This window comes from Hibiscus syriacus, unplaced genomic scaffold (genome assembly GCF_006381635.1).
Source record: "Hibiscus syriacus cultivar Baekdansim isolate YM2019G1 unplaced genomic scaffold, ASM638163v2 tig00110387_pilon, whole genome shotgun sequence".
In the NCBI taxonomy this organism is placed as follows: domain Eukaryota; kingdom Viridiplantae; phylum Streptophyta; class Magnoliopsida; order Malvales; family Malvaceae; genus Hibiscus; species Hibiscus syriacus.
In genome coordinates, this window is record NW_024062717.1 from 1,691,905 (window position 1) to 1,763,993 (window position 72,089).

A 72,089-nucleotide genomic window follows, 5' to 3' on the forward strand; every position below is an offset into this window, starting at 1 on the left:
GGGATGGTAAAGTGATGGGCTGACTCCCCTCGTAGCAGAATTAAAAGAAAGAAAATAAGGTGTGAGTAAAAATTTGCAAATATCATGGCAAATTAAGAAAGCTTCCTTAGAAAATTTTTTAAGTTTGTTAAGCATGGACTGGATACAAACACGCACACGAACCCACACAAAGAATCTTGCCCTAGGGGATAGTACTAGATTTCTCGACCTAGTCTAGCATGTTGAAGTCATATGTGTTGAGGGCTAAAATTTTATCCCATAAAACTATTCTGCTTCTGAACTTGTCATGGTATTTTTGTTTTGCTTGTTACTATCCATTGCTTGAGGACAAGCAATAGCTTAAGTTTGGGGGTGTGATAACTCTATAAAAAGGTCACATTTTGGGACCTTTTCACTTAAGTTATTGAATGTTTAAGAGCTCATTTAGGACCATGTAGATGCATTTAGAAGCATTTAGTTGCATATGGCGTAATTCAGTTTGCCGCGACATTTTATTTTTAAAGCAGTACTACCTTATGGGAAAGGTGCTTGTCTGATGATGTGCAGGAACTGAGAGCAAGAAAAAGAGGAAAGGAAATGTCGTGACATAAGAAGACTACTAAACAGAATGAAAATGCCAAGTTAGACTGGCATTTTGAGAGCAAAAAAAGTAAAAGAATATATTTTTGAGCCAACTGTCTCCCACTTTCCGAGATCTCTACCTGAGAAATCTGCCTCGAAGATCCGCCTAGAGGAATCGAAGCTACTACAGTCTGTTCTGCTGATGACGTCGTCTGCCTTGCACATCATGTCTATCCTTGGGCCTCTATATCGGGATCATGCCTGGTACTCAGCCAGCAACCCAGGCTGGATCATAGCCAGCTATGCCCGACTCCCAAGTAACTTAACTATGGTTTTGGGGTTTCCTAGGAAAGTAAACACCAAGTTCTAGGATTAATTTTCCCCTATAAATAGAGGATAAAGCCACAATATTGGAGACTTCGATTCCATATTGATTTGAGCTTAAAAGTTAGAGAGAGAATGTCTTACTTTTCTCCGTCAATCCTCCTTAACGTGGTATTTCTCCTTGACAAGCCTGACGGAGTGGTGTTCTAAGCATCCGAGAGGAGCTAGTTCGCTAGGGACAGTTCGTGGTGGTCGAGGGAAGCTCCATCAGTGCACGTCGAAGGCTTTTCCTCCTTCCCTTAGTTCTTTGCTTTCATATTTTCTTATTTGGGTTGTAAGAAATTGATGAAACTTGCTTTGTTCTTGTTTATTTCGAACCCCACCATGAACTAATCCTATTTGGTGGGAGTTCATTTTGGATGTTTAAGTTTTATTTCAATGAATGGTTAATTTTTATATACTATAATCTGTTTTGTATATGGAGTTTAAAGCCCTAAGGTTGTAGGAGCTACGAGAGTAGCCATTCCTTAGGAGATTCTTTGGGTTCGAGAGAATACCGATATAACACATTCTTAGTATTCGAGAGAAACTAGGGAGGAACCAGATAAACAAAGGGTTCTAAATAGTAACTAGGCATAATCCACCTTAGAGATAAGGCTAGGATTTTATTCGACTAAAAGGAGTTGTGCATAAATGATAGGTTAGATATTAATGATGCCGTAAAAATGTATTGCCGAGACATATCCTGTTATCTGGACCAATAGGATCACTGCAGGGGTTTACGCCAATCGGTTTTGCCAGGGCATCTTCAATCTGTCGAGTCCCTTACTAGAACTAGCATAGGGAACCTTAGTAGACTCTGGCGGCCAGACAAGGCATAGAAAGAAGACCATTCTGAGAAGTAGGCTTAGATTTTCCTTAGTGACTCCCATCACTCATTCCCACAGTAGCTTGTTGTGTGAGAAAGACAGAGTCCTATTAATCAACTTGTATATTTATATTTCATTTTGCCTTGACATCTCCATATGTTTGCACTCAACATAACTCACTTTTCCACGACATATCCATCTGCTATCACATTGCCATCATTCCATTTCCACATAAGTTATTCCATTTTGCCACAACATTATCATTTGTACATACCATCACTAACTCTACTCAGGTGACAGAGTAAAGTGCCTTGACAAACTTATTTGATTTCCCCCAATCCATGTGGAGACGATACTCACTTATCACTGTAGTACTTGTTCGATTTTGTATAAATGCACATATATCCGCACCCATTTATAGTACTCACAAATAGCGGACAGGCAGTTGTAGATGCTGGATTTGTCTAGGGCCCATATAAGCTACAACCAGAAAGAGAGGGAATGGTTTATAGAGAGAGGGCACAATCGAAGAGCAGTTTCGAAGAGGAAAAATTGGAGAGAACGAGCAAACTATTTGAAAACAAAAAAGCAGTCCATTTATTGATGAAGGAGAATAGCAAAGAAAATAGGGAGAAAGGAAAAAATACATTGTAAAAAGAGGGGTTTCCTCTGCCAAATTCGAAAGGAAATATAATGTAACAGGGGTCTTCCCCATTATTTTTCAATCAAAGCAAGACATTGACTTTTTCCCTCATCATTATTGAAAAAAACAAACACAAAGCAATAAAAAATCTTTTCCTGATTATTTTCGAAAAAGAGAGCAAATATACACCTTAAAGTTATTCACCAGAGTTGTAGAAGCTTGTCAAACCCTTTAGGAGCCCTTATTATGTTTCATCACGAATAATTGAAGAAAGAAGAGACAAAGAAAAGGAAAAAGTTTGAAAAAAATTACCTTGGGTGGAGGATATTCCCGGTTTTCCTCATCAGGAGTCAAGAATCCATCGTTTGTCGAAGGTATATCCTAAAAACCTTTCCATTTTCATGTTGAGTTTGGGATCTGTTGGGGTTTGGGTTTGTGGGTTTTTGGTTTCGAGAGTTAAAGAGTGTTGTAGGGAACGTTTACTCTTTTGCTATCACCAACTGAGGGCATTCAAAAAAGGGGTGAGATGGGTAGTCATTGATTCTTAGATTTGTTTTTTAAGATGAGGAAAAGAAAAAAGATGAGGGCATTCGAAAAAGGGGTGAGATGGGTAGTCATTGATTCTTAGATTTGTTTTTTAAGATGAGGAAAAGAAAAAAGAAGAGACATGGGAAGAAGGAAGAGAAAGCTGCGTGGGAGTAGCTGGATAAGAAATTATAAGTAGGGTTCTCATTTTAGCTTAAGTAACGCCTTAAGTAAAACATACGAAACGATGTCATTCCATCGGGGTTTAGGGTAGCCCATCTACGTGCGAGTGGGTTTATTACCTCAGGGGTCATGTCAGTTCCCACTTTAGTTCATTTTAGTCCTTAAATCCAGTTTTTCGAATTTACAATTTTATCTTCATATTTCACACACTCTCCCTTTAGTCCAGTGTTAGGATATTGCTAATTTCGTGCTGTTTTACATTTGGAATATGATTTTATCTGATTTTTATTCCAGTCCTACGCATGTTTTGGGTTTACGTTAATTCTAATGCTTGTAATTTTGTTAAATTCCATTTTACTCTTTGATATGTGATTGTTATTTTATTTTTTCTGATGCTTTCCATGTTCGATGCCTAAATTCATCAGTGTCCCTAATTTCCTCTTTTAATTAGTCATTATTATTATTTTACCTCTTTTTATTTAATTATGATGAGGCATGCTCATATGTCCCGTAAATACATGGTCATGTAATTCATGTGCATTTTTAAGTTCTTTTCTTTCCAAATTACGTGTGATGCACTGCAAGTAAATATATCTATGTATAATTACTTCATGCCAAATGTATGTGCCTTATAATGTACAAGTGTCCCTTGCCATTTATTGTCATTGTTTTCCACATGGCACAAATGTATATAGACATCGTTCCTTGTATTTGTTATGTACAAAATCCTCATGTGCATACTTCCTTCTATCACATAATTTGATTAAGGGAAATACCCTTTTAGTTTAAAATTGTTTTGAGGGGCTTGTCTTAACTTATTAGAGAGTCGCTTTTGACGATTTTAAATTGAAAGTTTATCCCAACAGTGAAACCTAACAATTTATTTCGTCGCCTTAAAATTTGGGAACAAAAGAAAAAGAAATATTCGGTTATTTAAATTTTTCGAGAAAAAATTGTTAAAACTTATCTAAGATCTGGTCTCGATATTTTTAAATGATCGAATATTCTTTATCTTTCTAAAAAGGCTTGGTAATTTTATTTTAATTTTTTTCGGTTGCATTTGAATATTATAATGGAAATTCTAATATTTCTTTATTTCGATTGGAGTAAGAATTAATTACCTCCAGTTATGAGGGATTTATTTCTTCTCCATAGGAAATAATTTAATATTATTATATTTCATTGTAAAATTCATATTTTGTTGTTTTAAGGGATCATAAGTCAAATTAAATTCTAATTTGTAAATTTCATTCCAAAGACATTAATTAATTGATTAGGTACCGATTTAGGGCGATGTGGGGGTGTTAATCATTCCCTATGCGTAACCGACTCCCGAACTCATTTTATGGTAACGCAGACCTCAGTTTGTTGTTTAAATTAAAATTAATTTTTAGTTAAAATGACAACATTTTTGGGTGTCAATCACACCTTAATCAAGGATTGGTAGTGACTCCTCGAACCGTATCTTTTTATTGTAAAGGAAATCACAAAATTTTAAAAACGAGGGGTTTTTCAAATCACACATTTTTTTAATTAAAAGGTAATAATAAAAATTGGTATGATTTTTAAAATCTCACTTTTTTGAAAAAAAACGTTTCGACAGTTAGAAGATTGAAGAGCATTCCCACACCAAGAACACACGCATTGCATCTCATCTAATGACACCACTCGAGTCCTAAGAAAAGCTTTTGTGTGTACCCTGTTTAATTTCAGCATCCAAATGAAACTTTTAACTTTCGGTGGCAAACTCTTCCCCAATTAACACGAGCTAACTTTTTCTTTTCCCCATAAATAGTTATTTTGAATTGTAAAATGATGAAAGCATTATTTGGATCAATGAAAATTAAGATAAACGATAAAAGAGTAGATTTTATTAGTCATTGAGTTTTAAGTTACACAATAAAAGTTGGGAGCTATATCCTATGATCTCCCTCACATCTTCAATATATCATATGCCTTTTTTGCCATTATTAGTATTATTGTTTGTAGTCATATATGGAATTTGGCAACCACTAGTTCTTCCTCAGAACCCTGATTCTCCTCCAACGAGACTCCATGTAATTGGAGGCACCGTCTTCTGCATAAACTCCAAATTTGAAGTAATGGTTGCTTCCTCCGGCACCGGCCCCTTCATATCTTAGAACGCCATCAATGTAAACCTTCACATTGGATGCACCCACGTCATGGATTACATTCACTTTGAACCATCTGTTGTACATGTTTGACAGCAGCACCGGAGACCTGTAAACCGTGAGCGAGCCTTGGTAGACTCGGAGCATTATGGTAGTAGCACGAAAAGAACCACCAAATACTTGCATCACCGACGTTGCAGTTGTTCCACTTGGGATATATGCCTCTCCCTCGAATTGCCAAACACCGGAGGAGTAATCATAGCCCTACGGGGAAAAAACACCACTAAGATGAAGAAACCAGACAGGAATAAACAAAATTAATAATTCTAACTTACTCTAATTCGGATTTCAGAGCGTGGTCTAGTATTGCTACTAGGGGTATGAGGCTTGTCTGTGGAATACACCCAAAATCTGTGGACGCCATTGTTGAAACTGTATCGGTCGCTTGGGGACAAATCATAAGGCTTTTGCAACTGGAAATTTGATTGAGATAGGGCAACATCGGTAAACCCACTGGTAGGCTGGGCATTGGCCTGGAAGCAAATCAACAAACTAAAACAAAGAATCGAGAGAAGTAGTGCAAAGTTAGCCATCTTATTTCTTAAAAGAGGTGGAAAGGGAGATTGAAGTATTTTTGGTTTGGAATTGGATGTGCAAATTCGTGCTATGTTCGGGGCGTATTTATAGTGGGTTGGGAATGAATTGTATTAATTGAGTTTGAACTTTGAAGAGAAGTAGCCGACGCCAGATGACAAAAATAAGTCCAAGTTGTATGAAAAGAGAAATAAATGAATGTCTGATCCATCAATTTTAATAAAAATCAGGTTTGAAGACTTGGTAATGAAGACAGGTTCATCAACGTTTGTAATAGTTCGAAGACAATAAATTAATGGTTTGCCCCAAAAACGAGGGAACTCGTGATCTTGTTTAACTTTAGTTTTAGTTATCTTGAGCCCAACAAATGAGTTCTACGGTAAAACGAAATTTTATTTTTTTTATAGAAGTTTTTGTACGTTTTCAATAAATTAAAAAGTTTAAAATATATATTATCTTATAAATCACGTTAGTTTATTTTAAAAAAATTAGCGAGTTTATTCGCAGTTAAGTTCAGTGATTAAGAAGACAATAATTTAAGAGTTGGGTATTAGAAGAGATGATGAGGAAATGTAGGTGTGAGGTGGTGATGATTGAAGAGACAAAGTTAGGATGTTGTATGTTTCATTATTAAGGTGTGGCCCTTCGATGACTTTGACTTTTTGTTTGCACGTGCGATTGGACGACTCGGAGACAATCTGTTTATCTGGATAAATTAGACTTGACAAATTTGATGTGCACCCGATTATCTGAACTGATGTATTAGATTTAAAACTCGATATAGACCTGAACATAATTACAAAAAATAGATTTAAAACCCAAAATAACTCAAATCGAATCGAAATTGACCCGAATTTTAGGTAGACCGAAAGAAATTAAACCGAAATTAACCTGAAGTGAAAGCAACCCGAATAAAAAAATGAACCCAAAGCAACCCGAATTTAGTTTATCCATATCCGATCCGAACCGAACTTCGACACGATTTTAACTCGATAATTGAGTCTAAGTGAATAAATAATTTGTTTGTTTATTTATTATTATCTATTTTTTGTATTGATAAATAGTAAAATGATGTATGTTTTATTCTCAATTTATATTATACCACTAGTTACCCATCACTTCTAGTAGCAGTTTAATGGTTCAATATAAATTTTCATTAGTTAAAAGACCATCTTTCTATCTAATCAAATAATTTCCAGCTATAAATTTGGACTGTGACAATATATATTCACATCAAATTCTTTCTTTTAAAGATTTATTAATTCGATTGATTAAAACTGCAACTTCTAGCCTGAATTTGGGATGTGACAATATATATTCACATAAAATTCTTAAATTATTAATAATAAAGAGCAGCACCGAAAGTTATGACAACAAAGAGCAACAACGGTTAACCTGAAAATCTAACGGTTGGCCTGAAAATTTAAAGGTTGACTCTCATTGAAATCGATCTGAATATAACAAAAAAACTAATGGTTGACCTGAACTGAAACCAATCAATCTGATATTAACCCGATCCAAATCCAACTAATCTAATATTAACCCGAACGAAAATCAACCGATATGATTTTGATCCGACCCGAACTAAACTCAAATTGAATCTAAACCGAAATAATCTAGACTCGAAATGATCCAACTAAAACCCGATACAAATGACCCGTTTACCTCCTCTAGCATAAATCATCATTTCAAAGGTTATATATATCGCATTCTAAAAACCGAGTTAATAGTTTTTTCTGGCTTAAATATACAAAAGGTGCTTAACGTATGCCTGTTTTTCCAGTTTAGCGCCTAACGTTTTTTTTGTTCCAGTTTGGTGCATAACGTTTCATTCCGTTACTCAAAATGGGTCACACTATGACGGACAGTTAGTTTTCTCCGTTAAATGACATGTGTCATAATATGGTAATTTTAAAAATTTTATTTAAAATTAAAAAATAAAATTATATATTTTTTAAAAAACAAAACATAAAAATTTTGAAATAACCCCAAAACTTTGAAAACCTCCATTTCAACCCATTAACCTTTAACCCCGTCACCGAACCACCCTTCTCCGACCGGTGGTGGTGTACATCGCCGCTCCCACCAAACTCAGCAACAACCGACGACCTTAACCCAGCCCTCGGATCACCCAAAATTGGTCACCATCGAGTTTAAACGCAAGGAAACCATTCGATCGCCCACCTCCAAACTCGGGCACCGCTCGTCGGGAGTCATCACTGCCTAGCCCAGTGGAAGCGTTGTCCAGGACCAATCATAGCCCAGTCATCCACTCGCCTCTAGTCGCTGTCGTTCGTGGTGGAGTGGCGTTTAAAGGTTCGACGAAAAGCCCCCATCATCGTTCGATTTTTGCGATTTTCGGCCGAAACCGCCGCCTTTCCACCTCACCGCCACCGAAGTTGAGCTTGTTGGTCCTGTTCGACCAAAACCCAACCGATTTAGTAAGCCATCATCGCCGAGTGAACGAGCTTGGAAGAGGGGTGGCCGAACGGTTTAGGGTTGAAATGAAGGTTTTCACAGTTTTGGGCTTATTTCAAAATTTTTGTGTTTTCTTTTTTAAAAATATATATAATTTTATTTTTTAATTTTAAATAATATTTTTAAAATTACCATATTGTGACATTTATCACTTAACGGAGAAAATTAACGGTCCATCACGGCGTGGCCTATTTTGAGTAACAGAATGAAACGTTAGGTGTAATACCCCCAGCCCGTACCCGACCCGGATACGAGTCTGAAGTGTCACATTGACTTTTCAAACTTTGACACTTAAAGAAAAACAAGGAAATTTTAAATTTTTCATTAAAACAAAATACATTAATTTACATAAAAGAGACCACAAAATACAAAATTGATCAGAGCATTCGTAATTAGCAACTTATTGCATGCCAACACTCTATACACAACCCAAAATACCTACTTTGTCAATTACTTCTGATATGATCTATTAGTAGTGATGTTGTCCTTGCCACTTCTATTCCTTCTCTTTTTGTTTCTTGGTACCTACGTGTAAATCACTTACACGCTAAGTCATAGACTTAGTGAGGCATAATCAAATATAGAAGAAAACTCTAACTATTTAAACATGCATGAACAGGTAATCTTGTAATGCCATACCAAACAATTATAACATTAAATATAATGTAAGGTATACATATACATATCACACATCATTTCCATCATAATTCTTACTATCATCTGTATCTTGTAATTATATCCTCTTGTACCTAACCTTTTTTATCAACATCTGATTCATTTAACCGAGCAATACATATATCATCCGATAAATCATACAATTAATATCACAAAACATATACAACATATGTTATTTATTTATTAGCCCATGTACACACGTGAGAACTGTAGATATGTGAGTCTATTGAGGTTGTGCACTATGCTGTCACCACAGCTCGTATGGGGTCCTACTAGGGGCAAATGAATTTGTCCCGAAAGACCACTATGAAATATCCCGAAGGATCACTGTATGTCCCGAAGGACCGCACCCTCGACTCTTGGCATGCCAACTATACCTCTAGCCCTCATGACATATAACATGGGCATTTTCACTTATATCATTTCACATGTACACTTTCATATCACATATCATATAAGCTCATATGATTTCATATGCATATATCACGTAACTTATAACACTTCTCTTGTGTTCATATAACATGTATACCATTGCTATTTATTGTTCACATATGTTTTCTATAAATCACATAATACTCTTATATCCTTTTTCATATCATCATGTGTTCAAATTTACTATATACATTTATCATGTATCATATAAACTTGTATTCACACATATCATTTAACATATGCAATAATCAATAACACACATGTATCTTGTCAAACATATGCTCATATTAATGAGTTCATGCATTCTACTATAGGAAATAGACTTGTCGCAAGTCTTATTTCCATTAAACATAACACACTATCTAATATGCACTCACCTTATCCTCACTGATTACTAATTATTCCTATAACTTCCTTCCTTTCGATCGAATTCTAACTCGGTGATTGTTCCAAAGCTTGCTCGATTTCGGTATCTACATAATCATACATGGATCCATATCAGTATTATAATTGATATATTCTAAACTATCACTCCTTATGCTAAAAAGAAATGTATTTTTATCCTTTAATGAAGGTATGCATCGATTCACTACACCATGTATCGATGCATCCCCTGACGGGTGCATCGATGCACTATCTATGCATCGGTACATAAATCTCATTCGATGTTTGCATTTTAAGCGGGTGCATCGATGCACTACTTGTGCATCGATACACTGATGACATTTGATGTTTTTATTTTTAAAGGAGTGCATCGATACACTTCATGTGCATCGATACATCTTGAACAATTTCTAGGATTTTACCCTTGATGCATCGGTACACATTGAATGTGCATCGATGCACATAGCCCAGAAATGTTATTTTAGCACGAAACTCTCTTTATAATCTTCTCAACACTTTATATTTCCCCTCTTTTTATATCCTTAACTCCCATACACCTATTTAAACTACTTAATACACATTCAATATCTCTTAAACTTCAAAATCCATTCCTCCACATAGAATTTAAGAATCTCACTCAAATTCCCACATGTTCTAAATCTGATCTAACCCTTCATATCCCTTAATCAAGTTGGTGACAAGTCAAATTCAACTTCCAATTCTCATTATAAACTTTATTTCGAAATTTCATTCAAGAACTTCAAATCTTTAATTCTTCCTACTCCCTTCATCTTGTTGTTTTAAAGCAAATTAAGCTTTCCTTAAGCTTAATTAGCATATAAGGAGCAAAACCAAACTTAAATCTCAACTAATAAACAACTAATAAGAATTCTTACCTTTACCTTGGTTCATACGCACAAAGAAGAAAGGAGGAGAAGAGTTGTCTGGAAGCTTGGATATTTGCTTCCTCTCATACACGTGGCCTCCATATATATCTAACCAAATTAATTATTTTCCTTGTAAATGACCATTTTGTCCTTCCATATTTCCTTCTTTAATATTTAAATCCTACACAACATTTTTCATGTGATTTCCCCCAAACTTTCAATTTATCCTCTTTGACCAACAAATTCGGAAATATTTCAATTTAGTCACTCACCCGATATTGAGGATGTTACATTAGGCACCAAACTGGAACGAAAAAAACGTTAGGTACTAAACTTAAAAAAAGAGCATACGTTGGGCACCTTTTGTATATTTAAGCTTTTTTTTATTATGAAAATAAGCTATTAGTACCAAATACTTATACACTAAAGCATTACAATCAAGTAAGATCAAGGGAGCAACCACGTCGGGTGGTGAAGTAAAATTACACAACTCCAACGAATTCAACGTGGCCGATTTAGGCAGGCAGTCGTTAAAATAAAATATAAGTGAAATTTATTTTGAACAAAAAGATCAAAAGTTAAATCAAATTCATAATTCATCGTTGTTGGCTAACCACCGTCTACCACTGTCGTTAGTTGTCAATGGAGCCCAAATTTCATCATCTGATTCGTCTCAATACCCTAAGTTTGAATGTTTGAATTTGTGGTTGGATTCACCAGTAAATGCTTCAATTGGTGTATATCAGACTTGGCCGGTTCGGATTATCTTCTACAAATCTCCCAATTCCACTGTTAGATTGAGATGGATTTAAAGTATGTTATTCTCGGTGATATGCTCTCTCTCTTCACAGTTTGGAGAGTTGAATTCAGATCATTTCGGAGATCAACATTTTCAATCAACAAGTCAAACATTAGAGTTTATTTATATATCGAGTCTTTTAGTTTTTCTTCATTATAATAAATAGTTTTTTTTTCTTAAAATGTTAGGTAATATATAAGATGATTAAAACATTCAATCAAAAATAAAATAAACGATATGAGAGTAGATTTTATTGGTCTATTGAATTTTAAGTTGCACAATAAAAGGTGGGAGATATCTCATATGATCTCCCTCACATCTTCAATATCTCATATGCCTTCCTTGCCATTATTAGCATATTGTTTGTAGTAATATATTGAATATGGCAACCACTTATTCTTCCTGAGAACCCTAATTCTCCTCCAACGAGACTCCATGTAATTGGAGGCACCGTCTTCTGCATAAACTCCAAATTTGAAGTAATGATAGCTTCCTCCGGCACCGAACCCTTCATATCTTAGAACGCCATCAATGTAAACCTTCACATTGGATGCACCCACGTCATGGATTACGTTCACTTTGAACCATCTGTTGTACATGTTTGAGAGCAGCACCGGAGACCTGTAAACCGTGAGCGAGCCTTGGTAGACTCGGAGAATTATGGTAGTAGCACGAAAAGAACCACCAAATACTTGCATTACCGACGTTGCAGTTGTTCCACTTGGAATATATGCCTCCCTCGAATTGCCAAACACCGGGTGAGTAATCATATCCCTACGGGGGAAAAAACACCACTAAGATGAAGAAACCAGACAGGAATAAACAAAATTAATAATTCTAACTTACTCCGATTCGGATTTCAGAGCGTTGTCTAGTATCACTACTTGGGGTATGAGGTTTGTCTGTGGAATACACCCAAAATCTGTGAACGCCATTGATGAAACTGTATCGGTCGCTTGGGGACAAATCATAAGGCTTTTGCAGCTCGAAATTTGATTGAGATAGAGGAACATCGGTAAACCCACTGGTAGGCTGGGCATTGGCTTGGAAGCAAATCAACTTACTGAAACACAAACAAAGAATCGAGAAAAGAAGTGCAAAGTTAGTCATCTTATTTCTTAAAAGAGGTGGAAAGGGAGATTAAAGTATACTTGGTTTGGAACTAGATGTGCTAATTCGTGCTATGTTCAGGGCGTATTTATAGTGGCTTGGGAATGAATTGGATTAACTGAATTTTTACTTTGAAGAGAAGTAGCCGACGCCAAGCCAAGTTGTATGAAAAGGGAATTAAATGAATGTCTGATCCATGAATGTTAGTTATGTTATGTTAGTGGCTTGCTACTGTAGATTCATCAATGTTAGATATGCTAGGAAAGCTAAGAGCAATAGGAGAAAAGCCCATCTTCTGAGCTGATGCAGCTTGTCATAGTTTGAAGACAAACTTTGCCTCAAAAATGAGGCAACTCATTATCTTCTTTAGCTTTAGCTAACTTATTGGCCGTTAGAATTTATCATGTGACTTCAGTGATAAAAAAGAATGTGTGTTGTTAATAAATTAAGAAAATTCTAAATAACTATTAACTATCTACCTTATAATCACCTCAGACTATTCAGTATAATGAATTTAAAATTTTGTATTTATGATTTCCATAAAATAATTTTATTTCTTCTTTTGTAACATATAATAAAACACTTTAATGTTACTTTTATATTATTATCAATTAATGATATATTTTATATAGTTTAGCATTGCCATTCAATTTTGATAAATTTTTATTATTATTTTCATCCTAACTCTTTTTTTTTCATTTTTTCTAACTTGTTACATTTTTACATACTTTATCATTGTACTGCATTTTTATATAAAAATTAGATTTTTTATTGCGCTATGAGTTGACATAAATTTTATACAAATTAATATTTAAGGTTGGTATACTCATATTTTGTACATGTCATCTTCTATTTTGTGTCACACCTTAATTCTTCTCATACTTTTTATAACTTATAATTGTAATAATTTAATTTTAACTTTAATTTTTTTATGATGTATTAAAACATGAAAGTATTTAAATAAGTTTTTAAGTTGATCAATTTAAACAAAATACATATTTACATTTGTGTTTAATTTACAAATTGTCCCTAAATTATACATATTTTCCAACTTGGTAGCTAATTTATTTTGTTAGAAATCCCCTAAATACACTTTTATGACTCATTGTATCTCAAAATGCTAAGCCTGTTAAAAAAATTATGAATTAGAACGCAACATATGACACTTTAACCACATCAATGTTTATGTGAAAACCTTACTTAAATAAAAATATTTTATTATTATTATTTTTAAATAATTTGAAGTGATTATAAGACAATATATATTCATAATATTCTTTAGTCGTTGACAACGTACACAAAACCTTATAGACGTAGCTGTTCAAACCTGAGACCTCAAATAGAACAATAGTCCTTCTAACCACATAGATCACTCAATGAGTTCAAATAAAAATATTTTAATTAGGAAAAAATACTTAATATTACACTTAATATAATATATCCAGATGTATCTTACATGGAAATTTCTATATTGGTTGTTTAATTATTTTCCCTTTTATAATCCACATCATCAATCCATGTCTCTTAGAACTTCTCTTCATCACCATCCAGACGTCATCGTTCTAACTGTCGGACTTCAACCACTTAATAGATCATCAAAAATACCGACATCCGTCCCACTTTTTCTCTGGTTTAGCTTTTTAAAAAAGGTCTCAAAACTCCAAAGGATAAATCTTAATATAGTCTCTCTGATTTTCTAAATGATTTTTTTAAGTTCAATGATCGAATTTTTTTTTCTGAAGATTAATTTATTAAGTTGATCATTCGAATATGTGTCTAAGGGATTAAATTTAGCTTGATTAAAAAATGTGATTCCATTTGAGATTCAATTGGAAGTTCATGGTGTAAATTGAAAAGAAAAGGGAAGTTGAAGTTTGCATTAGCAATTAAGCCAATATATTAGTTAGTGGAAAATAATGAATAATAAGATTATGTGTAATCAAGTTATAAAATTTATTTTTAATTTTTAATATTAGTGATAATATATACACTACAACAAAACATGTTTTTAGTGGCTTTTTTCTAGTCTTATGGTGACGTTTTTAAGCGCAGCTAAAAGCTCTACCAATGCTAGTAAGAGCACCGCAAGAAGTGTCGCTAAAACGAACACTGCAAAAGTTAGCGGTGTTTGTGAACCTAAAATGACGCAAAAGGTCGAGTTATATAGCGACGTTTTTTCTCTCAAACGCCGCTCAATGTTGTGATTTATAATGGTGTTTTTAACTACAAATGTCGCTAATTCTCTTTTATATAGTGACATTTTTTTGCTATAAACACAGCTAATTCTATTATTTTTAGTGGTGTTTGTGATACCAAGCACTGCTATATATTATGATTTGTAGTAACATTTTTACACAAACACCGCTATTTGCATAAGGAGGTTTGATTGGGTTGCTCTTTGTTGAACCTATAAATTGTGGATCATCACTATCTTAATCCTTAAACTTCTATTAATGTTAATATAATATTATTTTCCTAATGGGCTTAAACCTTGGGTATGATGGCAAAGGGGAAAGGGAACTTACACAAAAACATAATGAACAATGTTTTCGGAGCTACCATTTGATTCCAGATCCACAATGACCCAACTTGAAAACGAGAAGAGAAAAGGCAAGTCAGAGAGAGAAAGTGATGAATGGAGAGAAGGCAAGTTTATTTGGGATGTTGTCTAGAAAGGAAAGAGAGATTTGTGAATGGACGAAGAACGTGGGACAAAACTTATTTGAGGACGCATTGGGATTTTTATTAGGCATTTCAGTGTCTATATTGGGATAAAACACTAAACAATTTGCGACGTTTTCCAAAAAGCGCCACTATATATTAGTCTATAGTAACGTATGTACCACTAAAGTACGTGTCTGTAGTGGCATTTTCTCAAAAACGCCACTATATATCAGGCTATTGTGGCATTTTTTACACAAACACCACTAAAGTACGCGTTTGTAATGACATTTTCCCAAAAACACCATTATATATCATGCTATCGCGGCGTTTGTCTAAAAACATCGTTATATGTAAAAATTTAGCAACATTTTCTCCAAAAATGCCGCTACAAATCTATTTTGCTGTAGGGATATAAATGGTTGAGAGTTATCTTTGATCAGATACTACCTTGTACTTACTTCAAATTAATCCAAAAAAAGAAAATATTAGTGATAATATAGATAAATGAATTGAAGAAAATATTCGTTTCTAAATCGAATGAAGAGACAGTATTAGAGATGTTAGAATACTAAAACCAGGAAAATATTGAAGTATTACTCTCTTTGTAATTCTCATAGTTACATAAATCGCTCAATTGCCCACGATCTACGTACCGTACGCTGCAATCCAAAAAGCGGTACGAACGTGTTCCAGTTCGTTTCAAAATCGCGATTCGGTACGACGACCCAAAATTGATTGTGGAAGGAGCTATTCATCGTCTTTTTTTTTATTTCGAAGGTATTAAGTGTGTGTGTTTATTTTGAAAGAAAGGAAAAGAAAAAACCGCAAACAAGATTCACCCAACAACCATTATTTAGCAAACAGAAATAAAAAAATACGAGAGAAAAGAAAGAGAAAGGAAAAGAGAAAGATGAAAGCTTATCTGCTTTAGGCGTCAGAAAACTCGAAGGTCACCGCATTCAAAAGGGGTCGAGAGGTAATTTCTTAGATCTAAGGTTTTTTTCTTGGTTTTTGGGGGAAAAGGGTTCTAGATCCAATTTTAGGAGGTTGAGAGGGTTGTTTTGGGCCTTTTATGTCAAGTTCCGACTGTCGTGGATCACGTCGTCTAGTGGCGGTGCTCTCTCCGTCGATAGAGAATGCAGAGAACTCCCAAGTTCTCTTTTTCTGTTTTGTTGAACAAAATGAAGGCTTAGGGTTTTTTGAAACCCAAAAAAGTGATTTATATTACTATGGATACAACATCTTTTAGAACCTGCGTCTAATAGGGGTCTAACCACGTAAAGACTCCCTTTAGTTTCAAGTTGTTGTTTTTTGGTCCTTGCTCAGAGGTTCTGTAACTTTCCAATATGGTTCTTAAGTTTTACATGCATTTCATTTTGGTCCCAAGTTTTTATATTTATGTTGTTTTCAGGCATTTGACCTTCAAGTTTTGCATATTCTATTTTAGTTATCTTTATACATTAGGTGGCAATATATACACACACTTAATACCTTCGAAATCTCGTTCCAGAGCGATCCGAAATGAGTCTACCCCCTTCGTACCAAATTTTAGAGACCTAACGAATTGTGATCCCGTTTCATGTTCCCGTACCGGAGCGTACCGCGATCAATGTGACTATGGTAATTCTATTATGTCAGTCTGTTACCTAAACGGTTAAACTGTTAGGTTTTGGGGAGGTTGTATAAATATTGGGCCTAGATCCTTTAATAAATCATAAGTGTTAATGTGAATCTCATCACATGTGTTTCCTTTGACTTTAGTCAAAATCCTAAACTCTATTTTCCATCTCTTTGTTCTCGTCTTCTTCCTCAGAGCTTACCCGTTTTTCTTCCTCCATTGATCTAGCATATCTTGGGTTTTATAACATGGTATCGAAGCCAAATGATCCTGGCTCAATTTCTTTTTCCTTCCGGCGCTGCCATAGTAATCCTCTTGTAGAGGTTCTCTGTTTCATTAATTGCATATGTTCATAAAAGTTTCTTTATCGGTTTCATCGAGAATGTTTCAATTGCTTATCTTGTGTTAAGAATCTGTGATTTTGATTTCTCTTGTCTCCACTTTGGCTTTGTTCTTTGTTATCTCTGACTTTATTGGTTGATGTTTTGTGATCCTTCTTGAGTTTTTGTGTTTTTTGCTTGGTATGCGTTGTCATGACAAATTCGTATGAGAATATTGACTTACCTGATTTAAGCACTCCTAATGTCACTGTTAATAATTCTTGCAACTCTGGTTTTCAATCTGTTAATAGGATCTTCTCTACTAAGAAGATAAATGTTACTTTAGATGACAATAATCATCTTCTCTACTATATAAACTCATAGGTTATAGAGGTTTATCGATAGCAATGTTACATGTACTGCTTAGTACATTAATAAGGATGGTGTTATTAGTCTGAATCCTGAATTTGAGTTATATGATGAACAAGATGGAGCTCTTGCTTCATGGCTTCTTTCTATTGTTACCGAGGAAGTCTTACCACATTTAATAGGCCTTAATACAACTTCAGAAATTTGGAACATGTTGCATAGATTGTACGATGGTAAAACCACTTCTTGATTGATGTCTTATAAAAGAATGTTGCATGCTCAGAGGAAAGGTGAAATTTCTATGAGAGATTTTCTTATGAGTATCAAATCCATTTATGATAAGCTTGCTAGTTGTGGTGAACTTATATCTGAACATGAGCAAATAGCTGTTATTTTGAATGGATTGCCTCATGAGAATGAATATGTTATAACAGTCATAACTGCTAGTCCTACACCTCCTAACTTGAGGTCTATTAATACTATTATACTTGGTGTTGATACTAGACAATCACATCTGCTAAATCATGTCAATGCTTGTGCTTATATTGCTACTCAAACTGAATGATCATCTACTAGTAATGTTTCAACTAAGAACAACAATCTGGATCAGGAATATACTGTCAACACCTCTCAAAATACTTACTCCAGGAATAAATATAACAGTAGAGGCAGCGGTCATGGAAGGTATTCCTCTTCTAGACCTCAGTGCCAATTATGTGGCAGAATATGACACATTGTTAAAAGGCGCTACTATAAGTTTGGTGTTGGTTTTAAGAATAAGTCTTCTTAGCCTTCTCAAAATCGTAGGGGTAGTGAAACAACTGCTCAGGCAAATATCTGTTCTTCCAATGGTGTTGATGCGACTCAAGCTCATTATAATCCTGTTTACTTTACTTCTGCACCTTTTTTGACAGCTCCACAGAATTATTCCACTTTCTTTCAGCAGGGACATCTACAGCTTTTTACCTCTTAATGCTCATAACTCTCTTCTTGCTGTTGGTGTGCCTCAGATTGGTACTGATACACTATCTTATCATGTTGTTCCTTCTGCACCTCATAATTTGTCTTCTCAGCAGGTTACAACTCTTCAACAACCTCCAATAGCATCTCAAGCTCTCATTGCTACACCATAAACTGTGGATGACAACACCTGGTATCCAGATTCTGGTGCCACTCACCACCTCACTAAGGACTTTAACAACCTTCAAGTTGGTAGTCCTTGACTTGGTTAAGGTAATGTCAAAGTTGGTAATAGTGTTGTTCTTCTGATTCAGTACACATGTCAAACTTCGATTTATTCCTCTGATCAAAATCAACTTCACTTGAAGAAACTATTATTTTTCCTGGAATTACTAAAAACTTGTTGTTTGTTTCCAAATTTACTCGGGACAATCAGGTTCTACTTGAGTTTTATCTAAACTTCTGTCATGTTTGTGATCTTCATATGCATAGGGTGTTGTTAAAGGGAAGTGAGACTGAAGGTTTTTACAAGCTAGATTTGTCCACTAATAATGTTGTCAACAATTTTTTTAGTAAGAGTCATGATATTAATAAGCATACTATGAGTTGTAATCTTGTTAATGCTCATAATGTTTCTATTGATACATGGCACAAGAGACTTCGTCATCCCTCTAAAGAGGTGTTGCATACTGCATTGAAACATTGTAATATAACTCCTTTGTGTATAAATAAAGAGCAAGTTCTGTGCAAAGCATGCCAGTTAGGCAAATCTCATAAGCTGTCATTTTATGATTCACACACTGTTTATTGACAGCCTCTGGAATTAATTGTTTCTGATCTTTGGAGTCATGCCCCTATATTTTCTAATGAGTTCAGATACTATGTTGCATTCAAAGATGCATATAGTAGTTATACTTGGATATACTTTCTTAAACAAAAATATGAGGTTAAAATTGTGTTTCTTCAGTTTCATAGGCAGGTAGAGAGACTATTTGATGTCATACTCAAGATACTTCAAACAGATGGAGGTGGCGAGTTTGGTGCTCTTGACTCGTACATGAAAGATCAAGGGATAGCTCACAGAATGTCCTGTCTACACTCATCTGAACAGAATGATCTAGTGGAGCGGAAACATCGTCAGGTGGTTGAAGTTGGGCTATCCATACTAGCACCAGCATCACTGCCCTTGTCTTTTTGGAATGATGCTTTTACTAGTGCTGTGTTTCTCATCAACGGGTTCCCTACAAGAGCTCTAGAAGGTATTTCCCCTTATGAAAAGTTATTTAATAGGTGTTCAGATTATACATTTCTAAGGACATTTGGTTGTGCATGTTATCCTTTAATAAGACCTTACAACAAACATAAACTTCAATTTAGGTCCTCAAAGTGTGTTTTTCTGGGTTATTCACCTTCTCACAGAGGATACAAGTGTCTAGGTCCTAGTGGTCGAGTGTCTGTGTCTAGAAATGTTAGGTTTGAAGAGGCTAATTTTCCTTTTCAAATTGAACAGAGTTTCTTTCCTTTTACCAGTAGTCAAAATTCAAACAAAGAAGTCAGATTTAATTCAATTTCTTTTTTTGCATAGTAAGGTTAATTTCCCACAAAGTCATAGTTGGAAATCACCTCTTCAGTCCTCGATTTTACCACTTCCATATTCATCTTCACCTACTCAACAAGTGTCCCCACTTTCATCTTCATCTCCACATACTCCACAAGTTTCACAACTTCCATCCTCATCTCCACATACTTTACAAAGTTCACCACCTCCATCCTTATCTCCACAAGCTTCACCTCATCCTTTTTCACCTCAGTTATTTCCATTCCATCACCATCACCTCAACAAACATCTCATCCATCCACAATTCCACTTACATCACGGTTTGTTGACAACAATCACTCTATGGTTACTCGTTGGAAGGCTGGAATCTTTAATCCTAAAGAGATTATTGCTGAGTCAGACAGTTGAGAGCCAGTTGATGTATACGAGGCTCTTCCACATCCAGCTTGGAGGGATGCTATCGAAAGTGAGTACTCAGCCCTTTTGAGAAATCATACCTGGGAGTTACAAACGTTACCTCTTACAAGGAAACTAGTGGGCTGCAAATGGTTGTTCAAGGTGAAAAAGAAGCCTGATGGGACAGTTGACAGGTACAAGGCCCGTTTAGTAACTGAAGGCTACTCACGAACACTAGGGAGAGATTTTTCTAAGACTTTTAATCCAGTAGTTCATGCCATCACTATAAGAACTGTCCTAGCCTCTACAGTAATGAAAAAAATGAACTCTTCGAAAAATCGACATAAACAATGCTTTTCTGAATGGAAAGCTGTCTGAAGTGATCTACATGAGTCAACCCTCAGGGTTTGAGAAAAAAGGAGAACACGGTGAGGAGCTCGTGTGCTGTTTAAAAAAGGCTCTCAATGGACTTCGACAAGCAGCTAGAGCATGGTTTGATACCTTGAAGGCCTTTTTGATAACTCAATTAGGCTTTTTTGTGTCCAAAGCTGATTCAACTTTGTTTATTAGGAATTCTGAGTGTTCACAAGTACTACTTATGGTATATGTTGATGACATTGTCATTACTGGGAGCATGACGAATGAAGTGGATGCCATAGTGCAACAGATTATTGCTAAATTTGCTCTTAAGGATTTAGGACAGCTGGAATTTTTCCTTGGAATGCAAATCCAGCAGAGTTCTAGTGTATTAATCCTAAATCAAAAGATGTACATTAATGAACTATTGCATAAGGCTGATATGGTAGATGCAACTCCTAAGCCTACTCCAATGGTGACAGCTCCAAAGCTTAAAGCCAATGATTGATGAATGTTTGGTGATGTCCATCTTTATCGCAGTATAGTGGGAGGGCTTTGGTATGTGTGTTTAACGAGGACTAACATTGCTTATTCTGTGAACAAGGTCAGTCAGTATATGAACAATCCTTGTGATTCACATTGGCGAACAGTGAAGAGAATACTAAGGTAACTTAGTGGAACGCTGGATCATGGGTCATCTCAGCTGAGAATTTCAGTCTTGTTTGTTATGTTGATGCCGACTGGGCAGCCTCTGTTGAAGATAAAAGCTCTACCACTGGCTATTGTATATATCTTGGAGGAAATCCGGTTGCTTGGTGTTCCAAGAAGCAAAGTGTAGTCTCCAGATCTACCTCTGAAGTAGAGTACATGAGTCTTGCTAACTTTATATCTGAACTTATATGGGCAGAGCAATTGCTTGCATAGATTGGTGTTGAATTGACGGGGAAACCAATCGTTTGGTGTGATAACAACTCTACTGTTTCTATGGCTGCAAATCCAACTCATCATGCACGTATAAAACATGCTGAGATTGACATCCATTTTGTGAGGGAGGGTACTTGCAGAACAGCTGGTTGTTAATTTTGTCCCTTCAACTGAGCAAGTTGCTGACATTCTCACCAAACCCATTTCTCCTGCAACGTTTAACAAACTTCGATATCAGCCTGGAGTAAGAACTTGGGCCGAGGTTCAAGAAGAAATACAAGGAAATGTTGAAACCAAGAAAATGTTAGAAATTAGAATACTAAAACCAGGAATATATTGAAGTATTACTCTCTTTTTAATTCTGTTCTGTTAGTCTGTTACTAGAACGGTTAATCTGTTAGTTTCTTGGGCTGTTGTATAAATATTAGGCCTAGTCCCTTTAATGAATCATGAGTGTTTAATATGAATCTCATCACGTGTTTCCTTGTTTGCTAAATCAATGTTTGAAATCAAGTTTAGATCTCTATACTATCATTATGCACCTTTTATTTCAAGATTTAAATTTTTATGATATTTTGGATAAACAAAATTTAAGGATGCGAAATTATAAAATTTTAGAATGTGTGAAATTAGATAATCAATAAAAAATATATAAAAAAAAGAGAAATTGGTCGAATTAGCCCAATTTATCAAAGTAAATATATATGTGCTACAACAATATCATCCCATGTTGCCATCTGATATTTTCGATTCATAAATTAGTTCATGAAAATTATTTCATAAGGGTTCCTAATTGCTAAAATAAATAATCTCAACAATCTTTTCTTTTACAAATTGTAATTGAACATTTTAAACTTAAATAAATAAAAAATTGGTCATTATGATATTTATTAGTTGCATTGAAATTCGACACACTCCTACTAAGATCATATTATAATCTCATTCACACATTACAGATATATTATTCGATAGTTTAATTTGTTTAAAGTGTTACGTATTATATAAAAGGATGAAAACATTATATTGACCAATTAAAAATTTGGAAGCTATCTCATATGATCTCTCTCACATCTTTCAATATCGTTGATGTGATGGTTGTAGCGGTGGTGGTGACGGCGGTGTAATTAAGAGCAGTAGGAGAAAAGTCAAATTTTTTAGCTAACCTATTCTTTGCTAAGTTCACTTTTCCGATTAAAGGTCCCAAAACTCCAAAGCATAGATAATTTGCAAATAGGAAATACAAATAGGGTGCCATTAAACGATAGGTCATAGGTGGTTCCTTGCAGCATAAAACAATTGTAAGGGCATACAAGGAGGGACCAACAGCAGTCCCAAGCCATCAAAAGTTCATCGATTTTATCCTCTCCGTTAACTATTGAATTATACTTGGATCATAATATTTTAAAATTATTTTATCCGGGTAGTTCTTTTGCAATGAACTCTACCCTACTGCGACAAGGAGTTCGCCACATCGATCACAAAACGGTATCTGACGTCAGATTTAGCAAGCCTTTCCATGGCGGTGTTGATTTCGTCTATCCGAATCAGCTCGATATCGGCAGCTATATTGTGCTTGGCACAAAAGTCCAGCATCTCCTGAGTTTCTTTCATCCCACCAACATCACTCCCTCCAACAAGCTTCCGTCCTGTAACCCAATATATACATGTATATGTATGTAAATGTTTTAGAATAAACTAAGACTTATAAATTGGAACACATATGACATATCGTAACTTATGAGATGAATAAAGATCGAAACGTACCGAAAACTAAGGGAAAAACAGGCAATTCTAGTGGCTTATTAGGCAATCCCACAGTGACCAATTTTCCATTCACCTTCAGCAAACTAAGCAATGGAAGCAGGGGATGGGCTGCAGACACTGTGTCAATAATATAGTCCATGCTACCAATAGCTGACTGCAAAGTGCAAACGGTAAGCACAAACTATGACATCAAAAGCACTTCAGTTCATCTAATTCTCAAAGTTGATTAACCACATACCTTCAGTTTTGCAGGATCACTGGAAACAAGGAAAGAGTCAGCCCCAAGTCTATTAATTGCTTCAGACTCCTTCTGTGGGGAGCTACTGATGACAGTAACTTTCAACCCAAAGGCCTTAGCAATCTTCACAGCAACATGACCAAGCCCACCAAGTCCAGCAACACCGAGATGCTTTCCTGCCTCTGTCATTCCATAATATTTCATAGGGCTGTACACTGTGATCCCTGCACATAACAATGGTGCACCCGCATCCAGTGGCAAGTTATCAGGAAACCGTAGCACATAGCGCTGGTCAACCACAATCATATCCGAATATCCACCATAAGTTTTCGTTCCATCTGGATTTTGAGAGTTATAGGTGAATATTATCTGAGGGCAATAGTTCTCCAGGTCCTGCTGGCAGCATTCACATGTCTTGCAGGAGCCAACCAGAACACCAACCCCAACCCGATCGCCAACTTTGAATTTTGTCACATTCTTCCCTACTTTTGTAGCAACACCAGCAATTTCATGCCTGCAGAACAACACCATATGCAAAATTTATGCACGTTCCAGGAGCCAAACATGGAACTGCTGTGCACATTTAAGAACTACTGAGGAATTATTGCAGAAACAAACATCATTCATTTGTTACCAGTCAAGAGCTAACTTAAGCACATCTAGATAACACAAATATTACTTATGGTCGGCGGTGTTCTATCATAAATAACACAGATACAAAAAGAGAATAAACATCACCATAAAACACAGCTTAGCACTACAGATTAGCATCATAATTTACAATACATGTGAGTTTAAGTATCGTACCCAGGAACAACAGGGTAAGAGGTGAAACCCCATTCATTTTTTAGAACATGCAGGTCTGAATGGCACACTCCACAATAGAGAATCTTTAAAGTGACATCCTCATCACCAGTTTCCCTGCAAAAAGAATTGAAAAAAATTCGTAACAACCATCATCACTCGAATTTTCCTTCAAATTTCTTAGTATTTGTATAAAATATTTGCAACAACATCATTAAAGGGTGTACGGTAAATTTAATAAAGGTCAATCAATTATCTAAACCACTAATAGAAGGTTTATGTATTAAAAAATCCAAAGGTTGCATCTTTTCATATATTATTTTACAACTAATCATCAGTCAGGTTTATATTTTTGCATTAATGTTAGTAATCAACCACAACACACACGTGAACAGTAGCCAGACGAACACGATGAGTAAACGGCTAAAAAAACAGCACAAAAGAGAAATGGAAGGAGTTCTTATGGAGAAAGAAGAAGAGATGAGATAAATTAGTATACCTTCTGGAGAAATTGAAAGGGGAGAGGGTTCCAGATTTATCTGTGGCAGCCCAACCAAAAGCCTTTTGTTGCTTCTCTTCCTCTGCTGATTTCGACATTGCCTTCTTTTCCTTTTGCTGTGATTTTTTGGTTGATGAGTGAGCAAAACCAGAGGGTGAGAGACGAGATATATACAACGGAGATACGCACTATTTGGCAGCTCTGACACTGCATTTACTCATGCTTCGTTGGTGCATTTACTCATCCTTCCTTGGTGGGTGCATGTACGATTTTCTTTTTATGTATACAGTTCAAATTAAAAAAGGTTATAAAATTAGAAATAAATAATCAAATTTTAAATTTAAAACCAAATAAATATATAAATTTTAAAAATATATATATACATTTATTAAAAAATTATATAGAATTATACATATTTGTATAAAGGGTAAAGTACACAAATGGTCCCCCAAATATAGGACATTGTTTTGTTGTGTCCCTTGATTATTAAAAGTTACAAAATGGTCCTCTAGCTATGTGGTGTTGCTTTGTTGAGTAAATGGTCCTATAACTACATGGTGTTGCTTTGTTGAGTCCATTGACTATTAAAAGTTACAAAATGATCACCCACCTATTTATATGTTCCAAAATCATCCTTTTTTCAGTAAAAAAAATAAAGGTCGCCTGAGCTAGACGTTAACATGGTATCCGAGATATGATAGTTGTTTGAGATTTTGGGATCGGATTTTAGCATATCTCAATCAGTATGTTAACATCCAACTCAGACAACCATAATTTTTTATCGAAAAAGGATGGATTTAGAACATATGGATAGTCGGGTGACCATTTTGTAAGTTTTAATAGTTGAGAGACTCAACAAAGCAATAGCCTATAGTCGAAGGACTGTTTTATAGCTTTTAATAGTCGACGATTCAATAAAGCAATACCCTATAATTAGGGACCATTTGTGTACTTTACCTTTGTATAAATTACTTAAAAATAAAAGAAAATTTTAACACTAGAGTTACATCCAGTTTTATACCATCTCTTGATTACCATGCTTCAATTTAAAATTCTTTATCCCTTTTTTTTATAATTAAAAAATACTAAAGTATTTAAAATCCTTAAAAATAGCGGATATAACTCAAGTACTATATTTTTCTAGATTTTTATAAAATTTACATAGATTATTATGATTGTAAATAATTTTATACATATTTTAAAATTTTATATACTTATTTGATTTTCAAAATAAATTTGAAAATTCATATATTTCTATTTTTATAATTATTTAAATGATTTAAATATTAAATTTAAAATTTTATAAAATTATAATCAATATTATAACTAAAGTTCAATAATTAAATTAAATATTAATCTTTTTTTTTTGTTAATGCATTACATTATTATTATTATTTTATTCTATTGATAATAATAAATGAGTAATAATAAGTCTATAATGTTATTGGTTGGATGGAGGATAATTGTGGATACCGGTTGACTGGCTTTACAATAAAATTGGGATGTTTCTAGGTAATTATAGCGGAACTTGGGTTGTATTCGAGATTTTAAAGCTAATTTAGGTCCTGGAAATAAAATAGGTACTCGTTGAATCAGATAACATGGAGGTTGTGAAGAATTTTAAACAAACAATTAACATTCGTCAAGAGTTCTCGCTCATAAAATTGATCCATAATCTTCTTCCATGTGAATTGAAAGTAGAATTTCAGCATGTCAAGGAAACTGATTTATTAGTTCAGATGGGTCGAGATAAAACTATGGAACGAGAGATCTTCGACGCTCCCTCTCTTCAGCTAGCTGTGTTGGACCAGAAAAAAACTGTGCAAGTTTCACTAAACTAAGCGTCCTCGTTAATTTTAAAAAATCGATGATGTTTCTTATAAAATATAAATTTCTTTAAACATTAATAACAGAAACGTTATTTTATAGAAAACATATTGTTTGATCTAGTAGAGACCAAGAATACACACACCAACAATCAGTTGGTCTAATGAGATGAGACATTAGATTCTTTAATCAATGTCAGAGGTTTGAATCCAGACATTTGTATATGGAGCAAACTAAGTTGGTATGGTCAATCTCTTCTCATAGTACTCGATCTGGACTAATTGACTAGTAAATCGGATATCGGTAGTTATATTAAAAAAATGTGTCGGTATTTATTTACAATTGAGTTATTGACAGCTACCCATGTGGGGATGTGGTATGGTATCCAGATAATGAGGGCAGTTGAAATCTTTATTGCAGTTTTGAATGCACCATCCAACTTTTTCACTGCTCTTAATGCTATACATTTTTTCCTACTATTATTTATGTTCTGTTTTTCTTACAATATTACATTCAAAGTGAGTTATGTTGGAGGATTTGTTCTATTGTTTGAAATATCTGCTTTTGCTATGGGTAATGTTGGGAGTCTATTTCTAGGTGTTTTATGTAGTTTGCCTAAATGTTTTTACTAAGTGAAACAAATCAATGTAATTTCCGAATGGGGAAAACTGGCCTCATTAGACACTCACCCAATCCAAAATCTCTGGTTGTGAGTTGGACCCAACCACTTTGGCATTGGTTTTGTCAACAGGCACTGATGTATTTATGTACGCATTGATAAATTCTTCCTTAATATTAGGTTTAATATAAAAAAATTGCTCAAATTATATATATTTTTTAGATATATATTTTTTAAGTTAATGTAGGTGTTTAATATTACCAAAATTACTATTTTATGTATCTAAGTTGTAGCAAACATTAAAAATTCATTAAAAGTCCATCAACCACTCAATGTTTGACACTGATTTTATTTTTTTTATTTCTTTTATTTTCAAAAAATTTAATTTATAAATTTTTGAAAAAGAACATCAACTTTTCTTATTTTTCAGAAAATACCTAACATTCATGAAATTTCAAAATATTCCTTCAATTTCGTCATCAACTATCATCACCGTCAGCGATCACCCACTCACATGTCGATTGAGATGGATGTGTGTCTTGGGATATAGGGTTTGGTTTTAGGGACTTGGGTTTAGGATTTTTGGATTAAGGTTTATGGGTTACTGTCGACGAAAGGTAAGTAGGCGACGAGGAGGAGTAGAAGGTCGACAAGGGTGACAACAAAAGAAGATGGTTGGTAATTAGGCATGATACTTTAGGATTAAGGATTGTGAATTTTTTTCTTAGATTTTAAAAAATTAAATTTTCTAAAATAATGATAATTTTAAGTTTCTTTTAATTTTTTCAAAAAATGTATAAACACACTACCTGTCACATTTTGAATAAATGACTGATTTTTAACGAATATTTTTAACGTCTGTTATGGCTGATGCACCTAAAATTGTAACATTAGGCACCTACATTGATCGAAGAAAAGTTTGAACACCTAAATTGGAAAAAATGTATAATTTAAGTATTTTTTTATATTAAATAATAATAGTAAAAAAAATAACGAAAGATGATGTGATATTTTTTAAACTAAAATAATAATATATTTAATTCTTAATATTTACATATTTTATTAATTTATTTTAATTTTAAATAATTCCTTAAATATTAGTCTTTAACATTTATAAATTTGATCAATTTAATCTTCATTTAAAAATTTTATCCCATAACAAATCAAAATTCAAAATCCCACCATCATTCCCTTCTCTCCTCCCATCGTTGTTGTAAAACTATTTAGCATTTTATTTAGCGAAAGTTTAAAATATGACATCCTCATTTAAGGTTAAAAAACGATAGAAATTGGGTGTGACTGAAAATATTTTCAAAAGCATAATATTTGAAGTTGGACATAACCTAAAATGTAATATTTTTCATAAAATTTTCAATTGTAACCTAAAGATAACATTTTTAGTTGGCAACCTTTTCTACGTCAGCTTCTTTTTCTTGGGCTACCATTTTGTTTTATTCATATCTTTTAAAGGTCATAAACCCAACATCTTATGTTGCCTTATTTGTTTTTAGCTATAATAGTATAATTTCATTCATATTCCAATAGCAACAAATATAATATCGTTCTTAATACATTCTAATTCATTAAAAAAGGAAAAAGAAAGGATTGGTCCTCAACAAGACCCATTTTAATAGATTGTGTGCCACTCGATTAGTCTCGCGGTTGGTGTAGTGGACCTTGAGAGTCGATAAGTCTTCCACCAATCCACTTGCCTCGTTGAGCATCAATCCTATTATCGAAATATCATTACATTGATTTGCAATATGATTCAGAATGGATATTGTGTCCCCTTCAATAGTTGAGTGGTTCCATCCTTGCTAATCGTAACCTATCCATGAAGGCAGCTACCTCTGCCAATTCTATTGTGTGTTCATTGTAGACACCCGATTTTGTCCAAGTTATAACTGTTATTATTATTATTATTATTATTATTATTATTATTATTATTACATGTTACAAACATGAACGAACTGATAGGCCCAATCCAAGACCCAATAGGGCTCAATACAACCTCAATCAAGCCCATACAACAACCCAAACCAGTAGGCCCAAATTACAAGACTAAACATGCCCAACTTTTGAAAACCCTAATGGTCCATAATGTTAACATTTTGGTTAACTCTAACTTAGGGTTAATCACCTGCCGCCAGCATAAGGGAAGAGGCGTACGCCGTCGTCGTTGCCCAAGCCGGACCAGCTCCCGTCGTTCGTCATTTCCAACCAGAGCTCTGCGATGTCGCTACCTCCGCCGATGATCCCTTTTGCATCGTCATTAAATCAACCAAATCAGGTCGAAATCTAATAAAATAAAAAAGAAAATAAAAAAAGGAAATTAGCATCCCATAAAATCAGGAACCTATACGAGACCAATCCCGAAGAATTCGGAAGCCACACCCTATGCCCTAGCCTCCTGCAACTTCCACCAACTGAATGAAGACTTCACCAAATACATTAACAAGCAGCCATAAAAATGAGAGTTTGAACCAAAGGATTCAGAGGGAGGGGTTCAGTTCAAACCAGGAGAAAAAAAAGAGAAAACGGAGCAGGGAACCATTCAAAATAAAAAATGAGAGAACGGGGGGAAATCAAAAAAGAAAAAAAAACCAAATAGATAAAAAAATGAGTTCGAACAGAAAAAGAAATAGGGGAGAGAGAGAAAGAGAGAACTTATCTATCCCGTTGGTCACTGGAGAGCACTTATATTCGCTCGAAAACAGATAAGACCCGAGATGATTTTCCTATATCTAGGGTTTTATGTTTCGTTTTAGGAAAAACGGGGCTTGGTTTCGAACTTTGGGTACCGAGTGGTTGTTTTGATAACCTTATGTGAGTTCCAGCCACCGTTCGTGGCCATGAATGGCGCCATGGAGTGGTGGTTCTCTTCTACCCATAAAAAAGTAAAAAAAAAAGGAGAGGAAATTTGAGAAAATGGGGGTACGACTGAGGAGGCAAATGAATTTTAGGGTTGTTTGGTTTAAGGAATGTTTAAAGAATGTGAGTTTATCATAAGAATAGAATTCACATTTTTTCGTTTAATTGTCTAATAATTTCATTTTCGATAATATTTTATTATCAACAATGAATTTTTGGAGTATATTATTGGGAATCTCATTATCCCTTTCCTTAGGTATTATTGGATTATCGATTTTTTTTGATTAAAATGCTCTTATTTTTTTTTCAAAAATAGTCTTATTATGTCATTGAATAATAAAAATTTTACGAATGTTAAATTACAAAATTATCCTTAAACTATTTTAGATTTACAAAAAAAAATCTATAATTAAAATTTTATATGAAGTTCAGGGGTTAAAATCAAATTTTACCCTTTCATTAAATATTTTTATATTTTCAATTTTGTAAAAAAATTATATAAATTTTATGAAATTATTTTTTTAAAGAAAATATATAAATATCTTATAGTAATATTATAGTATAATTCAACTTGTTAAAAAATCAAATATATAATAAGAAAAATTTGGTCAAATATACATTCCAATAATCTTTTATCCCTTTAACCAAACAAGGTAATCTTACATTCCTGATAAACCAACCAAACACAAAATACAACATTCTCAGTAATCCTATTCCATGATAATCTTTTATTTTCACTAATAATCTTACATTCCGTAAACCAAATACACACTTAGAGTTAACAGCTTATGTTAATCCATGGAAATGGTGGCGTTTTGGGTATCACGGATTCCGCATGTTATATATTTAGGGGATATTCATGTGATAGGAGCTTGTACATTTATAATATCTCACTTTAGCTTCCGAATGATACTTTTATTCCTTTTACTTCGAGCATTTCTTTTTTTTCCCGCATTATATTTTAGTCTTATGAACTTATTTATTTGTTTTATTTTTGTTTTACATTTGATATATAATTTTGAATGATTTCATTTTAGTCCTCTCTAGTATTTATGGATTATTTGTGGTTTCAGTATTTATACTTCCTATTGTTTACATTTTTATTTTTATTTTGAGCTAAATTTACATTTATGCCTATTTAGTTGCTATAATTTGCAACTTTAATTTTTCTTATGTACATATTTGCATTAATGTCCTTTATGTATTACCATATGATTTTTTTAAATGTATTAAGTATTTGCTCATACAGTATGTTCCATTTCTGTTTGGTAATTTGCTATGAATATAGGTTCATGTATATATGTATATATATGGTAACATGTTTAGCGCATTTATAGCATATATATTTATGCACATTAATGCTTTCTTGATTTCACATGCGAATGTGCAACTTTGTTTAACTTTCCTTCTTTCGATTTATAAAATATTATATACGCCTATGTATACATTGTTTTGTGTTTTGGATTGAAGCATAACATGTGTATATTTTGTGAGTCGTATACTTTTTGTTTACTTCATTTTTATATTTATTTTCATATTGATTTCTTTATCCATCATGCATTTTGACCCTAGCTTTTCCATATTTATATTTGCGCCCAATAGTTTACTGTTTTTTAATTTATTTAACCATTTATTTATTAAGCATGCTTTAGTTTCTGCTATTAGTTTTCTGACCCCACTTATTTGTATGTATTACATTTTTGTCTTGTTTTTTTCAGCGTTCTATTTTGGTCATCTTTTATTAATGAAGTTTTGATTTCTGTCTTTTATTTTTCATGCTTTTCATTTTAATCCATGTTTACTTGTTGTTTACTATTTTTTGTTTCTTTTAATTCTAGTATCATGTTTTAAGAAGTTTCATTTTAGTCCCAAATTGGATTTATGGTTTATTTTCCTTTCAGTGCTTGTGTTATCTGATGCTTGCATTTTTTTATTATATTTTTACTATGTTTGATATTTTTCCTCTTAAGTTACTGTTTTTATTATTTAGTCCCTATTTTGCTAAACAAGTTTCATTTTTGTTTTATGCATTCTAACTTGCCATTTTCACGCTTATCATGTTGTAGTCCATCGTTGCAAATATGTGCACATTTTATTATTTTTCTTTTTTAAATTAATGTCTAAGTGTATATGTATATAGTAAATATATATTCATAAGATATCTCTGCCCGTCCACCTTCTAGAAGGTGCTGACTATATCTTCTAAAAAACTACTGTTGACTAAACCTTTTATAAACTACCACATTAGATCGTGTCATGCCCAGAGTCATGCCTATATCTCCAGTCGTGACCAAATAATAAAAAATGCATAATGACCCTTTTTACTGTTAATTCTGAAAAGTAAGATTCTGCACGATAATAAGTATAATACAACCATATCAGCAGCAATAAGTCCATAAGACCGAAGAATTAACAAATAAATATTATCGATTTAGAACACTTATCAGTTGCCCCCCACTGCCAGAAATAAAGACGTAGGCTCTCCCACTTGAGGAGACCTGGGGCAGGTGCACCTTCCAAGTGCAAAGAAAACCACCAGCCTAGGCCATGGGTCTTTTTGCTTACCCATCGACCCCGTCCAGGTAAGAATGTTTCAAAGGTCTCTCATGCTTATTCTTTATACGTCTAGCTAACATCTCCTATTTATTGTCTTTCTCGATGTGGGTTTCGAGCTCTCAAACTTGTGCGTGCTTCATATTTTTTATTATTACACATGTGCACCCAAGTTCTAGGATTACCATATTCATCTTTTATTTGTCTAATAAAATTGAACTTACTACTCAAGTTGAATAGTGAATGTTGCTAAGTTTTGCAATTTTAAGCATTTGCTCACAATTGTTTATTTTCTTTGTTTATTTTTGCTGCAGGCACTTCGAATTGTCACATTTTATTCTACTTAGCTTGCGGGATCAAATTATCATTACCCAGAAGTATAGTATTGTAATTATATGTGAGCTTGCCTTTAATTTTATGTTTACATTTTAAATTTTAAGATCATTTGGTAAATAATTGTGTTTCTTTTAAAGACCAGGGTGAGCATTTGTTTATGGTTTTTCATGTTGTTGAATCATCTCATAAATCTACTTAGGTTGGGGTAGTGGTTGTACCAGTCACATGAAACTCGCGGTTGCATACTTTAACTCCCTTTATAAGACTTTTAAGATAAATGTGAAGTTAAGAAATGGTGTCACAGTTCAAGTTCAATGCAAAGACTCAATTTTCGTGAATATTATACAAGGTAAAAGAACAATCTATAATGTTCTTTTTATTTTTGATTTAGATCAAAATCTTCTGAGTATTCCTCAAATGATTAAAAATTATTTTAGTATTCAGTTTAAGGGTGATTTTTGCAACATATTTGATGTTTGTGGTTCTAAGTTCGTTGAGCTGAAAATGAAAAATAATAGATTTTATTTGAAGCTTGATGTTGATTGTGAACATGCGTACTTGGAAAAAGATGATATCAATCCTATTTGGCATACAAAGATAGGTCATTTTAATCTTAGAACTTCAAAGTATATGAAACCAAATGGTTTTATAACATATTTGCCTGAGCTTAATATTTATGATGATAAATGCAATAATAGTTAATTTGAAAAGTCTTGTAGACTGATTTTCTCATGATTATGTAAATAGAGCAAATACGAAATTAGAGTTAGTTCACTCAAATTTGTGTGGTCCAATAAAGACTTCTTCTGTGAATGACATCAAGTATTTTATGTTTTTATAGGTGATATAGCAATGATGAGTTGAGTGTGTTTCTTGAATCTAACATGGATGTATTGTCAATGTTCAAAGAATTCAAGAAATCTATTGAAAATCAAAGTGATTGTAGGTCGAAGGTTTTAATAACGGAAAAATGGTGGAGAGTATGTGTTCAAGAAGTTCAATGATTTTTTTTTAGAAACGTTGGGATTCATATCAGCTCACTATTCCTCACACTCCTCAACGGAACAGAGTTTGTGAAAGGAATAATAAAAATGTTCCGGATATGTCAAGATGTATGTTGTTTAAAGAACATCTTCTAAAATCATTTCGGGTAGAAGTTGTCATTGCGTCTATGTATTTTTTTACAGGTTGGCAACTAAGGATGTGGATGAGAAAACTCCTCTTGAAACCTGGTCTGGTTTTAAGCCATCATTGAAACACCTTAAAGTGTTCAGTTCACTTTGTTTCCGTCATATACATGCTAATATAAGACCTAAGTAAGATGAAAGGACTTGGAATGGAATTTTTATCGGTTATTATTTTCAATCCAAGGGGTATAGAATCTTTAATTTGTATAGAAAGAAGATTGTGGTGAGTAAAGATGTCACTTTTAATGAAGGTTTTTATTGGAATTGGAGAAGAATGATGTGCAGAAGCATGATAGTATATCAATGGCTGACGAGGTTGTTATAACTAATGATATTAATAATAATGTAACTAGTGATGAGTTATATACAATAGAAACAAATGAAGTTTAGGTTATCAAAACTAAATGCTTAGTAGATATGTAGGAGATCTGTAATTTTATCTTTGTTGAGCCAACAAATCTTTTTGAAGTTGCAAAGGTACCTGAATGGATTAATGCAATTAAGGTAGAAATTTTGCAATTGAGAAAAATGGTACATGGTTCTTGAAACATAAACCTGAAGACAAGAATGTTATAGGTGTTAAGTTGGTGTCTAGTACCAAGTTCAATCTCGTTGGCTCTGTGTTCAATAGCAATGCTTGGTTGGTTGTAAAGGGGTTTGCACATATAGGTGGAGTTGACTAAGGTAACACATTTGCACTTGTTTTGTAACACCCTCAACCCATACCCGACCCGGATACGAGTCCAGGATGTCACATTGACTATAAAAAACAATATTCTAAAAAAATAATAAAACATTTGGACTTATATTATTAAAATACGATAATATACATATGTTAATAGAAGTTTATCAAAATACTCAGAGCATACACAACTTGAACCTTTGATTACATGCCAACATTCATTTACATAACAAAATAGCCTATTGATTAAGTTGCTTCTAATCTGATATTTGCAGGAGTAATGTTGTCCAGCTGCTTAACTTGTCTCGTCTACTTTCTCGGATCCTACATGTGAAACACTCACACGCTAAGTCATCGACTTAGTGAGGCAATATAATAATTATTATTAACAAGGAAATGTAATAAAAATGTCATAATGAGATGAAATAAAATGAAATCATGTACTTAATCAATGCAATTCATATCCCCATGTTCCTTACCTATAAGCATATTACATTAACATTCATGAATTCATATTAATAAGTTTATTGGCCCATGATACCATACTGAGAACCTAAGGTATGTGAGTACTGTGAGGTTGTGCACTATACTATCACCACAGCTCGTATAAATGCACCGAAGTGCCGCATAGAATTGCATCGTAGTGCCATATAAGACGTCCCTAAGGACCACGTAGAAAATTCCTTAAGAATCATATACATATGCCAAGAACCAAATATGTGTCTCAAAAGACCTCATACATGTTCCAAAGAATACATATATGTCCCGAAGGACAGCGTAGACCCTCTACTCTTGGCATGCGAACTATACCTATAGTTCTCATCTACATAACATGGGGTTTTCCCAATTTACATAGTATATCACATAGACGTATCATTTCCTTACCTTCATCACATGGCTCATATAACTTTGCATACATATTCATTTAAAACATGTTACACAATGCACATAGTATGAATTCATATCATACTTCACAATATGAAATGAATCATGCATCAATGTATTGAATCTAGACTTCTCACAAGTCTAGAACTGAATATACCACTATAATTATGTTATGCATATGAACTCACCTATATTTCCTTATTTTTCCTCGATCTATCTTACTGGGCAATTGTTCTGGAACTTGTTTAGGCTCTGTATTTACATAGTAATTCATTGATACTTTTCATTATACTAATTAATATATTCTAAACTATCATTTCTTAGGCTAAAAGAAAAGCTATTTTCATCTCTTACTAAAGGTATGTATCGATGCACTCCTTAATGTGTGCAACGATGCACTACCTGTGCATCGGTACACAAATTACATTTGATGTTTTCTTCTTAAGGGGGTGCATCGATGCACTCCTTATGCATCGATGCACTAACTGCATTCGATGTTCATTTATTTGAGAGTGCATCGGTACACATTGAATGTGTATCGATGCACACAACCCAAAAATGTTATTTTGAGCACGAAAATCTCTTCATAATCCTCTCAACACTATATAATTCACCTCCTTTTATATGCCTAACTTGCATACACTTACTTAAACTAATTATTATCCATTCAATACCTCTAAAACTTAAAAATCCAATCCTCCATATAGAATTTAAGAATCTTACTCAAATTCCAACATGTTCTAAATCTAATTATGACACTTCATATCCTTTAAATCCATTAATGACAAGTCAAATTTAGTCTTAAAATCTAATTAATACATTTCTATCAAGATTTCACTTATTCACCTCCTTTGTCTAATCCTTCCTAACTACATCATCTTTTGATTTTAAGATAACCTAAGTTTTCCTTAAGCTTAGTTATCATCTAATGATCAATAAGCAACCTTAAATTCATCAAGAATTTGATCAACAAGAAAACTCACCTTTAGCTTGGCTTCACGGTGGAGAAGAAGAATGAAGAAGAAGAGAAATCTGGAAACTTTTGCCTTCCCCACTAGCTTCCACGTGGGTATAAAAATATCATCAACTAAGATTTAATTATTTCCCTCGTTAAAAGACTTATTTACCCCTTTAGTTCCTCCTTCTTTGCTAATTAATCCTACACAAAACATTTCAATCAATTCTTTGAACTTTTCAATTTATCCAATTTGGTCACTGAATTTTTAAATCTCATAATTTAATCACTAACCCGGTATGGAGGATGTTATAAATTTCCCTCCCTCAAGAAAATTCATCCTCGAACTTTCATTTCACGAACAGATGGAGGTATTGAAATCACATATCCTCTTCACGTTTCCACGTTGCTTCCTCTACTTTGTGATTTCTCCAAAGAACTTTGACCAACGAAACCGTTTTATTTCTCCATTGTTTGACTTTGTGAGCCAATATTGGTATTGGTTCCTCTTCATAGGTCGAATCAGGTTAAACTTCTACTTGTTCTGGTGGAACGATGTGAGAGGGATCGAACCTATATCTTCGTAACATGGATACATGGAAAACATTATGGATTTTCTCCATTTCTGGTGGCAAAGATAACTGATATGCCACTGGTCCTATTCTTTTAACAACTTCATATGGCCCGATGAATCTAGGACTTAGATTTCATTTCCGACCAAATCGTAATACTTTTTTCCATGGTGATTCCTTCAAAAACACTTTATCCCCAACTTCAAATTCAATCTCTTTTCTTTTAAGGTCAGAATAGGACTTTTGCCGATCAAATGCCACTTTTAGGTTATGTTGAATTTCCTGAACTTTCTCTTCTATATCTTGAATTAAATCTGGACCAAGTACACTTTGATCTTTGAGCTCATACCAGTTTAATGGCGTACGACATTTCCTCCCATATAACACCTCATAGGGTGCCATTTTAATACTGGACTGATAACTATTGTTGTAAGTGAACTCCGCCAGTGGTAAATATTTCTCCCATGACCCTTTAAACTCAATGACACATGCTCGCAACATATCTTCCAATATTTGAATCGTTCTTTCTGATTGTCCGTCTGTCTGGGGGTGAAAGGTGGTACTAAAGTTTAAGCGAGTCCCCAATGCTCCATGCAAGGATTTCCAGAATCTCGAGGTGAATCGAGGGTCTCAATCAGAAACTATAGAAACAGGCACTCCATGAAATCTAATAATTTCTCTAATATACAGTTCTGAATACTTTTCCATAGAGAAATCTTTTCCGACAGGAAGGAAATGTGCTGACTTGGTCAATCGATCAACAATTACCCAAATTGAATCTCTTTTGTTTGGAGTCAGGGGTAACCCCAAAAAAAAATCCATCGTTACATTTTCCCACTTGCATTGTGGACTAAAAAGTGTTTGCAATAATCCAAACGAAACTTGATGTTCAGCTTTAACTTGCTGACATGTTAAGCACTTGGACACAAATTCAGTAATGCTTCGTTTCATCCCTGGCCACCAATACTGATCCTTTAAATCCATATACATCTTGGTTCCACCTGGGTGCATCATCAATGGACTGCAATGAGCCTCTACCAATAAATCTTTCTTAAATTCTTCATCGTCTGGTATCACAATTCTTTCTTTATAATACAATTTCCCATCGGACTTCACCTCAAAATCTTTAATCTCTTTATTCTTTACTTGCTCTATTCTTTTTAAACATATTTCATCTTGGCTTTGCAATTCTCCTATTCGGTCCAACCATGCTGGTTTAAGTTTTAACTCTGCATATAGACCGTCGTCTCCCATCAAAGATAACCTTGTATCCATAGCTCGTAAGGCTACAAACGTCTTTCTACTCAAAGCATCTGCTACCACGTTAGCCTTTCCGGGATGATAGTAAATTATTATATCATAATCTCTAAAAAACTCAACCCATCTCCTTTATCTCAAATTAAGCTCTTTTTCAGTCATCAGGTATTTCAAGCTCTTATGATCCATATACAAGTAACATTATTCTCCATACAGATAATGCCGCCAAATCTTGAGAGCGAACACCACTGCAACAATTTCTAAATCATGGGTGGGGTAATTCTTTTCATGTGGTTTCAACTGTCTCGATGCATACGCTACCACCTTCCCTTCTTACATTAATACACACCCAACCCATTGTGGGATGCATCACTGTATACGACAAAATTCTTGCCAAATTCTGGTTGAACCAATACAGGAGTTTCTGTCAGAATTTTCTTTAAAGCTTCAAAACTTTCTTGGCATTCAGAAGTCCAAATAAACTGTACATTCTTTCTCATCAGCTTCATTAAAGGCAACACTATCATCAAAAAATTCTTAACGAATCTTCGATAATAACCGACAAGTCCAAGGAAACTCCGGACTTCTGATAAATTCTTTGGAACTTCCCAGTCCATTATAGCTTTTACCTTTTGAGGGTCCATTCTAATCCCATCGGCATAGATCACATGCCCTAAAAATTTTACTTCATTTAGCCAAAATTCACATTTGGACAATTTAGCATAAAGTTTCTTATCCCTAAGAATTTGCAAAACTATCCTCAGATGTGCGCTATGCTCTTCAGTGAATTTTAAGTACACCAGTATGTCATCAATAAAGACAACTACAAACTGATCCAGATAGGGTTAAAAAATCCTATTCATGAGGTCCATGAAAGCAGCAGGTGCATTCGTTACTCCAAATGGCATTACGATGAATTCATAATGACCATATCTTGTTCTGAAAGTCGTCTTCGGAATATCTTTCTCCTGAATTTTCAATTGGTGATAACCAGAACGTAAGTCAATCTTTGAAAATATTGAAGCTCCCTTTAGCTGATCAAACAAGTCATCAATGCGCGGGAGGGGATACTTATTCTTAATGGTTACCTTATTAAGTTGCCGATAATCAATGCAGAGACGCATTGACCCATCATTCTTCTTAACAAATAACACTGGAGCTCCCCAAGGTGACACACTTAGTCGAATAAATCCCTTCTCTAACAACTATTGCAATTGATTCTTTAACTCTTGTAATTTTTTCGGAGCCATCTGATAAGGTGTCATTGCAATTAGAGATGTTCCCGACATTACTTCAATTTGAAATTCTACCTCTCTATCTGGAGGTACTCCTGGCAACTCAGCAAGGAAAACATCAAGGAATTCCCGAACTATCGGAATCTCATATAATCCTTTCTCTTTAGCTCTTGTATATATCACATTTGCAAGAAAACCTTGAAATCCTTGTAGCAATAGCTTTTTAGCAGACATTACTGATATTACATTTGCTAAATGATTAAACATTTCACTGATCACACTTACTTCTATTCCTCATGGACTCTTAAAGGTTATCTTTTTCGATCTGCAATTAACATCCCCATTGTAACGGAACAACCAACCCATTCCCAGAATCACTTCAAACTCTTCAAAACGTAATTCCATCATATTAGCAGGGAATTCAACTCCATGAATCTTTATGGGACACCCCTTACATACTTTTTTCACCCGAGCACTATACCCTAAAGGATTAGTTACTATAATCTCATTACTCGTAGCTTCTAAGGGGATCCTCAATTCCTTTACTAATTTACTTGTAATGTAAGAATAATTAGAACCCGGATCAATCAGTACCAATACTAATTTATCATACAGCTGAAAAGTACCTGCTATAATATCAGGGTTATCACGGTCTTCACTTGCCTTTAAATTGTATACACGTACAGTTGACCGAACTTCAGGTTGAGCAGAGGATTTGGACTGGTTATTTCCTCTACCTCTTCCCTGACCTCTCTGTAAGGCAGAACTGACTCTCTCAGATGGTGCAGACTGTCCAACCATTAACGGACAATCCCGAATAAAATGTTTGGCATCTCTGCATCGAAAACAAGCTCCGAAAACCATCCAACATGTCCCAAAATGGTTCTTCCCACAATGTTGACATTGTCTTGCTTGACCCTGATTGGATCTCCCAGCACCAGATCCCACTGACTGTGTCTGTCTAAGCCTTGCCTGACTTGCTCCCCTAGAAGATGATGCAACTGATTATGATCTAACTTGTGATCGAAATCCTGAGTCTCTTCCTCTTTTTGGTGGTGCTGAGCTGGAAGAAACACCTGTCCTCTTTGATGTCTGAACTCTTAAATCCCCGAATCTCTCGCTCTGAGCTCTTTCAAGAGATTTGGCACGATTAATCACCTCTTGAAATGAGGACAAATTCAATACTATCAGCATCTCTTTCAATCTAGGGCGTAAGCCCTCCACAAACCATTCACAAGTATCTTTTTCAGTAGGCATAAGCTCAGACGCAAACCGACTCAACTTGTTGGACTCACATTCATACTCATATACAGAGCGGTTCATTTGTTTCAAGTTCATAAACTCCTGCTTCATTTGCCGAATGAACTGATCTCCAATATACTTGTTTTTAAATTCTTCTAAGAACAAAGACCAAATCAACTGGTCACTTGACATCCTTATGGTGACGTTCGTCCACCATATCCTTGCCTGACCCCTCAGTAAAGAGACAGCTCCATCTAACTTCTCCACTTCAGAACTGTGGAGACCATCCAACATGATTTTTAAATCATTTAACCAAAGATATACCACAACCATACCTTCCTCGGCTTCTTCCTTAAATTCAGGAGCTCCCAAACTTCTCAACTCTTTTTATACATTCATTCTTTGAGTTGGTGGGGCAGGAGGTTGAAGATGCGTAAGAATAGCGTCCAACGTCCTGAAGAAAGTGTCTTGGTCTTGTACAGGCACTCCCTGAGATGTCTGTCCTTCACCTTGCCTGGCCAGGGAAGGTGAATTACTGCTTTCAACAGGCCTATCTTCTCTCGCTTCACTTCGGGAGCTATTATGTCCGGACATCTAATAAAAATAAACACATTGTTCTATTAGAAAAACAACATACTCATACTATACCAGATCAGAAGTTCTCACTATATGTCGGCATGTATTCCATTTAAAGACTCTATAGACTCTGGTTAATGCCTAGAATCGGCTAAAAATAGCTCTAATACCATTAAATGTAACACCCTCAACCCATACCCGACCCGGATATGAGTCCAGAATGTCACATTGACTATCAAAAACAATATTCTTAAAAAACGATAAAACATTTGGAATATATTATTAAAATACGATAATATACATATGTTAATACAAGTTTATCAAAATACTCCGAGCATACACAACTTGACCCTTTGATTACATGCCAACATTCATTTACATAACAAAATAACCTACTGATTAAGTTGCTTCTGATCTGATAGCTGCAGGAGTAATGTTGTCCAGCTGCTTAACTTGTCTCGTCTACTTTTTGGATCCTACGTGTGAAACACTCACACGCTAGGTCATCGACTTAGTGAGGTAATATAATAATAATTATTAACAAGGAAATGTAATGAAAATGTCATAATGAGATGAAATGAAATGAAATCATATACTTAATCAATGCAATTCATATCCCCATGTTCCTTACCTATAAGCATATTACATTAACATTCATGAATTCGTATTAATAAGTTTATTGGACCATGATACCATACTGAGAACCTAAGGTATGTGAGTACTGTGATGTTGTGCACTATACTATCACCACATCTCGTATAAATACACCGAAGTGCCGCGTAGAATTGCACCGTAGTGCCATATAAGATGTCCCTAAGGACCACGTAGAAAATTTCTAAAGAATCATATACATATTTCAATGACCAAATATGTGTAGATTATAAACTTGAAGCAAAATTGTTGAAACATTTTGTTATGAAGGATCTGGGCGCTGCAAAGCAGATTCTTGGGATGAGGATTAAGAGAGACACAAAGTCGGGGACTTTGATGTTATCACAGGCTGAGTACATCAACAAAGTACTCTCCAGGTTCAACATGCAAGATGCTAAACCAGTAAGTACACCTTTAGGTGTTCATTTTAGACTCTCCAAAGAACAGTCACGAAAGACGGAGGAAGAACGTGCACACATGGTGAAGGTGTCGTATGCCTCAGCAATTGGAAGTCTAATGTATGACATGGTTTGTGCTAGACCAGATATTGCTCATGCAGTGGGAGCTGTTAGCAGGTACATGAATAATTCGGGCAAGGTACACTGAGAAGCAGTCAAATGAATCCTCAGATATCTGCGGGGTACTACAAACAAAGCACTTTGTTTCAAAGGTGGAGATACGATACTGACAGACTATGTAGATGTTGACTTAGTCGGAAATGTTGACATCAGAAGGAGCACTACAGGGTATGTCTATACTCTAGGAGATACTGCAGTGAGTTGGGTTTCTCAACTACAGAAGATAGTTGCTCTCTCCATAATTGAAGCAGAATATATCGCTGTTACGGAAGCCAGGAAGGAGATAGTTTGGCTCTAAAGTTTCTTAGAAGAGTTAGCAAGAAACAAGAAAACAATGTCTTGTACTGCGATAATCAAAGTGTCATCCATCTAGCGAAGAATCCGTCTTTTCATTCCAGGACGAAACACATACAACTGTGATATCATTTATCCGGTCTCTTCTGGAAGATGTGATTTTGAAACTTGAAAAGATTAGTGGAGCTCAAAATCCGACAGACATATTGACAAAGACGGTGACCACGGAAAAACTGAAGTTGTGTTTAGCTTCAGTTGGCATGCTAGAGTAACAAGACCAGAAATGTTGTTGCAGTGATCGAGGTGTGAAGACAGATTAAAATCAGTCTTCAAGTGGGAGATTGTTGGAAATAGTCAAGAAAAGTGGGCAGTTTTCGGTGGCTTTAAATGCACTGAAAGTTGCTTGTTGAAAATGGTTTTTTGGCTTAATTATATTTTAGCCATTGCATACTTTAGGGTATTTACAAGATTAGTCCCTAAGATTCAACTATAAATACCCTAACCCACTTAGCTTCAAAATCATCCCAAAAATCATTTATTTCTCCTATTACTAGAGAGCTTTCTTGTGAGTAGTGAGTGTTTTGTAAACACCTGTAAATTTTCTCTCTTAATAAAAGATCTGCATCAGTCCGGAGATGTAAGCAAAATTGGCTTAACTTCGTTATCAATTTTGGGTATTATTTTTCCGCTTTTATTTCACATTCTCACTAATCTAGTTATACGGAAATTACTCATTCTCGGTTTATTTCCCAACAGTACACTCTTGAAATTTCAATTTACTGTTAGGACTTTTATATTTTCTTTGATTTAGTTTGACAATGGTAAGATATTTTCTGTAGGTATACGATTAATTTAGTGGTATTCTTCATAGACAAGAACCTGTCAGGCTTGAATATTCTGATCTTTTCAAACTTTTGTCTAATTATTCCGTCAATGATTGGGGTTGAATCTTCTAACACAGATATTTACTGCATAATTTCACGAAAGAAACAGTGGAAATTTATCTATGGTGTTGCCCTTGAGTACCACAAACAAGGATAGTAAAACCAAAGAAGAAAATAACAAGCCAATCACTGTCACTGGTGATTTAAATAGTGGTTGCAATTACATTTTCAGTTACATTTTGTATATCGCAATTGTAGACATAATGTGTGCTATTGCGGTGATTGCAAGTATTGCGGTTATATAATAGCAGTATCGGACGGCACCGATACCACTATATCACTGATCCCTACATTGAGAAAGAAAAAAAAGTGATGGAAAACTTTGAAACTTGGATTGGTAGTGGGGGCATTCAACAAGGAACATCCTTCCAAATATCGGCGTATGCCGCTTATATGACGGTATTCTTTGTGACTCGTGATATTAAATTCTGCTCTCGTTGTGATTTCTTTTCAAAGTGAAGGAAAGAGATAAGAACCTACAACAAATGCTTCAAATGAAATTTCCTGCAGACTAGGAGGGGGAATTAGCAATAACCATTACTTTTACTTCAAAACTGAAATCAATTTCAATGTGGTTGGGGTGGATATAATGTCTTAGGTTAGCTTTGATTCTAACAAAATAACTGAGGACACAGGATTAACATAGTTTGCTATAAGTGCCATTAGTTTTGGACTTCCGCTCCAAACAAACATACAAAGATAACGTATTTTGTGATTTGGATGAACGATGCAAACATTTTCCACTGCTTACAACGCAACCGCAGGAAAACCACTGCTAAACCCCTTCAAAACTAGCATCAATACGTGTTCGAACAACAAATCCAAATTTATCGGAATCAACGAATATTGTTGTTACCACATTGGTTGATCTTCTGTTTCAATAAATTTCAACTCTACTGTCAACAAAATTAACACTAGGTAAACTTCGTTATTAGACAAAATATACTTTTAGCTAGAAATGAAGAAGGGGCCGCGCGAACGCAGACCCCCACTGCAAGAAATAATGACATAGGCTCTCCCACTTGAAGAGACCTTAGGCTGGTGCACCTTCCAAGTGCAATGAAAGCTACCAGCCTAGGCCATGGGTCTTATTGATCACCCATCGAACCCGTCCAGGTAAGTATGTTTCAAATGTCTCCCATGCTTATTCTTTATACGTCTAACTAACCTCTCCTCTTTACTGTCTTTTTCAATGTGGGTTTCAAGCTCTCAAAGTTGTGCGTACTGCATATTTTTTATTATTATACATGTGTACCCATGTTCTAGGATTACCATTTTCATCAGCATTTTGTCTGATAAAACTGAACTTATTGCTCAAGTTGAATAGTGAATGTTGAACTTTTGCAGTTTTAAGCATTTACTGTCTTTGTCCTCTAGAAACCTACTGCCCTAACCCACCTAGGGACCCATAAGCACAACCCAACCAAACTTGAAACCTAAACCCAGAAGCAAGAAAAAAAACCTAAAAAATGAAACCAAAAGTAAAGTTAGTAAAAACAAAAAAGACAGCAAAAAAAACAACATATCTTTCGACTGAATTTTTTTATTAAGCTAAGGTGATTACAAAGTAATAAAACCAAAAACCTCTAAAAACAATAACGGTTCTTTTAACCACTGAGGTGAGATGATTCATGCTTCGACTGAAGTTCGCTTGTTGTTTGAGGAACCATTTGCAAATTCAAGCCGCTTAATTAGAAACCTAAAAAAGTTATGAAATTAAAAATTAATTCAATAATAAAAAGAATTATATTAGAGTTTTTATATTTTTTTCAAATGTGTATAAATATATAGTGTTTTGGGAAGGGGGGTTCAAATTCTTAAAAAGAAGCCAACCATTGCTCTTTGAAATATTACTTTTTGCATAATACTTTTGTTCCTTTTGTTAGACAAAATGTTTTAATCCAAGAATAATAAAGATAAATAATGAAAATAACAATTTTCTTAAGACATATTTTCGGTCACTCCTTTGCTTCTCGAGATCTTTGGTCGTCTTTCTCCCAAGATACAACAACTAGATGATCAACTATAATAGTACAATTGTAGAGATAACGAACTATTCTTGCATTCATCTATCACCAGAAAATTATGGAGAGAAAATATATCACCAGAAAGTAAAAGTTCTTGAATTCTGATATGTGTAAAACCTAACAGGTTTTCTCAGTATTTTTAGGGGATTTTCAACATAAATTTACTCCAACTAAATATTTTTTAATATTCAAACTTAAACAGATAATAATATATTTTAATTTGAAATATTCAAAAGGATATAATTATCTTTAATATTCAAAGTTAAATAGGTAACAAACACCTTTCAATTTGACATATTCAAAGAATAATTATCCTACACTAATATTCTAATTAAAAATTTCTTTTAATTTATAATATTTAAAAAGAACATAAATTTAATTTAAAAATTAAATCTGTCAATAAAATTCACTCTTTTTTAACACCTTTCACTTAAAATGGGTGGGTATGCATATTTCTAGTTTGCTATAGTATTAGTTATATATACATATTTGTTTGGTGGTCTATTCCAAATGGATGAATTCAAAATTCTATGGTTGACAAATGGAACTGAGTGAGGTGAGGTACCTCCAACCCATATTTTTTCAAAACATTTATTTTTATCAACTTTCTCAAGTGATTAGAATCTATTTTAATCATTAATCTTTTTAATTTAATTTTTAAATATTATTATTTATATAAAAACATAATTTCAACATACATAATTCTTTAGAATATATACTTCTCATGTGTGTATATATAATAAAAATATAAATGATAAAATAAGTTATTTAAAAACATAATTTCAAAAGTAATAATAATAAACAACTTTATAGGAAGAACCGACGACACAATCCCAACTAGTTTCAGCTGAATTTTTTTTACCTTTAGGTGGTTGTTAATTCAAACTTGTTTTATTGTTGACCTCTCAATATATAGTGTTCTTTTTGCTTTTTATTTGGTGTGTGCATATCTATACATTTCAACTTCAAAACTCCACGTTTCATCTCCAACTTGCCATTGTGTATGATTTTTATTACTTTTATAATATACATAAATTTGTTGGTCAAATCTTCAAAGTGCCATTGTGAAGGAAATTTAAATATAATTATTTTTAATACTATGATATTCATGGGGTATCTAGGCCTAAGGTTACCTAGGCTATAGCCCAACCCATGCCAAAACAAATAAATTATTTATTTAGTCATTAATTTGTTATTTAGTTTCTATTTTGATCATTTAACTATTATTTATTTTAAATTACACTTATTGTTATGTTTTGGTTCTTTCTAATCACTTATCTTTAAAAAAATTAGTGATGATGTTAGCATATAATAGTAAGATTAATTGATTTTGAATCACATGGTTAATTGAATACTATTCATAAACAATGTCGACTGAACCAACGTGAAGAAACTGCTGGTGGTCCCACTGCCCCCACGTAATCTACTCGACCAATAACCGTGTCTTGTGGATAACACCCTTTGACCTGGGTCAACGCACCACCGACACTCTGCCCAATCATAAAATGCCACCTCAGCTATTACAAGTAGTTGCTTTTTAATACGACAAAAACTCACTGTACATTTTTGGACTCCTTATATTTTAGCATACTATTACTACGTACTACGAAGGTTGTTCTAAAATTAGGAAATTTGCATGTTGGGTTTATTTTGAATAGAATAGGGGCAAAATGACCAATTACTACTGTCCCATTGAAATTGAACGACTTTCTGTTATTTATTTATTTTTATTTTTTTAACTTTCCAATTTTAGATTTTTTTTTCACCTAACAAACTTGTGGGTTGAATTTTGAAAATCCAATATCTAAAAAAAATTAAAATAATTTAATTACTATTTTTAAACTTATAAAATTATCCAGACTGCTAAAAGAATCAGCTTTCATATTTAACCAATTGATCTTTGTTTCATGGAGGCGGCTGTCGGGTGTCCGACACACTTTCTCGTATAGCCTTTATAAGTCTCTGTTTTCAAGGTGTTGAACTGAAGAGGAAGAAGAAGAAAAGGCTTAGCTGAGCTCTGCAAGAGAGAGTTTTTGCAAATTACTGCATAATAATTATATTCTTTCTTGATTGATATGATTAAAAAGGTGGCGAACAAGAAAGGTAGAGTACTCGGTGAGAATAGCATGGGAGCCGTTTTTGTCGACCAAGACAATCAAGGATTTCCGATGTATCAGTTGGTGATGATGGGAGAAGAAGGGTCATTGTCTCCGCCGGCGGAGGCGTCTTCATTAATGTTATCAGATGTCCGTCGGGAAAGAGAGATGTCGGATATGGTTTCAGTCAAGGTTTCAAATAACGGCCGAATAGCAGTATCGAGACCGTTATATCGCGGTCGTGACGATGTCTGAAACCGCTATCACGGAAAATAATGGTATGAAGTGGGATCACACCAATAGAGGCAGATCACGGCCGCAATTTAACGGATCGCGGCCAATCACGGTAATAGTGGACCGCTATTCTGCTATTTTAATTTTTTTTTAAAAGGTTTTTATTAAAAAAAAGTCAGCTCCTTCGAAAAAAATTCACGATTGCGATATCCGCAATGACTGCAATAGCATCCGTTATATCCTCAACCGTAATAAACGCTACGCAACCGAAAATGTGACCACGAACGCTTTTTAAAACTCTGGAATTTCACTTTGACTCATGTTGTTGCAGGCGATGCACCTGCAGATGATGAGGTGAATTCAAGAAATGAAAACTCGGATTGTTGCGGTCAAAACCGTTATGCAACACCGCAACATGCTATAATTTGCACCGCAACGCCGCAACAAACTTTTAAATTATCTGAAATATAAAATTACATAGATGAATTATTTTAATTTAATTCTTAAAATAAGATTATAAATATATATCATAATATTTATTTTTCAAATTAGTTACTTAAATTTGAATTAATTAAATTATTTATTAACGTTATTTTAAAATTAAATTAAATTAATTTAAATTTAAATTACATTTTTCTCATATCTAAAATTGACGTGATTAATTTTAAATTAAATTTTTATATTAACGTTAAGTATCATAATTATATGTTTATTTATTACTATATTAGGAAATAATTGATAGACAATGGAGTAAATAACTTCATAATGATTTACATTCTGTCGATATGTTATAAAACTTTTAAATTTAAATTGTCATATCTAATTTAAATATTTATTATGTTATTTTTTTTATGTACGATATTTTTTAAATCCATTATTTCTATATGGAGACAATTCCACAAATGAAGTGATTCGTAAAACTATGAATGGAGTTAGAAATGTCATACTGAGAATATAACCCAACTTGAATGATCAAATTTAAATTGTCATATCTAGTTTAAATATTTATTATTTATTTTATATACTTAAATTGTTTGAAAAAAAAACTTAAAAATTATCATGTTAAACTACTAATTCATTTTTTTTGTTATATCGAGACAAAATGGATTCTTTTGGAACACCATTAGCTCAAGCAGCAATTTTAAAAACTAATCCTGGTAAATAAAAAGAATTTATCCTCTATAGTTTTGTAGATAATAAAGATATTTGTATAAATATTTTATAAATTATATCTTAATATTTATGTTTTTTATAGTTAAATGGTGGATTAATGTTGAAGAATCGGGTAAAGAAAAACGGAAGAACACAAGAATTTTAACGAGGTTCAGCAATGTGCTTACGTTCTCGGTGTCTATGCGGCGCTAGAAGTTTTATTCAACGTCTAAATGAGTTTTAATCCGATTAATCTATAAAATATTTTTGAAGAATATGACCTACTAAATGCATGGATTGAAAAAGAGAGAATGCTACACTCGATAGTGAACAAAATTTCTCATGGCTGCCTAAGGAGTTGCTTAATGAAACTGATGAAGAAACTCAATGTAAAGATATGAACACTTCACCTACTCCATCTATGAGGAAAATATTCAACTATCGACGTCAAATTATGATGATGATGACGACGACGATGATAATGGTGGTTGTGATGATCATGATGGTGATAATGAAGGTACGTACTAACTAGAATATGGAAACATTTATTCTACTGCTTTTCATGGAGATCAATGTACGTCCAGATATCCTTACGATGATAATTCAGGTTTGTATAGAACAAATGCATCACAAAATAGAAGAGATGATGATGATAAAACTCATAGGAAGATAGGAGAATACTTTTATGATTCATTTGCAGGTTCATCATCATATAATTCAACTACAAATGATAATGAAATTAGTGAATCATCTCATGATTCTCATTCTTACCAACCAAATTCATGTTATCCATTTTACCTTGAACAAAATCTAAGTTATGGATTTTTTTTGTCATCATTTATCATACAACATGTTTCCTACTAATGATGCACATAATGTGATGTCTTCTTCACATTTCACATGAAATAGGGATGAATCAAAACCAAGACAATGACGAAGATGAAAATGCTTTAGATCCGTCACGCCATTCATTTTGGTGGTGAATTATAAGATATAGAATTTTTATATTTTTAGTTATATACTAAGTTATGTAAAATGAACATTTTTATGTTACAATATAAAAAATTTGGCATGATTTTAGTGATATTGTTTATATGTTATTCATTAATATTATAATTGTTATTACCTATTATCCAGTATGATAGCACTTCTATGGTTTATATTTGCTTTTAATAATTTTTTATCTATGAAATTAAATTTTTATTTACAAAATAAAATATTAAAAGAGCATATTAATATTAGTATATTAAAATATAACGATAAACTGTATAAATATAATATTTTAGACGTATTGTGATTTTTGAGGAAGAGATCACGCCCGCGACAGCCGTAACACGTTACGTAATATTCACAACCGCGACACCGCACCCACAATTTGATACTATGAGAGGAAGGTGGCACTACCAGCAGTGGTGGAGGGATGGCGGTGCCGGTTGAGTCTGTTGCTAAACTTTGTACGCTGTTTGGCAACTTCCCACATGGAGGCTCGGCTTCTGCTGCAGTGAGAGAGGCAAACATGGCAGCACAATTGTCCCAATATACGAATACAAAAGCAACGAGAACTAGAGGGAAGAGACAAGAAGGAGATACAGGGGAGTGAGACAGAGGCCATGGGGCAAGTGGGCAGCTGAGATACGCGACCCCATCAAACCTGCTAGAGTTTGGTTAGGTACATTTGACCAGGGTTTTAAATCACAGTCGCAGTCGTATTTTCGTTCATTTCGAGTTTACCGTGATTATGGCTGTTGCGGGCGTTATTGCGGCCGTCGCGGTCGCTATTGGACGCTATTGTTGGTGTAGCGGGTAACTCAGACGGCGATGAAACCGTAATTTCAGGGACGAAATCATGATTTCGGAACGTGATATAAAACCATGCATTCGACACTGCTGAGGATGCAGCCAAAGCCTACGATGAAGCCGCCCTTCGCTTCAGAGGCAACAAAGCCAAGCTCAACTTCCCTGAAAACGTCAAATTCAGACCCAATCCAACAACAACAACAACAACAACAAATTTCTCCATTTCCATTTCCTCAAACACCCTTTTCTCCGTTCCAACATCAACAGACCCGATCGTTCACTCTCAGTCTCATCACACGGTTCCAAATCCTCAACTTGCCGGCGGATATCAGGACTATTCTCAGCTTTTCTTGAGCTCTTTGAACAATGATTTTCCAAGACGACAGCAGCAAAACCAGCCAATGTATCCATACGACCAGATAGTTTTGTCAGGCTCTTCGTCGGTAGGTTCTCACGCACTAGCGTTATCCTTGTCTTCTTCTTTACCGCCGACTTCATATCCTACTGTTTTTCCCATTCAAACAACTTAGGTAACAGTCATGATATTGGAGATTTTTCATTGCATTCTTGTCCATTAGATTATACTCATTAATATATATATATATATATATATATATATATTGTTTTTTATTTTGGTCATTTTATTACACTATATTTGAGATTATTTTTTGAATAAACTATATGTTTTGTATTTAAAGTATCACTTTTGTTCTGCTTTAGTATCTAATTTTTTATGTTTTTCAAAATCATACCTAACATTTATTTTTTATTTCATTTTAGTACCCGTCGTTAAAAAACTTAACGACACAACTGACGTGGCAATCTTCAATTATTATTTTAATTTTTAAATCATTATTTATCTTATTATTTAATTAATTTTATTCAACTAATTAAGAAATGTCACGTCGGTTGTGTCGTTAATTTTTTTATGGCGATGTACTAAAATGAAATAAAAAGTAAATGTTTGGTATATTTTTTTAAAATTTTAACTGCTAAATAGAACAAAAGTAATAGTTTAGATACTAAATATGTAGTTTACCTTTATTTTTTTACTTTTATTTTGTAGAGATTCAATATCTTTATTTTTGAACTAGTAATTAGTGATCTTTATCTTCTTATGAATAAGTTATGTAAGATGTGTAAGTACATTCTACATATCTTATGTAAATCTTTTAATAAAATAAATTTAAAAGATTTATTTAGGCCATAAATGTTAAGAATATTGAATAAAGTCTACAACGCATGTTGCATACCACAACACACTACTAAAGCAACGAACCGAAACATACCACAAGTAAATTTGATCTTATTATATAAATATTAAAATGTATAAGGATTTATTTAAAATTAATCATTTATTAAAAATTAATTATAATTTAATAGAATTATAATTAAATTATACTTTTTTTATTAAAAATAATAATTAATTTAAGTAATTTAATTTGTTTAGAATTAATATTTTTAAGTTATATAAGTTAGAACCGACCAACAGCATCAGTCACCGTCGGTGACCACCTTTACTAGCCGAAAAATCAACTGCTACAACATCTAGCGCTTCAGTTCGCTGGAAAATCAACTGCTCCGGTTGTTTTTAATTAAAAAATGGGTAAACTACACGTTTAGTACCTAAACTATTACTTTTATTTTGTTTTAGTACCTTAACTTTTATTTTTTTTAAAAATCATACCCAACGTTTACTTTTTGTTTCATTTTAATACTCCAGCCGTTAAAAAATTAATGGCACATCTGACGTACTCAACTATTTCTCACTCTTATTTTGATTACTAAAGTTAAAAATTTTGAATTTAATCATTAAACTTTTGAATTGTTTTTATGTTGATCCTCTCAGACTATATTATTATTATTATTATTATTATTATTATTAGTATTAGTATGACATGATAAATTAATTAATATCTAATATCAAATAAAATTTAAAAAATATATAATTTTAATCCAACCCTTAATCCTCTAACTACAATCATTGATCCAAACCCCAACCCCACTAACATCACCCTCCGACTACCACATAAGAATCCCTTGAAAAATCGTTTGCGAACCGGAAACAAATGAACATAGAGAAACAAAATTAAGTGTCAAGAATACAACAAGCATCATCACCTTCACAAAGACAAGTTAAGAAAAATGTAAACATTGTTCAATACCCATAATTGAAACAACAAAAAGCTAAGAATTTTTTATATATATAAAACAAAAACAAAATAAAGAAGTGGATGAGAAGGAAGTTGTCATCCATTCTTCCTCATTTCCTCTTAAAATGTTGCAATTCTATAAAAAATAAAACTAAAATAAAGAAGAGATAAAGAGTGAAACAAAAACAAAAAAAAAATATCTAGGTTTCTGTTTATACTTATTTTCTTGCACTTTCCCTCATTTTCCAGGCAAAATAAAAAACAATTTCACTATATCACCAACTAAACAAAAGCAACATTACCCCCTTTTTTACTTTCATGGGCCTAATCATAAAATCAAAATGAAAAGAATAAAAAAAGAAAAACAAGAACTTGATGAAGATAGTGACGTTTGACAGAATAACAATTATCCTGTAGGCTAGTTCCAACAGATGATTCACAAGAAAAAATTCGCCAAAAAACCAGAGAAAAAAAGTCTCTAGAGTTTAATAAAATATTATAAAATCAAAACTGTCCAAAATCAGTCCACAAGCCGGACTGTTATAGCAAAAAATCTTGTTTATCAGAATTTTACAAAAAATAGAAAAATCTCGAAAATCACTCTAAATTGAAATTCAAAATAAAATAAGCAATCTGCAAAAAATCCGACCGAAATCGGATTTAAAATGACTTTCTAATTGACAATCGAAATATTACCATATATAGTAAAAAATATCTAAATCTAGTGATTCGGAGGGGAAACGATAGAATTTGAGGTCGAAAAAAGGCCACATGGAGCATATCTCCATGTGGACAGCGTGCGCGTCGAAAAGAGCTTTCTGGATTGGGGTCTTATACGCGATTCTGACTCCAGTAGCCAAAGTTATGGCCAAAAGACTAAAGCACACTTAAAACGGCCCCAATGAGGAACATATCACAATCAATTCCCGCCTTTGCATTGATCTGCCAACTCATGGTATCTCAGCCCCATCAAGGTGCAATTTGATAGCTCAGCATTGTCTCGGATCCCTCTGCATCAGATAGGTATGGACTACAAGGTTATTTTTTATTTTTTGTGTAGTTTCACTCAATCGTAGCATTGTCTCATGCAAGGAAAGAGAAGGAAATGAAAGAAAAAACAAGGGCTAGTCTAGAATTTTGGGTATTCTTTTTTTCATGAAGATGAAGTTAAGCATGAGTTTAGATCGACATTGAGGTTTGGAGATTTAGTATTAAACTTAAGATTTTGATTTTAAATTTTATTTGAAATTAATAACAATAAATTTGTCATGACATACTAAAAAATAATAAAATAATCCACATCATCAAAGAGAGATCAAAATACAAGTAATTTAAAAGTTTAATAATTAAATTGAAATTTTTTAAATTTTAGTGACTAAAATAAAAGTGAGAAGATAGTTGAGTGATGAATCGTATAATTTACCTAAATAAAAAATACCAAGTCAGTTGTGTCGTTAACTTTTTAACGGTGGGAGTACTAAAATGAAATAAAAAATAAACGTTAGGTATTTTTAAAATAAAATGAAAGTTGAGGTACCAGATCGAAGCAAAAGTGATATTTTAGGTAGTAAACATATAGTTTACCCTAAAAATATTATAATTTAATTATAATTCTATTAAAATTATAATTAATTTTTAATAAATGATTAATTTTAAATAAATCTCTATACTTTTTGATATTTATATAATAAGGATACATTTACTTGTGGTGTGTTTCAATACGTCACTTTAATGGTACATTATTATATGCAACGGCATTGCAGAATTTTTCAAAGAATATAAAGTTAATCTCATGTGAGAAAGTGAGAGAGTGATGGTGGTTTATATACTACCTCTTTTTTTCTTTGTTAAGTATTGGTGGATATGTTCCTCGCACGTGTACAGGTCGTCATCGTTATTTTCTTGAGAAAATTCTCCTCAAGCCAAATAACAATAGTTGTAGTAAGATCAGTAAGGAGAGTTCAGACTTATGTACTTATAGAAGTTAAAAGCCTATAACCTAGCAACTTGTCCTGCCGCCTATAGAGCACAAAGGTTGAATTATCCTCGAGCTATCCAGTATTATTGGTAACAAACTCACTTGGCACAACATTATAACCATAAATAAATATCACCTTACCATAACCATCAATTATCAAAGACACTTAATGTTTTCAAAGAAGATAACTATTTTCAGTGAGCATAACTGGGTCATGCTTAGGAATATGCTGAATACTATTAAAACTTTGATTAGCAGACACATGATTCATAGTAGAAATGTTCTGAGAAGTGTTCTCAGTATCACGAGTCTGGTCAGCAGTCAACCATTGCCAAAGAAAGAAAGTATAGAACAATTGAACAAAAAGGCAACCAATTGAAAACCACAGTGACAATGTAATTAAGAACCGCAAAGGATTACAAAGTCACTCTGAGCTATATCCAAGAACACCAAAACGATTACTAGTTTGCTCTTCAAACAATAAGTCAACATGAGATACACATGCTTGCAATCAACAGATAATTCTTCAAATGGATCTAGAACAGAAGCAAAACAAGCACAGAGAAAATGAAAGTGTTGGAGAAAACCTTAATTGACATACCTCCATATCTAAACAATCTCACGAAGACTTGAATTTGTAATCACTGCGATTGAGAGTCAATTGAAAATCCTTCAACAAGCTTCAATCAATCAACGGAAACAACGCTTATTTCGCGTTGCGAATTTGACTTTCGCGTTGATTGCAACATACAACATCAAGTTATATACAACATCAAACACATTCCAAGCTATAAATACAAGCTAAGGACACTTGAAGAAGCAAGAGAACAACTATCCAACCAATCAAACACAAGAGAAAATCCCAACATGATAACAACTGAACAGATCATAGAAATGTTCAAACTCAAGTTGTAGATTTTGATTTCCTTTTGCTTGGCACCATATGAGATTTGGATTTTGATTTCCTTTTGCTTGGCACCATATGAGCTTTGGATTTTGATGAGCATCGGAAGTATTTTGGACTTATGATTTGGGTGGTACTCAGAAGCATTTCGGACTTATTATTTTTGTTATTATTACAAGTTGTAGCCCTCAATTATCGGGATTTTTAGTTGCCATTTGTTGCATTTCTCGTATACCACCAAGATCATACGCCTGAAACATTTCTAACGCTTTAAAGTTGACCAAAAATTACGATGGTCAGGATTTCCCTCACGTTTAAAGTTGAAAAAAAAAACAATGGAAATTAGGAATAATCAATGATAACATGCATATTGGCTTGGGCTAATATTTATAGTGAAGCCGAAATTTATATTGAAATTCAAACTCAAATTGAAATTTAAATTCAAACTCCAATTACATATGAAATGAATTTGAAATACAGTGTTAAATTGAACATGGAAATTGCATAATTGATTCATACTGTTCAAGTAACATGCTTTATGAACCATCAAGCTAAAAGACAATATTGATTGAGTTCAAAGCTGAGTTGTGAGTTGATGGGGTTGTCACACTTGTCACATGGTTGGAATAAAGTACTCACATGGAAGAGATTGTAACATCCCAAATTAGGGTCAGTGACTAAATTGTAAATTTTGAAAGTTTTGTGCTCAATTTAGAAATAAATTAAAAGTCTCGGGATTTAAGTAAAAAATTTTAATATTGGATTAAATAACAAATATGGATGAACTAAAGGGGAAAAATGGTCTTTTCAGGGGAAAGATTTTTATCTTCCCTTTTTGAGTATTATAAAACATGGGAAATATGAGAGAGTTCCAGACTTCTCTTCTTCATTCTCTTATTTTCCACCGTGAAGCCATAAGCAAAGGTAAGATCTCTTGTTAGTTGATATTTAGCTGAATTTAGGATTTGGTTATGATCATTGGATGATAATTAAGCTTAAGGAAAGCTTAAATCATCTTAAAAACAAAGGATGGTGGAATTAGGAGAGATTAAAGATTAAGAGTTTTTGAATGAAATTTTGGAATAGAGTTCATTACTCAAATTGGAAGTTGAATTTGACTTGTCATCTATGAGAATAAGAAGCTAGAAGTGTTAGAATTAAGTTTGGGTAACATGGAAAAATTGGTATGATTCTTGAATGCTATGTGGAGGAGTGGATTTTTAAGTTAAATAGATATTGAATGAAAATTTATTAGTTTAAGTATATATATTTGAGTTAAGAATATTAAAGGAAGTGAAATAGAATGTGTGGAACTGAAAATGAAGTTATTTTCGAGCTCAAAATGTGATTTCTGGGCTAGGGGGATCGGTACCCATTCAAGGGGAACCGATACCCCCTCAAACGAACCAGAATTTACAGAATGTCATGGGGGAACCGATTCCTCCCTAAAGGAAGAAATGAATATTTGTTTATTAAGTTCGTTTAAGTTGTTAGTATCGAATTACAAGATGTAGGTATCTAATAATTGTCTTGAAAATGTATAATTATGTAGATTCAGAGCCTGAACGAGTTCCGGAATCATTGTCAAGTAAGATTGATCAAAGGGAAAGATAAGAGATTGGAATTGACTAGTGAGGCCAGGTGAGTGCATATTCAATAGTATATGATGGGTGATGGGAAGAAGACTTGCGATAAGTCTATTTCCTGAAGAGTTACATATGAATTCATGATTAAAGGCATGAGTTGAATATGAGTGTATGTATGCTTGATTATATGAATTGATATATTTTGTATGTGCTATGTTGTTTATGTACACACACTATTAAGTGTTAATGAGAGAATATAAAATAAGTTATGAAATTATATGAATATAGAAGATAAGTCAAGAGATGTAGGGAAATGGAAATAGAGGTTTATGAAGAATCATAGGAGAATAAATATAAGTAATAAGATAATGAAATATAAGACTATGTGAATACATGTTATGAGAATTAGTAAAATAGAGTTATTTGATTTAATCAGAATTGAGGAAACTAAATAAGATTGAATTATAGAATGTAATGGGAATAATATATCAATTAGGGAACTTGAATATAAAACGATGATATGTATATATATAGGATAAATTATATGCTAAAGATATATGTAGTTATATGAAAAGGTTATAAGGAATATATGAAATTGAATTAATTAAATGGATTAAAGTAGTATATAAATAAAATATGATTAAGTGTAATATATATGTTAGATATACGACATAAGTTATATAATCTAAGGAAATACAAGGAAATAAAGCATAAAGTAGACTAAATGAGATAAGTTATTATATACCTATATGATATATGTTAGCAGGTAATAGGAAAGGATTCAGGAAACTTATATAAGCTATGTGAAAGTGATCTAGGTGTTTATATATGAATTATTCTGTAATAAGTTATATGAAATAAGTGTAGTGATTACTAGATCATAAGAGATAAATCATAGAATGTGAATAATATGACCAGAAACTATGAGCCTGTGTGATGAAATGAATATATGAAAACATAACTATGAGATATGTGATAAGAAGTTGTGATTAAATGATCAAGAGATATAAGCTAAGGGATATCTGTGAATTACATGAAAATGTGCTATGTGTAAGTGAATTACGTGATTATATGAATATGAAATCATATGCGAATTGATATGAACTACGTGATTACATGTATGTTTGAATGAAGCTATGACCTTATATAAATATGTGATATGTTACATGAATATGTGCAAGGATATAAAATATAGTGCCCATGTTATATGTCTTGAGAGCTTTGGGGTATAGTTGGCATGCCAAGAGTCGAGGGTCTACGCGGTCCTTCGGGACATATAGGTATCCTATGGAACATCTATGAGGTCATTTGCAACACGTATTTGGTCCTTAGCATATGTATATGATTCTTAAAGAATTTTCTACGTGGTCCTTTGGGACGTATATGTATTCTTTGGAGCATGTATGAGGTCTTTTGAGACACTTACTTGATCCTTGGTATATGTATATGGTTCTTAAGGAATTTATATGTGGTCCTTATGGACAATCTTATATGGCACTACGGTGTAAATTCTACACGGCACTTCGGTGTAATTATACGAGATGTGTTGACAGTATTAGTGCACAACCTCTATATACTCACATACCTATAGTTCTCACATATGTCCATGGGCTAATCATGAGATAATAACAACAAATATATGTTTGTGATATGATAAATGCTGTAGAAATAATATGATGTTGTGTGTGTGTATATTGTTTGATTAAGGGGTTTAAGTATAAAAGTATGTGATTAAAAGATAAACTGTTAATGATTCTTTATGTGTATGTAGGTATAATTTGTTAAGTAATCTGATATGATTTTGTGTTCTATGATGAAATAAGGTGATTTAGTATAGCATGATAGAATGAAACATGAATGCATTGTTAAATTTTATTAAGTGCATTATAAGTTTTATTTGCCTCACTAAGTCATCGACTTAGCGTGTGAGTGTTTCGCACGTAGGTTCCGGAAAGCTAGAAGAAAAGCTAAGAGAGCAAGACAGGTCAGCATCTCCCTTACAAATTTCAGATCAGAAAATAGATGATTTAAATGATTTTGGTTATTTTGAATATAATTAGCATGTACTAAAGGATTGGGTTAATATTCTTTGATTAATTTTAGTTATTGTGGTCAAGTTACGTAAATAAGCTGCTTTTACTTTACTTTAATTAAAGTTTAAATTTCTTTGAATTTTGTCAAGAGTCAAAGTTTGAAAAGTCAATGTGACACCTCAGACTCGTATTCAGGTCGGGTACGGGTTGGGGGTGTTATATTTAATGGTATCAGAGCTAAGGTTTAGCCGATTCTAGGCTTAAACCGAAGGTAAAAGAGTTTTAAAATGTGTACATGCCAACATAAGGTGAAAATTTCTGATATGATAGTATAAGGAGTGTGTTGTTTTGTTAATAGAATTAGATTGCTAAGTTATAATAGAAGTATGATTATAGTAATTTCGAAGTAAAGTGAGAGGCGATATTCCTGATTGGGATAGCAATTCACTTGCCCTGGCCAGGCAGGATGAAGAGCGGACACCTCAGGAAGTGCCTCGTAAGATCAAAGATCGATTTCAGAAAGTTGAAATCATAGCAGAATAGTCATAAAAGATCTTCACTGTTTGAATAGAAAAAGTGATATGGAGTAGTTTTGTTATTACGTGAATAAGATAAAATATGGTGAAGAAGTGTCACCATAAGAACGTTAAAGAGTTTCTACTGTTTTGAAGTGAAGAAGTTAGATAAAGTAGTTTAGTTACTATGTGGAGAAGTTGAAGTATATTGAGCAGATGTTAACATAAGAATGATAGAAGATTCAAGGATGTGGTTATTAGTTAGGAGAATTCAAGAATAAGCGCATCAGTGACAAGGGTATGAGATATATAAAGTCAGAGCTTATGAGGTTGAAACAAAGGGATAATATTGGGTATAACCAAGAGTGTGGCTATAATAAGGGTTTGCATTCTAGATGAAAAGAGTTAGTGTTGGCTAACCATATTATGTGATGGAAAATGTATGTGAATTATAAGAGTTTGAGATATTGTCAGGACAAAATACCAAAGATGAGGGGGATCTGGATACAGTTGTATATTTGGATCATAATAAATGTGGATTTGATAAGTTAAGTAAACTATTACTGAGATAATTCCAACTGGAATGAATGTATATAAATGGTTCGATGAAGGTTTATGCTTTAGATTGGAATAATTGGTGGTGACTAACAGAATTATGTGATGGTAAGTGTATCAAAGATAAAGGATTAGAAGATGATGTCAGGGTAAATTAACTAAGTATGGTGTGAATTGAGACACGATTATGTATTTTGATCATGAAAATGTAAGGTAATAGAAGAAACAAGAGAATAATACTGTATACGAATAAGAGTGTGGGCTGGATAAGTGAGTAAATTGCACTGATTGGATTTCAACTGAGAAGATTAATATGATTAGTCTGATTAGGGCTTATGCCCTAAATTGGAAAAGTTGTGACTGATTAATTGTAATAGTATGGATAATAAAGTTATAAGATTTGAAGAAAAGATAAAGTTAAGTTAATCAAGTATGATGTGGATTTGGATATGGTTTTGATCATATAGATATGATGTAGGCAAGGAAATAAGTATTTGTATGTTTAAAAAGGAGCTTTGAGGAAGAAAATACAAGTACAAGAGATGGTAAAGAATGAGGTTCTGTATAAGTAAAGCGGATTATCAAAGTTATGAAGATGCGATGAAGATCAATAATCAGGGATAAGTATAAACGATATGAAAAGAGTGTGAGAGCCTGAAGAAAATATGTGATCTATGTTATAAGGAGATTTTGATTTTGGAAGGAATAAAAGAATAAAGGGATAGGAAAAGACAAAGATGGAGGTTAAAAAATCAAGTATGACAAGAGGTATATTGAGATATAAGTTATAAGTTTGATATTGAAATAATACAATTTTCAATTATTAGAAGAACGAGAATGAGTGATTATTCTTTGAACAAATACGTAAGGGTTATATGAAAATATTTTGTGTATAGTAATACATACAAGGATTAAGAAATGAGCAAAAAGCTTGATTTATGTGCAAAGCATATAGAGAATGATGAAAAAGATCAATTGATTTATAATAGTGAGGATTAAGGATTTGGGGTTGTTGTTTATATAATGAATAATATTATATGGATTTATAAAGATGTGGACGTATATGAAGAATTGAGTAGGGGAAAATGGTAAGTTGCTAGCGGTAGCAGGAAATATTAAGGGAAGAAACATGAAAATATTAGAAGACATGATATTATAAAGGCATGCAGTGAAAATTCGAGGATGAATTTTATTTAAGGAGAGGAGATTTGTAACATCCAAAATTAGGGTCAGTGACTAAATTACAAATTTTGAAAGTTTTGTGCTCAATTTATAAATAAATTAAAAGTCTCAGGATTTAAGTAAAGAATTTTAATATTGGATTAAATAGCAAAGATGGATGAACTAAAAGGGAAAAATGGTCTTTTCAGGGGAAAGATTTTTATCTTCCCTTTTTGAGTATTATAAAACATGGGAAATATGAGAGAGTTCCAGACTTCTCTTCTTCATTCTCTTCTTTTCCACCGTGAAGCCATTAACAAAGGTAAGATCTCTTGTTAGTTGATATTTAGCTGAATTTAGGATTTGGTTATGATCATTGGATGATAATTAAGCTTAAGGAAAGCTTAAATCATCTTAAAAACAAAGGATGGTGGAATTAGGAGAGATTAAAGATTAAGAGTTTTTGAATGAAATTTTGGAATAGAGTTCATTACTCAAATTGGAAGTTGAATTTGACTTGTCATCTATGAGAATAAGAAGCTAGAAGTGTTAGAATTAAGTTTGGGTAACATGGAAAAATTGGTATGATTCTTGAATGCTATGTGGAGGAGTGGATTTTTAAGTTAAATAGATATTGAATGAAAATTTATTAGTTTAAGTATGTATATTTGAGTTAAGAATATTAAAGGAAGTGAAATAGGATGTGTGGAACTGAAAATGAAGTGATTTTCAAGCTCAAAATGTGATTTATGGGCTAGGGGAATCGGTACCCATTCAAGGGGAACTGATACCTCCTCAAACGAACCAGAATTTACAGAATGTCATGGGGGAACCGATACCCCCACAGGAGGGAACTGATTCCCCCCTAAAGGAAGAAATGAATATTAGTTTATTAAGTTCATTTAAGTTGTTAGTATCGAATTACAAGATGTAGGTATCTAATAATTATCTTGAAAATGTATAATTATGTAGATTCAGAGCCTGAACGAGTTCCGGAATCATTGTCAAGTAAGATCGATCAAAGGGAAAGATAAGAGATTGGAATTGACTAGTGAGGCCAGGTGAGTGCATATTCAATAGTATATGATGGGTGATGGGAAGAAGACTTGCGATGAGTCTATTTCCTGAAGAGTTACATATGAATTCATGATTAAAGGCATGAGTTGAATATGAGTGTATGTATGCTTGATTATATGAATTGATATGTTTTGTATGTGCTATGTGGTTTATGTATACACACTATTAAGTGTTAATGGGAGAATATAAAATAAGTTATGAAATTATATGAATATAGAAGATAAGTCAAGAGATGTAGGGAAATGGAAATAGAGGTTTATGAAGAATCATAGGAGAATAAATATAAGTAATAAGATAATGAAATATAAGACTATGTGAATACATGTTATGAGAATTAGTAAAATAGAGTTATTTGATTTAATCAAAATTGAGTAAACTAAATAAGATTGAATTATAGAATGTAATGGGAATAATATATCAATTAGGGAACTTGAATATAAAGCGATGATATGTATATATATAGGATAAATTATTTGCTAAAGATCTATGGAGTTATATGAAAAGGTTATAAGGAATATATGAAATTGAATTAATTAAATGGATTAAAGTAGTATATAAATAAAATACGATTAAGTGTAATATATATGTTAGATATACAACATAAGTTATATAATCTAAGGGAATACAAGGAAATAAAGCATAAAGTAGACGAAATGAGATAAGTTATTATATACCTATATGATATATGTTAGCAGGTAATATGAAAGGATTCAGGAAACTTATATAAGCTATGTGAAAGTGATCTAGGTGTTTATATGTGAATTATTCGGTAATAAGTTATATGAAATAAGTGTAGTGATTACCAGATCATAAGAGATAAGTCAGAAAATGTGAATAATATGACCAGAAACTATGAGCCTGTGTGATGAAATGAATATATGAAAACATAACTATGAGATATGTGATAAGAAGTTGTGATTAAATGATCAAGAGATATAAGCTAAGGGATATATGTGAATTACATGAAAATGTGCTATGTGTAAGTGAATTACGTGATTATATGAATATGAAATCATATGCGAATTGATATGAACTACGTGATTACATGTATGTGCGAATTGAAATTATATAAATTATATGAATATAAAAGATAGTGCACATGTTATGTTTCTTAAGAGCTTTGGGGTATAGTTGGCATGCCAAGAGTCGAGGGTCTACGCGGTTCTTCGGGACATATAGGTATCCTATGGAACATCTATGCGGTCATTTGCGACACGTATTTGGTCCTTAGCATATGTATATGATTCTTAAGGATTTTTCTACGTGGTCCTTCGGGACATATATGTATTCTTTGGAGCATGTATGAGGTCTTTTGAGAAACTTACTTGATCCTTGGTATATGTATATGGTTCTTAAGGAATTTATATGTGGTCCTTATAGACAATCTTATATGGCACTACGGTGTAAATTCTACGCGGCACTTCGGTGCAATTATACGAGCTGTGGTGACAATATTAGTGCACAACCTCTATAGACTCACATACCTATAGTTCTCACATATGTCCATGGGCTAATCATGAGATAATAACAACAAATATATGTTTGTGAAATGACAAATGTTGTAGAAATGATATGATGTTGTGTGTGTGTGTATTGTTTGATTAAGGGGTTTAAGTATAAAAGTATGTGATTAAAAGATAAACTGTTAATGATGCTTTATGTGTATGTAGGTATAATTTGTTAAGTAATCTGATATGATTTTGTATGCTATGATGAAATAAGGTGATTTAGTATAGCATGATAGAATGAAACATGCATGCATTGTTAAATGTTATTAAGTGCATTATAAGTTTTATTTGTCTCACTAAGTCATCAACTTAGCATGTGAGTGTTTCACACGTAGGTTCCAGAAAGCTAGAAGAAAAGCTAAGAGAGCAAGACAGGTCAGCATCTCCCTTACAAATTTTAGATCAAAAAATAGATGATTTAAATGATTTTGGGTATTTTGAATATAATTGTCATGTACTAAAGGATTGGGTTAATATGCTCTGATTAATTTTAGTTATTGTGGTCAAGTTATGTAAATAAATTGCTTTTACTTTAATTAAAGTTTAAATTTTCTTTTAATTTTGTCAAGAGTCAAAGTTTGAAAAGTCAATGCGACACCTCGGACTCGTATTCTGGTCGAGTACGGGTTGGGGGTGTTACAGAGATAGATTGTTTTGTTATACACAGCCCATCTCATCTGAATGAAAATATATACACAACATAATCAAACCAAAACATACATACACAACAAATTTATACATAACAATGTTCAAATAATGTACCCACAAAAATGAAATTAATCCGATGAAAAAAGGTTATTTCTAACAAAGTTCGGAACATTATTTTCCAAATAATGTACCCATAACAATGTTCAAATAATGTACAACATGAAAGTTAAATTCGCAATGCGAAAGTCAAATTCCCAATGCGAAAGTCAAATTCGCAATGCGAAAGTCAAATTCGTAACGCGAAAGCCAAATGCGCAACGCGATTTTCGGTTTGCAAATTTGACTTTTGCGTTGATCGAAACATACACCATCAAGTTATATACAACATCAAACACATTCCAAGCTATAAATACAAGATAAGGATACTTGAAGAAGCAAGCGAACAACTATCCAAGCAATCAAACACAAGAGAAAATCCCAATATGATAACAACTGAACAGATCATAGCAATGTTCAAACTCAAGTTACTAATGAATGTCTAACTGAAAATGTATGCATTCACTCATAAAATACACATAATACAACATTTGCATTTAAAAATCACCTAAGTTAATAAGTCCCAAAAGGTGAAGCCGGTTGTGATTGGGATTTTGATTTTGATTTCCTTTTGCTTGGTACCATATGAGCTTTCGATTTTGATGAGGATCCATTTTTGGTAGAGGAAAAGATGATTGTGATGGCACTGGTGATCCACAGGTCAACCTTGTATGACCACTTTCCTTGCACCGACTACATATCGATATCCTCTTCTCTTCACCCTTAGACGGTTTACGATCGTGATTTTTTGGTCGGCCAGGTAGCCTATGACTGGTGGCAAAACTGTTTGTAAGTCATCTGGTATGTCCCACTCAGAAGGATGTGGACATGGGTAGACAATCTCGGCATAAGTCTGTCGATATACTTCTGTAGTGTAGCAATCTATAGCGTATGCGCTTGAATCATCTTGGTTTAGATGAAGAGCAACTTTTATAACATGACCACACAGATAACCATATGTTTGCCATTTCTTACAACTACACGTCTTTGCATTTAGATCGACAAGCCCATTTAAGTTATTATCCAATATTTCAAACAAAGTGTTTGAACATGGTTCAACTCTCCATGACATTTTCTTCACAACACGTTTCGTTATCTTTTTTTCATTCCATGGTGTAACACGACTTTCCAATGTTCCTATAAATTTAAATAAATAATACTTAGTAAAATATATGATAAGTTACGAATTTAAAGAAATAATATCTGCATGATTTCTTTTCTTGTAGTACCACTGTTAAATAGAGGCTCGAAAAAACTCCATTAACATAGTAATGGGTAATTTCCGGGAATGACGACTTAGAGCGTTGATTGATTATGCACTATTAGACGTCATGAAACCATATCTTGCTCCAAGTTGATATACTCTTGACCATCTTTCAAACCCGACATCTTCTAGTATTTGAGCACATTGAGGCAAAACACGTCTTAAACAATTTATATGCTTATTAAAATCCACTTCCTGATAAGCTTTTACAGCTTTCCAGTATGTCCATTTGTGATTTTTTATACCAGCAGACCTTGATTTTAGATTTCTGTACAAATAAACACCACAAAGTCCATGAAAAGCATCTGGGAAACACCTTCTAACAGCGTTGTCAATTGAGTTTGCCCTATCGGATATGATTGTCAGATTGCTAATAGGACCTATGCAATCCCTAAGATACCCCATAAACCATGTCCATGAATCAGAGGTTTCAGATTTGCCAACCCCGTAAGCTATTGGCAGTATCCCATTATTAGCATCCATGGCTACTGCTAATAAGTTTACTCAAAGGTATCGACTTTTCAAATGTGCTCCGTCAACTATAATAACTGGGCGCATGCAAGTAATAAACGAACGAATCTACAAAATCATATACACAAGAAATATAATCATTTAAATGTGAAATGCATGCAACTAACAAAAATGAGTCAACAAAATTATAATTATTTACTAACCACAGCACCAATGGCGATAAACAACAACTCAAAGCGTCCATCTCTATCTATTTTGATATGAGTTACCGACCCAGGATTTTTCAGCTTTAAATTGTGACAATAAGCCGGCAGTTGGGCAAACGATGCTTCTGGCGACCCCCTCAACAATTCCAAGGCATAACATTTGGCTCTCCAAGCTTGAGAATATGAGATACTAATCTTGAACCGAGCATTCATGTCAGTCATAATTTCATGTCCCAGATATACCCTTCCATTCAAAAACATTAACTCAACCAGAAAACCACCCAACACCTTTTTGTTTGCCTGTCTATGGTGAGGAAAAACTTGGGTTCTTGAACATGTATGTTTATCAATAAAAGTCCTAACTTGAAACATTTCACAATCTTTTATCCTCTTTGCAATCATATGTCACGTACAGTTTTTGTCAATCATACACCTTGTTTCGAAACGATCTTTGCTTGATTTGTTAACTTTCAGTTTATAGCCATCTTCCACACATTTCGTATACAAAACTATCTTCAAGTCTTCCTTTGTATCAAAACAATCATCTTTCTTGATACGAATAACTTTTTTGTAATAATCAACTGCTATCTTTACCAACTCTTCTTCCGGTATCTGAAGTAATTCTGGCATATTCCAGTTATACTCCCGTGGCATTTTCTTCTTTTTTCTTTCTTCTGGGACTTTTTCTTCTTCCTTTTCTTCTTCAGGGTTATATGAATTACAGAATGGATGTTCAACATATTCATTCACAGTCGTAACTTCCTCCTCATTATCATCAACAACATCTTCCTCGGCAGCGGTTGTTTCATCATCAAAATTTGGGTATTGACCAATATCAAAATCATTACATGCAGGGTCTGTTTCTTCTTCCATCACATCATCAAAATCCGAGTATTGACCAAGATCAAAGTCCGGGTATTGACCAAGATCAAATTTCGAATACTGACTAGTACTCATAATTTTTTCTGTTGGCTCATAATCGTCTAACTGGTCAATACGAAAACCGGAATTTGATGCTGAAAGTTGATTGGGATTTGGATTAGGAAAAGGTTGTGGGTTTTGAGATTGTGTTTGATATTGTGTTTGGTATTGGAAATGTGGTGAAAAAAATTTTGCTTGGTGATGAAATTGTGGTGGAACCATTAAATTTTGGGTTGAAGAACTTAGTTGATTACTACCCACTACTGACCCAACTTCACAACTTCTAGGTTCAACATTATACAATGTAACATCATCTTCTTGCGAAACACTAATGTAAGCAATGAATCGTTCAACATCTTCATTGTCGGTTAACAAATAAACTTTACCTTTTCTCTGATAAGATAGCCTAAATCCACTTAGAGGCTCTAAATTCAATTTCTTTGCAACACGTAACATTAGAGTTTCACAAGTTAACTTTTTTAATGATATTTTTAGTTGAAGATTCATGGGTAAAGGCACATATTGTAAAACACCATGAACATTCTCCCATGACCCTCCAAAACACAAATCTATCCAAACATGATCAACATTAGATGATTTCATTCTACAAATTGTAAATTAATTTACTAAACAAACGAGCTATAAACTAGATATCATCACTAACTTAGAGAAAAACATACTTTTATTAAGTTGATAGTTGATAATTTGGGAAAGAAATCATTGAAAATTATATAGAAATAAAATTATGTAAAAAAAATTAGAGATGGGGAAGGATGTCGTTGGATATAGGAATGGATGTCGCCAGAGAGAGTGATAGATGGAGATGGAATGAGTTGCGATTTAGGGATTTAGGTTATGAGTTGCTGCTACTGCGTTGTTATATATCCAAAACATTTGTGTTGCGAAACTAAAACCTGTTGCGAATTTGAAATTCAGTTGCGAATTTGAAATTCCACGTTACAAATTTGACTTTGTGTTGCGAATTTGACTATCGCGTTGCGAATTTGACTTTTGTGTTGCGATTTACATATTCGCGTTGCAAAATTGGAAACTGGGTTACGAAATTGGAGTTTGCATTGTGAATTTGTTGGTCATTTTGGCAAATCCAAAAAAAGTTGGTTAAATTCGTATATTATAAGGCCTTTTTGGTCACTGAGGTTATTTTTTCTATTTAAAATAAATCAATCCATACAACTACAATAATAAATCAATCCATATTTTAAAATAAATCAATCCATACTAATAAATTATTTAAAATAAATCAATCCATATTTTAAAATAAATCAATCCATAATAATAAATTATTTAAAACAAGTTATTTTAAAATAAATTAATCCATATTTTATAATAATTTATTTTATAATAAATTATTTAAAAATAAATTATTTTTAAAATAAATAACCTTATTAAATTATTTAAAATTATTTTAATAAATAATCATATTTTATAATTGTTCTTGAAGAGGTTTGAAGACTTTTGAAGACATAAAACCATGTCTGCCCCAAGAAGAGCTCGCGAAGACGTTAGAAGAGTTTCTGTCTTCTAAAAAACAAACGGTCTGCGAAGCCTAATGTCTGCGCGGCGTAGACATAAGATGTTTGAAGAGGTAGAACATTGAAAACAAACACAAGCTAAGGTGGTGTTTGTTTTTGCAGAGGTAAAAGGTCAGCAGTCTGCGGACCACATCTACAGGCATCTACAGCAGAAGATGTGGACCAAAAGTCTACAGTCTGTAAGAAGAAGACTGTTTGTTTTTTAACGTCTGCAGACTGCTAAAATGAACTGAAATATAAATAAACTGATTTTTTAAACTTAAAAGAGTTTTGCAATACTGAGATTTAAATAATTTTAGTTTTACAATACTAAAATTTAAATAATCCATACAACTACAATAATAAATTATTTAAAATAAATCAATCCATATTTTAAAATAAATCAATCCATACTAATAAATTATTTAAAATAAATCAATCCATACAACTACAATAATAAATCAATCCATATTTTAAAATAAATCAATCCATACAAATAAATTATTTAAAATAAATCAATCCATACTAATAAATTATTTAAAATAAATCAATCCATACAACTACAATAATAAATCAATCCATATTTTAAAATAAATCAATTCATACTAATAAATTATTTAAAATAAATCAATCCATATTTTAAAATAAATCAATCCATACTAATAAATTATTTAAAATAAATCAATCCATATTTTAAAATAAATCAATCTATACTAATAAATTATTTAAAATAAATCAATCCATACAACTACAATAATAAATCAATCCATATTTTAAAATAAATCAATCCATACTAATAAATTATTTAAAATAAATTAATCCATATAATAAAATAAATTATTTAAAATAAATCAATCCATATTTTAAAATAAATCAATCTATACTAATAAATTATTTAAAATAAATCAATCCATACAACTACAATAATAAATCAATCCATATTTTAAAATAAATCAATCCATACTAATAAATTATTTAAAATAAATCAATCTATATTTTAAAATAAATCAATCAATACTAATAAATTATTTAAAATAAATCAATCCATATTTTATAATAATTTATTTTAAAATAAATTATTTTATAATAAATTATTTTATAATAAATTATTTTAAAATAAATAAACTTATTAAATTATTTAAAATTATTTTAATAAATAACTATATTTTATAATTGTTCTCGAAGAGGTTTGAAGACTTTTGAAGACATAAAATCAAGTCTGCACCAAGAAGAGCTAGCGCAGATGTTTGAAGGGTTTTTGTCTTCTAAAAAACAAACAGTCTGCGCGTGGTCTGCGCGACGCAGTTTTAAGTGGTTTGAAGAACTTGCATAGTGAAAACAAACACCACCTAAGTTATGACTAGCTAAACACACATTTATCATATGTGACAAAGAATAATTTTATTTTTCTAATAATATTATTTAAATACTATTTTAATAATTAAATTAAATATATATTATTTTTATAAATTAGCCCAAATAAAATAATGACTAATAATTATTTATTTTTAAATGATCGGAGGATCAAACCAGTAGGATTCAAATCCAATTTGTAAAACATTCGGTGAAACTTCGAGAAATCACACGAAGCCCATAAAAGAAAATCTTAATTTAATAAGCCCAAAATGATTGGGTGAATTAAGTTTTAGTGTTTTACACAAAACCCTCAAATCTCAACCGCCCATAGCCAAGATATGTAAAAGAGAAACCCTAAATAGAAACGGCTACAACCCTAACTGCCATCCTCTTTATAAACCCTTCAACTCTTCATGTTTCCTCTCATCAGCCCCCAGAACAATTCATAACCTAATTTCTCTGTTTTTTTATTATTATTTTTTATTGTT

The 72,089-nt window shown here is 33.1% G+C and overlaps 2 protein-coding genes, 2 non-coding genes and 1 pseudogene across 4 annotated transcripts; 1 reads left to right on the forward strand and 4 right to left on the reverse strand.

Annotated features, from left to right (window-relative positions):
- Positions 1 to 5,071: 5,071 nt before the first annotated feature.
- Positions 5,072 to 5,896, reverse strand: LOC120122653 (citrate-binding protein-like). The gene is made up of 2 exons (XM_039141772.1): positions 5,573 to 5,896; positions 5,072 to 5,501 (listed from the first exon to the last, which is right to left on the reverse strand). Exons 1-2 carry the CDS (start codon positions 5,828 to 5,830, stop codon positions 5,118 to 5,120), a joined length of 642 nt encoding a protein of 213 aa, XP_038997703.1. The 5' UTR covers positions 5,831 to 5,896; the 3' UTR covers positions 5,072 to 5,117.
- Positions 5,897 to 23,011: 17,115 nt separating this feature from the next.
- LOC120122654 (probable cinnamyl alcohol dehydrogenase 9) lies at positions 23,012 to 25,221 on the reverse strand. Its single transcript, XM_039141773.1, has 5 exons — positions 25,068 to 25,221; positions 24,572 to 24,685; positions 23,765 to 24,278; positions 23,527 to 23,680; positions 23,012 to 23,408 (listed from the first exon to the last, which is right to left on the reverse strand). The coding sequence occupies exons 1-5, from the start codon at positions 25,163 to 25,165 to the stop codon at positions 23,209 to 23,211; spliced, it is 1,080 nt and encodes a 359-aa protein (XP_038997704.1). The 5' UTR covers positions 25,166 to 25,221; the 3' UTR covers positions 23,012 to 23,208.
- Positions 25,222 to 32,815: 7,594 nt separating this feature from the next.
- On the reverse strand, positions 32,816 to 32,974 carry LOC120122818. Its single transcript, XR_005516117.1, has one exon. It is a non-coding gene; the product is annotated as a U1 spliceosomal RNA (small nuclear RNA).
- A 12,320-nt stretch (positions 32,975 to 45,294) lies between these two features.
- On the reverse strand, positions 45,295 to 45,455 carry LOC120122831. The gene has a single exon (XR_005516126.1). It is a non-coding gene; the product is annotated as a U1 spliceosomal RNA (small nuclear RNA).
- Positions 45,456 to 48,484: 3,029 nt separating this feature from the next.
- Positions 48,485 to 52,167, forward strand: LOC120122377 (annotated as a pseudogene).
- The last annotated feature ends 19,922 nt before the right edge of the window (positions 52,168 to 72,089 follow it).

Coding starts and splice junctions, on each gene's coding strand:
- LOC120122654 (XM_039141773.1), bottom strand. CDS start 25,165: ATGTCGAAATCAGCAGAGGAAGAGAAGCAACAAAAGGCTTTTGGTTGG. Junction 24,686..25,067: donor CCTTTCAATTTCTCCAGAAG/GTATACTAATTT, acceptor TTCTTTTTGCAG/GGAAACTGGTGATGAGGATG. Junction 23,681..23,764: donor GTGATCCTGCAAAACTGAAG/GTATGTGGTTAA, acceptor TGCACTTTGCAG/TCAGCTATTGGTAGCATGGA.
- LOC120122653 (XM_039141772.1), bottom strand. CDS start 5,830: ATGGCTAACTTTGCACTACTTCTCTCGATTCTTTGTTTTAGTTTGTTG. Junction 5,502..5,572: donor GCTCTGAAATCCGAATTAGA/GTAAGTTAGAAT, acceptor TTTTCCCCGTAG/GGCTATGATTACTCCTCCGG.